General features: G+C 42.5%; 1 protein-coding gene and 1 long non-coding RNA gene across 2 annotated transcripts; one reads left to right on the top strand and one right to left on the bottom strand.

The window, feature by feature from the left end:
• The first annotated feature begins 16,845 nt into the window (after nucleotides 1-16,845).
• Nucleotides 16,846-64,941, top strand: SMARCD3 (SWI/SNF related, matrix associated, actin dependent regulator of chromatin, subfamily d, member 3). Its single transcript, XM_033065649.2, is given in 15 exon segments — nucleotides 16,846-17,020; nucleotides 27,507-27,724; nucleotides 30,800-30,842; nucleotides 40,146-40,268; nucleotides 47,614-47,651; nucleotides 47,653-47,734; nucleotides 49,491-49,512; nucleotides 49,515-49,585; nucleotides 50,070-50,171; nucleotides 51,667-51,828; nucleotides 56,086-56,183; nucleotides 60,842-60,977; nucleotides 63,094-63,216; nucleotides 64,465-64,566; nucleotides 64,663-64,941. Coding segments are annotated over 15 exon segments (1,452 nt in total). The 5' UTR covers nucleotides 16,846-16,942; the 3' UTR covers nucleotides 64,717-64,941.
• Nucleotides 64,942-70,746: 5,805 nt separating this feature from the next.
• Nucleotides 70,747-71,356, bottom strand: LOC116999223. Its single transcript, XR_004418541.2, has 2 exons — nucleotides 70,912-71,356; nucleotides 70,747-70,786 (listed from the first exon to the last, which is right to left on the bottom strand). It is a non-coding gene; the product is annotated as an uncharacterized LOC116999223 (long non-coding RNA).
• Nucleotides 71,357-72,089: the final 733 nt, after the last annotated feature.

Here is a 72,089-nt window from a genome sequence, read left to right as displayed (position 1 = left end):
TTGAATACCCTTGTCTCTCTCAGCCCATCTCCACAGCAGAGGAGCTTCAGCCCTCAGAGCACGTCTGGGCTTGCTCCAACAGATCCATGTTTGTTTGTACTGTGGGCCACAGGTGAGGTCTGACAAGAGAAACAAGAATCATCCCCCCTCACATGCTGTCCATGCTGTGGGATCAGCCCAGGACACAGGTTGTTTCTGGGATGACAGCCCGCGTGGGCAGGGCTCTTGTGTTCCCCCAATAAATGAGATGGAGAATTAGTGACGACCAAAATGGAGAAGGCTGAGATACTCAACGACTTTTTTCCTTCTCAGTTATCACTTGTAGTTGCTCTTCCCAAACCTCTGGAGTCGCTGAATCTCAAGGTAGGGACAGGGGGAACAAAGTCCTTCCCACTGTAGCAGTAGATCAGGACCTAGACCATCTGAGGAACATGTACATACAGAAGTTCATGGAACCTGATGAAACCCTTGCCAGCGTCCTCTGGGAACTGGCTGATGGTGAATCCTGTCTTTACTTAGTAATCTGTATTTATCAAAGAACATCCCATGACTAGAGAAGCCAAAGCCTTGACATCAACACCAGCCATGAAGCCAGGTGTTGATCTGCATTGATCATGGTTGTTTACACATTGATGGATCTTATGGCTAAAAGAAACTTTTGGATCATGTGATACCCATATTTTACTGAGCACGAATTGATTTCCATTGGTCCTTACTGTAAGCCTTGTACCTTCCACAAAGACAAACTGGTTAACAACTGGAAATTTAAATGCAATATACTGCTTGTAGACCTTCTAGCAGTGGAGGGTTTAAGAACTTGGACAAATATCTGTTAAGAAAGGCTTTGGCAGATCAAGGCTGACTTGGGACAAGGAAGAATTTGAAGTTCTAAAGGCCATGCCAGCCCCTCTGCTTGTTCTCTTAATACTCAGCATTCTTGTATGAATGAAAGTCTCTAATCCGATAGTATCTCTATATATTTTGTAATTAATTCTTGTGCCAGTTTTGTGCTTGATAGTCCAGACCTGTCTTGCTTAGGAAATGAACCAGTGTGGACTGCTAAGAACAGCATGCCTAGATCTCCTTAGGACATGCACAGACCAGCTAAGGGACCAAGGCAGTGTGCCCTAAGACAGGGCACCTGAGAAACATCTGCTGTCATAACCTTGTTGTGGACTGTCTGGTACTTTTAGTCTCCTCCATCCTCTGAAGTAAATGATGGTGTGTGTCTCGTGGACATTTGACACATCCAGGTTTTGCCAAGTGGTTTACAAGTTTGAGAAAACTGGATGCCCCTTATCTAGTTACTGCTTTTTGCATCTTCAGTGTCTCTTGGCAAGTCCTACATCTGTTAGTGCCCCAGGGTGGCTATTTTGCATGGAAAAGATTTCATTAATTTTGAACTTAGTCCTTCAGTTTTGTTGGTGATCCTCAAGTTCTTCTGTTACAAGATAATGGGCTCTTTTCATCACAGTGACAATTTTCATTCTGTATATTTCTCCTCTCCTCTGCAATATAAACAGGCACTCTGCTTCAGTTCCTCTCCATAAAAGGATTATTTTGTACCTAGTCTTTCTATATCTGTATGGTTATAATTCTGCTGTATGCTTTTAGAGATGTGACCAGCACTGGCTGCAGTGTGATAAAATACCAGTACTGACTGATACCGTGTAACGGCTTCTGTCAGGCTCTTCGTAACTCCTTCAGATTTTATTTTCTGCGTGAATGCTTCTGGCAAGTGCTGCAGCCATCCTCACCTGTTAATATCTTTAACAATGTAAATTGCACACAAAGTTGTAATTAGTGGAGTCCCGTTTTTTGTTTGAAGATTTGGTGTGTAAGTGTGTCACTGAAGGTAAGGAGTCACCATGTCTTCTGTAGAGACAAACATATGTGTCCCATGGGTCTGTTACGTTCTTATTCTAGTCTCCATTGTGTCCCTATTTTATTAGGATTATAATTCTTTGATAGGTCATGTAAATAAAAGTAGGCTTGTCAGCATATTGCAGTTCAGTGTTTTGAAAATGGCTCTCAGCCAGGTTTCTAAAGAATATAAAAGCTAATAATGGAAATATTCAAAAAAGAAAGCTTGTAAGCAGTAAGAAAAAGCAGTGACTCATACAATGGTTAAGGTTGGAAGGGCCCTCTGGAGGTCATCGAGCAGAACTGGTTGCCCAGGACCATGTCCTTTCAAGATCTCCAAGCTTAGAGACTCCACCACCTGACTGGGCAACCTGTCACCTTCACTGTAAAATACTATTTGTTGATGTGCCAAGGAACCTCTTGTGTTCCAGTTTGTGCCCATGGCATCAGGTCCTGTCACTGGGCACCATTGAAAAGAGCCCGGATCCATCCTCTTTGCAGGCCCCATCAGGTATTTATATACATTAATGAGCTCCCCTTTGAGCAATGCTCCTCCAGACTGAGCAGTACCAGCACTCCTGGCCTTTCCTCACAGAAGAGATGCTCCAGTCCCTTTGCCATCCTCACAAAGGCTCTTCTCTGCACTCCCCAGTATGTCTCTGTCTCTCTTGCACTGGGCACAGCACTCCAGCTGTGGTCTCATCATGCTGCACTGAGGGGAAGGATCCCCTCCTGTCACCATGGCACTGCAGCCCAGGTGCCCTCATGTTCCACTCAGGGTCTTTGTTTGACAAACTGCTCTTGAGCTGAGTGGCCCCCAGCACGTCTTGATGCCTGGGGTTGTTCTTCCCCAGGGGCAGCAATTTGCACTTCTGGTGAATTTTCCCTGGAAATGTAAGGAGTATGTGCAAGGCAAGAGTACACCTCTTCTTCACTAAGGCCAGGCAGTCAAGGAGGTTCTCTATACAAAGGGGATAATAACTAAAGGGGACAGTGCTGCAGAAAAAGAGAGACACTGTTAGGCTGTTAGTCGAGGGATCATGGCCCAAGAGCAGCCTTCCACTGCCTGATGAGCCTTTAGCAAACTACAGGCATACCTTTCAAGAGGTCTCTGCTGGGTTAGTGCAATCCCTGGGACACTGGGAGTTGCTGAAGGGTGGTGACTGTAAAAGGATGAATAAATGTTGAGTTTCTGTACCTTTTTGGTTCCCCACTGGTGCTCAGTGTATGATCAATGATTTCCAAAGGTCTAAATAACAAAGCAACAAAATTAGATGATAATGTGTGATATTTGGTACAGTAGAACCTAAATCTGTCTCTTAGGATTGGGAAGAGTGTTTCAAATGGATGATAATATGGCAGAATAAATTCCAGGTTGATGAATTTATATGTAAAGTGCATAAAGAAAATAAGCCTACTGATGTAGCCTTGTTGCTAAAATTATCTCTTTCAGCTCAGGAAAGAAATCTTGGCATCTTTATTGAGAGTTCTCTGTAAGCATGAACTTAGAAGTAGTGATTAAAATGGAAAATTTGATGTTAGATATTACAGGAAATGAATTAACAAAACTAGAGTTAGTCTTGTAATGTATAAATCTATGGCTCTCATGTTCTGAAGAAAGAATGGAGTTCTGTATCCCTTAAGATGCAGTGACTAGTAGAACTAGAAGAATTCTAGAAAAAGTGATTAGGGTAGTGAGAGGTAGAGAGATTTCCATCAGAGGAGGCATGTGAGAATTCTTTAGAGAAATTATATAGGAAGATAAAAGTGCTATGGATCATCAGCCACAGCTGAGGAAAAACAAAGCACAGTGGACTTGGGATTTATAAAAGATTCAGACATGTGATGAGATTATGAGGCAACAGGCTTAAAATTAGCACAAAGTATTGTGGGTGTTGGGGTTTTTTTTCAGTTGAACATAAGCCCAGATGTGCCCAGGTGGGCCCCGGACTTGTCCCAGGGCTGGTGTGGCACAACCCACAGCCACCTCCAGTCCTGGGGTCAGTTCTGGGCCTCTCATGACAAGAAGGCCATGGAGGGGCTGGAGGGTGTCCAGGGAAGGGAACAGAGCTGGGAAGGGTCTGGAGCCCCAGGAGGGGCTGAGGGAGCTGGGAAGGGGCTCAGCCTGGAGAAAAGGAGGCTCAGGGGGAACCTGTGGTTCTGCACAACTCCCTGACAGGAGGGGACAGGGAGGGTCGGGGTCTGCTCCAGGGAACAGGTACAGGAGGAGAGGGAACGGCCTCAGGTTGTTGGGAAATTTCTTTACTGAAAGGGTTCTGAAGCCCCAGCACAGGCTTCTCAAGGAAGTATCAGGGTCACCATTCCTGGAGGCAGGAGAAAATACATGGAGACATTACACTTGGGGACATGGCTTAGTGGTGGACTGGCAATGCTGGACTTAGGTTGCATTTGATGATTTTGAAGGTCTTTTCCAACCTAAATGATTCTGCCATTCCGTTCTGTGGTTGGTATGTGGAGCGTGTTCCCCTTCACTCTCAGGGCACTGCAGTGCCTTCACTCGGTAAATGGAGGTGTTGGGCTGGAGAGAATGTGAAACGGGGCTGGGCGGCAGCAGCAGTGCTGCAGCCCAGGGACTGTCTGCTCCTGCTGCATGGCTGCAGCGCAGATCCCCGCTGCACGAAGGTGCTGCAGGAGCTCTCCCTGCTGAACTGGCCGAGGCCGCAGAGGGGCAGTAGGGACCTGCCAGGACCGTGTCTGTGCTGACCCCGGCTGTGCGGAGCTCGCAGCACGGCACGAATCTGCCTCTGCTGCTGCTGCCCGGCGCCTCTGGTGTTCGGAGTCTGCTGATTTTACAGACGTGTGCTGGTTAAAGCTAGTGGCGAAGGCAGAGGAGAGATGGACACTGCCTTTTGCCAACCAGCTTTTCTGGAAGTGCAGTTCTAGACCACAGGAAGCCCATGGAGGGGAATGAATCAGTTTTATTGCACATTAGGTCAGTGAGAGTGAATTGAAAGAGCAACAGGACAACAGCAGGAAAGACAGCAAACAAAGGTGTGTAGGTTGGCAATGTCATTTTAAATGTTGATATCAAAATCAGATATTAGGGATAATCTGACATATTATAGCAAAATGCTTAAAACATATTCTGAAAATAGGAATGGGAGAATGATTGATATGCTTAACTGGGGGAGGAAATTATGATTGTGTAAAACTCTTTATGATCTTAAAGATGCTGAAATGCTTTGGGCACAGTCTCCAAAAGCAGTGGCTGTTCCTTAGCAACAGGAAGGCATCTTTCTGTTCCCATGGCAACAGACTGGCGGGGTGCTCAAGGAGGGCTTGTGCAGAGCTCCTCAGCGCAGGCTCCCAGCTCTTTGCTGCTCCCTGGAGCAGAAACTGTGGGCACATTCAGGTGCTCTGATCCTGCAGCTGACAAGGAGGAGTGAACTGGAATAGTGTGGTACTGTTCCTGCTCCCTGTCTAAAACAGATTAATTCTGCAGCGTTTTTCATCTGGGGAGTTTCTTTCTCAGTCCCTAATAGCCAGCATTAAAGACTTCTTTGCAGCTCCCCATGAAGAAAGCAGGATTTTTGCTATCCAGAGAGGCATCAGAAAGTGTTTGATGTTGATTCTTTTAAAGGCGTGCACAGACAAATCTGAAAAACAAGAAACAACATATATGCAAGGAGTCTGCATCTCAGCAGCCCTTTCTGGTGTCTAAAAGGAGAATTGTGCAGAATCACTGACAGGGCCTATCTGCACTAGATCACATAATACTAACATGCTAATAAAGTGAGCAAATGATGTGTAGTAGCCACCACTTCTTCTAAACCCACTGTGATACTCTTCTAAGGGAGCCAGCTCATATTTAGCACCAGAAGTAGGACTGAAGCATGGTTTGATGTTTCTACCTTTTTAAAATACGATGCATGGGATGCAGAAGCACTAATGTAATAGTGACAATTTCAGGGTGATGAACTGGGAAAATGATTTTGAAGCAGTATTTTGAATGCATTTCTATGTATTGTGTTTAGGTATTATTCAGCAGTGTTTGTTTAAATTTTTTTCATCAATAGCCTGCTTTTCATTCCAGTAACTTCTTCCTAGTCCTGCATTAAAGGATAGCAAAATAGAAATGCATTACTTACCTTCTTTATCATACTATTTTGCCCCATAATACATACCTTTTAAAGCAAAAAGCACTTTCTATCACTGCTGCTGGACTGGCATATGTGCTTGCAGGTAATGGCACTCCAGGTGTTTTGTCCTTGCCTTGTTTCTGCTCCAGTCTCCAGGCTTAGTTCCTTATATGAATTCACTGCATGTTGATCGGGCAAATTGATTGAGTTACTTGTTCATGCTTAAGTCTTTCCTGAATAGAATCATAAAATCATAGAATGATTGAAGTTAAAAAGGACCTCTTGAGATCGTGTGTTCCAACCTCCCATCTCAGAGCTGAGTCAGCTTGAGCAATTTGCTGAGTACCAAGTTCAGTGAACTTCTGAATATCTGCAGTGATGGAGTGAACTTGCTTGAGGTGGGCTGTTGGTTTGGGAGAAGATACGGCACCATTGCTATAAGAATCAGGAGAATATGTCACAGCTTCCTCAGTCTGAATACAGTGACTGAGGGCCTTCTGTCCTCCAGCCATAGGCAAATGGCAGAAAAAGCATTTCACATGGTCCTGCTCGCTCAGATGCTTTGCTGCAGGGAGACTGCAAAAAGATCAGGAACTGAAATATTAACTGTTGGAGTTATATGTAGTCCATTCTTCATGAGCTGCCAGACAGAACAGTAATTTTCTGAGGGTGTTCTTCACGGCTTTGTCTGGTTTAAAATGCCAGAGACCTCTTGTTTCCGCAGGCAGGCAGGAGGGTTCACAGCACTAGTCATTTGATACACAAAGGGAGTTGAAATGTAAGGGAAGATCATAAGCCTTAAAATAAGGCCATAACCAGAGAGGGATGCAGTTCTGCAACTGATTTTTGATTAAATGAGGATTCTTATGAGGAACTGTGATTGTTGACTCTTTGCTGCACTGTGGGAGAGACAAGGCATCCTGGGGTTGCATGGCAAAGTGGATGCAGGGCAGGGTAAAATAAGCAAATGCATAAGGCTGATGGGGTGCAGAGGGATGCAGAATTGGCCCCTTATCTATATGCAGTATCTGTATTGCATATAGACAGTTTCAGAGCAAAGTTTTGCCTGTGGCATTCCAAGAGGATTTAATCAGAGTGAAAAAAGAAGTATTTGCCAAGTTCAGAAGAGACAGAATTTGTGATGTGCAGGAACTTGAACTGGGGAGAGGAAGGGTTGACTTGAATATAAGGAGGTGGAGGAACAGAAAAAAAATTAGTAACTGTCAAAATCAGCCAAATGGAAGAGTTGCTAAAGATCAAATGCAGCAGAAAAAGTTACATGATAGACAAAAGAACCTCTTCTGAAGAACAGAAATACGACAAACTTGTTTTGTGTTGGAATATTTCTTAGTTCCCAGTATTTCTTATTATTGGAATATTAGTTATTAACTTTCCATAACATAAACTTTTCACTAATTTTTTAGGTTTGTTTTATGCTTCTTTAGATTAGGTGAATACCCTACTGGACCTTAATATCCAAGATCTTAACTAAAAGGATTTAAAGAAACACTGTTTTAATTTTCATGGTATCTCAGACTTAAAATAACATTTTAGAAAGCCTTTCTCTCTATAACCTCAGCAGAAATTTATGTATTATTATTAGGCATCATATTTATAATTAGCATTTGGTGTTGCTGTATCATATGCATACATACCAACTTGGCTGTATATTCTGATATACATATATCAGAATACTAGAGAATCTTTTTGAAGAAGGAAGCACAGTTATTTCCCAAGAGACAATAAGTGCCCCCACAAGTGCATTATTTCTATGGTTTCAAGTTGCAGGCTGGGTATAAATTTATCAGACAACAGGTGCCAAAGATGGGGTGCACAGGGTAGGAATTTGGTGGCTACTCCAACAAGTGTAGCCAGACAGCTGGCATGCCTGTCGGGATGACTGGTGCTCTCTATTGCACTGTGCTCCTTCTATTTCCATCTGTTAACTTCATCTGTGAACTGTCAAGGTCAGAGGCTACATTGTTCTTAGCTGTACCTCCTCTTACTCTCAGGCACTACTGAGTCCCAAGAATGGGAAGGACTGTGGCATGTGACAGAGACTGTGACAATAATAAAAAATACAACACTCAGCTCTTCTCCCCCTGACAGTTCATGGCCATGCACAAACACGCCCCTCTCCTGGAAGTTCTCCAAAGTAAACTCTGTTTTGAAAAGCGCTGAATGCCATAATGATTCAACTTACATTTCTTCTGCCTGTGTTTCTTCAGCACATTTTAAAGATGATTTAACAAGTAATTTGTGGCACCACTTGTGTGCCTTGTCAGTTCAGGCCGTGCTTTCTGCTGGGATGGCCGCAGTGCGCACCGCGTGCCCACTGGCCCCAGTGCCAAAGGCGGGCTGTGGCTCTGAGCTGGGGGCTGCCAGCCTGCTGTGCTGTGCTCTGCTGCGGGAGAGGAGCACAAAACCTCGTGTTGTGCTGCAGCGAGACACTTTCCACTTCTGCAATACTCAGTTGCTCAGATGAGCCTTAGTCAAAAGCCCATTTTCCAGTTGGAACCCAAGTGGTGTAATTGTGTCCCTGTGCCATGAGCTGCTGTGCTCACGCCCCTGTGATTTCATACATGTATTTATGCACTGGGTGAATTGGTGCTGAAAGGATTAGCAAACCATCCTATGTGCTGCCCAGACATAGCACAGTTCTTCCACCTCAGGATTTATCTTCCACCAGCTTGATTTTTTCCATTTTAAATCTCCTGTCTAACATTTTAGGCTGAGATGAGTTTTTTATCCTCTCTCCTAGTTGGCTGTGAAACTTCTCCAAAATCTTCTTGTATGGGGATTTAATCTACATATATTTTGCTTTTCCCTTTTAGATCTTTGAAGGAGGTAAAAAAATCTGTATGTAACAGCCCACAGCCCACCTTGGAGTCGATAGTAATCACTTTCCTTCCACTTGTTTTTATAACTTGTTTATAACTTTTCAGTAATGTTATAAATTATATACAAATTATGTTCCTATTAAGAATTTCAACCATATGATAATGTTTTACTACATTGCCTCTAAGTCACATTTGCCATTTCCTGCTGGCTGCCATTGTTTCTTTCCAAGACCCTTGTTTGCTGTAATGATGTACTGTTTGAGATTAACGTTGACTTTTTGGGGTAATCTGTAATTGCTGTAATTATTCTGCCAAATAAAATAATTTTAAAAGACATTTGGCTTTGTCTGGCAATGCAGTTTTTTTTATGATCACTACTGTTACTTGCTCTCAGTTCCATCATGTTCTAAGGCAGATGTGATTGTATTCCCCTCTTAATTGTCCTTCCTGTTCAGCGGAAGTGGGAGCTGGATTTATGAGACACCCATACCAACATTGCTCTGTTTTCCTTCTTTGGTTCTGTACTTTCTACAGCCTCCTAGTGCTCAATTCTTAGGCAGCTTTGCATATGAATACATCCTTCAGTCCATATTTACGTACTATTGATTTGTTTAAACTATAGATACTTTTCAAATTATTTTCAGTGAAAATTGGACATAATTCTTAGCATTGCTAGTATTAATCAAAATGGACTTTAATTTTTTTTCCCTGACAAACAGGAAATCCTGTAGGTTTTCTAGCAATAGAGAAGGGCAAGAGTACTCCAGGCAGATGCACTAGCTTCATCCTAAGTCCATGCAAGGCTCAAGAATGATTTTTGAAAGAGAAAATAACTGAGCATGAGAAAGATATGTGTGGTATGAAAAAGCAGCCTAAGTTTACTAATCTGCTCTTTCTCAGATAAGTAATTCTCTGCACAAAGGAATCAATGTCTTTCTTGTCTAGACTTGAGTGAAGCCTTTGATACAGTATGATCTGAAAATTTGGCTGGGATGCAGAAGACAGGTAATAGCAGAACTGCAGAGTAGGTAAGGAGCTCAGTAAAGAAGGTCCAAAAGACATTGCAGTTTCTTCAGGATTTGTCTTGCCTTTGGTGTAATTTAATATTTTCACTAATGCCCATAGCACAACAATAGGCAATGTAATAATTAAATTTGCTGATGATGCAAAGTAGGTATTGTTGAAGCAGAAGAGAGCAGGTTATATGGGAAGAACTGCTTGGCTGTGAACTACACAAACAGAAACCAGCTGGTATCTGATGACAGTACAGTGCACAGCCATGTACTTGGGCCCTGCTTACAGGAGTAGGCACAGAAGTGATCTAATGACAGTGCTTGAGAAGGAGAAGCAGCCTGGTACATCAGTTCACGTTCAAGAGTGTGTGGAGCTGTCACTGTCAGGTTGTTGTGGAAGGCAGCTGTGAGCCTAGCCAGGTTTGATGGATTTGTGCTCGTGAGAAAAGTCTTAATGGCACGTGAGCATGTGGCCTGGACACTGGAGGTGCCGTTCTGTCTGCCTTTATTCTAGCCAGGTTAACTGCGACTGGCAGGAAAAGATGGAATGATGAGAAATGGGCACAGAGTTTTAAGAATGCAAATAAGAGTTTCACTTGTTCAGTCTGACAAAAGGTGGAGTGAATGTGGATGTGACAGGTATGTAGAAATGCTTCAAAGCATGAACATTAGACATAAAGGACCATTAAGGACAATGTTGATAAGAGTAAATGAAAATAGCCACATATACAAAACCCCAGAACTCAGAATTTTAGTGGCTGTCCTGTAGGAATATTAAGATTGAAAGTGCTGTGCAATAAACTTATCTCTGAAAGAGTTATATGTGACATGGTTGCTGATTGATTATACATAGAATCAGAGAACTGTAGAATGGTTTAAGTAGGAAGGAATTTCCCAGTCCAACCAAATGGACCAGGTTGCTGCAAGCCTGTCTAAGCTGGCCTAGAACACTTAAGGATGGGGCAGCCACAGCTTCTCTGGGCAGCCTGTGCTGGGCCTCACCACCCTCACTGGGAAAAGAACCAATGGTTCCCAGTTGCCCAGTGGTTCCCTCAGCTCTGTTCTGTCAGTGAGTGACAGCAGGTGAATCTTTTAAGATGCTCTTAGCAAACGCACCCTGAAGCCATTATTCTAACCACCAAATATAATGAAGATATTTGGACTAGAGGGCAGTTAGTTTGAGGGTAGTTGTTAATAGATCTTTTTCTCTACTCCCTCTGGATTACCCAACAAGAATTCCTCTATTTCTTTCACTTTTGAAAACTTCAAGTCTGTATTCCCAACTGCTGTCCTTCTAGGACCAAATTCTTACTACTAACTTCTCACACTTTGCACCTTGGCTAGAGGATGAGGATCATGGCTGCTGCTTGCAGTGCTCTGGTTCTTTGCTCAGATGTTTGAAGCTGGGCACAGCTTTTGCTGCACACTTGGTGTAAAGAGGAGTGGTGAGGATGGAAAAGCAGAGATAAAGGCATGGTAGAACTAGACAGCTTACTGTGAGGTGAAACAGAATTGTGCAAAATTGGCTAAAATATTAGTGTGACTGATGACATGGTAATTCTAATGACTCATTTTGTATCCTATAATATTACATATATATCTTATCTATTTCTCTGTCTTTTAGCATCCCTGTTGTTGCCTTGATTATACTTTAAAATAATCAGGAAACAAGTTTCTCTATCTGCCTCTGCACAATAATGTTTGGAACCTTCAGAGACAGAGACAAACACTTTTCTTTACCTTAATCTATCTTCCTTCCTTCCTTCCTTCCTTCCTTCCTTCCTTCCTTCCTTCCTTCCTTCCTTCCTTCCTTCCTTCCTTCCTTCCTTCCTTCCTTCCTTCCTTCCTTCCTTCCTTCCTTCCTTCCTTCCTTCCTTCCTTCCTTCCTTCCTTCCTTCCTTCCTTCCTTCCTTCCTTCCTTCCTTCCTTCCTTCCTTCCTTCCTTCCTTCCTTCCTTCCTTCCTTCCTTCCTTCCTTCCTTCCTTCCTTCCTTCCTTCCTTCCTTCCTTCCTTCCTTCCTTCCTTCCTTCCTTCCTTCCTTCCTTCCTTCCTTCCTTCCTTCCTTCCTTCCTTCCTTCCTTCCTTCCTTCCTTCCTTCCTTCCTTCCTTCCTTCCTTCCTTCCTTCCTTCCTTCCTTCCTTCCTTCCTTCCTTCCTTCCTTCCTTCCTTCCTTCCTTCCTTCCTTCCTTCCTTCCTTCCTTCCTTCCTTCCTTCCTTCCTTCCTTCCTTCCTTCCTTCCTTCCTTCCCTTTCCTTCCTTCCCTTTCCTTCCTTTCCTTCCTTCCCTTTCCTTCCTTCCCTTTCCTTCCTCCTGCCCCAAGCCAGAATCTGCATCACCTACATCACTCTGGGAAGATGCTTGTCTAAACTGTTCTTGAAAGACCTTTGGAAACTGGGATTCCCATCCTTGCTGAACAAACTATCCCAGAACATCTCTACTGTCGCTGCTGTGCTTCTCCTTATTACCTAACATAAATCTTCCTGGGAGAAATTCTGTCCTGTACTCTGTACTTATTTCCTGCACTCTGTTTATGGGGAGCAGCTCTTCCCTGTATTTGCAGCAGCCTTTTGGATACCTGACGACTGTTGTTTTCTCTTTATCATGTTTGGGCCTTACAGTTCTTGTCACACTTACTGTCCTTCCCTTCACCATCCTGGTTTCTCTCACATTTCCTCTGATGCACAGAACCCCTGACTGCAAAGGTTGGTCTGGGTGAGACCCTGACAATTCATACCACGACAGAATTGCTTTGGAAGAGTTCATCAGCAATTCTGGCAAAATTTAATTTTGCAACCTTAAGGAAATGTTGAGCTGGAACAGCTTGTTCCCTGGAGAGCTCAGGCGATGGGGAGAAGGAGGAGAGATGAAATGAGGAGAAAAGAATAATCTAGAGTATTGTTGTCAGTGCCGATGCTGCCACCAAGGGGATGAGAGCAGTGGGGCAGCATTCCTACAGTTCCTGATCTTTTGGGGGTTATCTGTTTATTTTGTGACAGTGTAGTACTGTGAACTCACATCAGCTTATGATCTATCATATCCCCAGATATTTTTTCTGAAAAAAACTCTCTTCAACCAGTTGTTCCCTATCTTCTGTTTAGATAGTTGTTGATTTTTATCCTGATGTGGAGCCCTGCACTGTTTCTGATTGACTTGTGGTTTGAAAGAAATCAGGACGTATCTCCAGGTCCTCAGGATTTTAATTTTAATCATCTCTTGTAGCAAACTTGTAACATCTCCAAACTGTATGTTGCTGGGAAATTGAATAAGCATGTTCTCTAAGTACATTATCCATACTGGTAATGAGACTATTGAATAATTCTGAACCTAGGAACAAGTGGACATTTCTTTAGATTAAGCAGAGCCTCAGTCTTGGGATATTTTCTGGTTCCAGCGTGTCTTCTAGGCCACATTGCATCACTTCCAAAGCTGTTGCGAATATTTTATGTTTCAGTGAAAGGACGATACTGACTTTAGTGAAACCTGGATGAGGGAAACCATGCCTGCTTAAGGCAATCAGCACCTTAATGTACTTCTATAATTACCTACAGATCAAAAAAATCACAAGTAGCAGCAAACATGTCTCCCTAAAACAACGACTTTGTTCATCTCTTTTCTAATTGTACCATCTTAGTTTAACAGCCTGAAAAGCCAAATAACAGCACAGAAATTAAACCAAACCAAACCAAACAACCCATCTGGGACCAGATGGGTTCCCAGTGCCCCAGGAAGTACCAGGGAAGGAGGTCAGCCTTTCTCTGAAATGAAATGGTCTGGGAAAGTGACATGAAGCGAGCTGACAATGAGTATGAATGAGGTCCCAGTGCATGCTCAGCCTTCAGGAACCACTGGAGGAACACAAGCCTTGCAGAGAGCCCCATGGCACAGAGATACTTGCAGCAGCTGGGAGCTGCCAGGATATTTGCAGTCGTTGGGGATGACTTGGGTTGAATCAGTCACTTTTTGAAAGAACATTGACAACTATTTTCTACACTTCTATGAAAAAAAAAAAAGTTGGGAAAATAGAAAACCAAACAATTTAAAATAAAATTATATGCTGTTTCTCTTAGTATGGGAAGTTACATTCTTGCATGGTAACCTTCACCCTTTGGTGCAAATGCCTCGCACAGTAGTTTTCCTGGACACTATTGTGAAGGGTTGAAGAATCACAGGAAGTGCGTTTCATTCTCAGCTAGGTGATGTTGGGCAAGTCACTTCCATCCATTTGTGCCGTATTTTCCATTTGCAAAGTGTAAGAGCTGCACGTACTGATTTATTTTCTAAAGTGCTTGGAAAGCTACTATCATGCTAAATAGGAGCTGAGTTTTTATTGTTACAGGGTTTTTAAACTTTTTAATATTTTTACATTTACTCAGTCGACGGCTGAAGCGAGACAGCCATTCCTTAATTTTCAAGTGGCTGGCCTTGGAATTTGATGTTCAAAGAAATCTGGTTTTGGATGTCTGTTAAGAACATCCAGCTAGATTAAAATATATATTGTATGGTTTTCATCTTAAATTAGTAGCACTTCATAGCGAATGTCCTCCTGCTCCGGAAGGTATTCAGTGGCTGTCGATGGACATGGGGGCAGCTACGGCTCCAGGGCGTATTTGCAGCTAAGGGGAAGAACAAGAGGAGGCCGAACTGCGCAGCCGAGCGCATGCTCCGGCGGGGACAAAGGGCCGGGGCGCAGCGCTGCCGCCGCCCGGTGCCGCCCGCGCGGGAGGGGTTAACGCGCTCCGCCCGCGCGTCCCCGCCGGCCGCGCTGACCTTCACGGGGCTGCGCCGAGCATGCGCGCGCCGCACCCGGCGCCGCGGGGCCGCGCTGCGCCCGCCGCGGTTCTGCTCGCTCGGCTCGGCCCGGCCCGGCCCGGCCCCGGGCAGGCAGATCGGCCCGGGCTGGTCCCTGCCCGCCGCGGCGGGGCCAGGGACCGTGGCAAGCACCCGCCCTGCCCGTGCCGGGCGCGCCGTTGCCATTCGGTGCCGATGGTGCTGGCGATGGAGCGCGGGGGGACGTGAGGGGGGACCGCGAGCCGCGCCGCATCCCGGAGCCGCCGCCGCCCCTGCCCGCGCCGTGAGGGCGCGCCGGGACCGGCACCACGGCTGCTGGAGGAGCCGCTGCGGCCCGGCCTTGGTGCCGTTTCACGCGGGGAGGGCCCGCACGGCTCCCCGTGAGGCGGAGAACAGCCTCACCGGCCGGGTCGGTGATCCCCACGGCCGGGACCGCTGGGACCGCCGGCCAGTGCGGCACAACAGCTACTGCAGACCGTGAGGAAAACGCACGGTGTCTGCCGTGAGCAGGGAACGGGCTCACATGATGGGAGCCAACCTTTCTGTGTGAGTCTGGGGTCTGAAAAGAACATGCCAGATACCAGTTAGATGCTGCCTTGCCAGTCACGCTGGCATGTACAATTTAGAGTCGTTTAGGTTGGAAAAGGCCCTCCAGATCAAGTTAACCTGATACTACTACATCCACCACACAGCAGTTGTTTCCAGGTTATATGTGCCTTTAGTTCAGGTAGAGCTTGAGGAATTTTTCCAGCACAGAACAAGACAAGGCTGTGTTGCTTTAGCTTGGCGTATTCCTTCTGAAGGGCTGAGAGGGGGACCGGGATAACCACACTCACCCTCCTTAAGTTTCTGTGATTCCTAGGGCTGTTGCCACACGCTAGCACTTAGATTGGAGTGACCCTAAAAATCAGTGGAGATCACTGTCTTTATCCCCATGTACGGAAGGCCATGTGACCTTCATGGCTTGCCTTTCATTGCTAGTCAGTGCAGTGACTTCTGTGCTTATTTTTAGTGTTGGATGAGGGCAGAATATTTTTTATTTGTTTCTGATCTGATTCTGTTCTGTTTGCAGTCTTGCCAGAAAATTCACAACCCGTAGACAAGAATTTCAAGCAGAGGAATAGAATAAACCCCTCTTGTAACCAGGCAACATCTCGCCTATTGCTGTGCTCAGGGAGACGAGGGAACACCAGCCCCTGTGAGCCGCGGGCGCGTGGAGCGGCCGGGCAGCGGAGCAGCGCCCCAGGCCCTCACGGCGGGCTCGGCCATCATGGAGGAGCCGCGCTCTGCTCGTGGAATGGCCGCCGTGCTGCCAGCGCCACGCTGGCCCCAGGGCTGCCCAGGCGGTGAGCTGCTGCTCTCTGCTCCCTTCCCCTGTGGGCTTCATGTTCCCAGCAGTGTCCTGGGATATCACACACTGTCATGCAGGGCTTTGTGTGACAAGCAGTGAGCTGCTGATGTCTTACAGCAGCTGTGGTGTTAATAGTTTCTCTGCGTCTGTCAGTCACCTGGGTCTCTAGAGGATCCATCACAGTGGTAGCGGAGCATCCCGAGAGTGATCACTGGGGAGAGGCGGTGGGACTGGAGGGTTGGAAACAAGCCGTGGGAGCTGTGCCGCCATGCTGCCCCCCACCCCCTTCCTCCGCTGATCTCACACGCGTTCGTTCCCTTCGCTTCCACATGTTGTCCCTCCCTGTTCCCAGCTCCGGCCTCCCGCTGCTTCTCTCTTGTCCAGAGGGGTTAGCTCTCGTCTCTTATGCTGGAAATGCTGCCAGCAAATGTTTCTGTGTGCTGCCTGCCAGTTCCCTGGGGAAAGGGCCTGGAAATGCAGTGCGGGAGGAGCAGTGGGAGCAGGGGAAAACCACTGCTCGCCTGCTGCATTTTCTAATGGGAAAACATCTCTGCGAGGTTCTGAGCACTGTGTCACTGCTGAAGTTGCCCCCTCCCCCTTCCCCGTGCCCCAGAATTTCCCATCCCTGATGTAGAGGAGGAGAGGCTGCAGCACTACCACGGAAAACTGAGATGTGTTTTTCAATTTGCCTCCTGCTTATCTCTGCTGTTTGGACAGAGAGGTTTAAAAAGCTGGATTTTCTGTCCCCGCAGAGTAAACAGACAGAGCCCGGCAGCACAAACTATTTCTGGCTTATCAGTGGAGGAATGCAGCAGCTGAGGCTGAGTGCGAGTGGGCCGTCAGGAAGGCCCTGAAGGGGCCCCCTCCCCACTCCGCGCTATTAGAAGTGTGAGAGCCCAGCAGGACTCAGAGGGGAGAGTTGGAGAAAAAGGCAGAAAAGGGAAAGAAAGAGGAAGAGAGAGAGTGAGAGAGGCTGAGCAGACCCTGATGGCTACAGATGAAGTTACAGGAGGGGCTCGCAAAGCTACGAAAAGCAAACTTTTTGAGTTTCTGGTCCATGGGGTGGTGAGTCGGGAAAGTTAGTGAGCTGGCTGGCTCTGAATAGAGGGATGAGTGGAAACTGGAGGTTCTGTGCTGGGCTGGATGGGCTCCTGCAGTGTGCGCCTGGGGCACTGGTAGCTGCCTGACCAGGAGAACACCGGGGTCTGTGGAGCTCCCAGCCTATGCACTGATTCAGGGATTATACAGGCTTGCGTCTGGGGGGATGTGTGCTGTGCTTTTTGCTGTGATTCTCCATGAATGGTGAATAGCATGCTTTTCAGCCTGATCATGGGGCAGAATCTGCACTGGATCTAACCCAAATGGGCTTGTAGGACACTTTGTTCTGTAATCAAACTTGTGTTTTGAGAAACAATTCTGACGAGAGCCTGGTGAAGCCTTGGGGTGCTGCCTCTGGTTCTTGTCTCCAGTCTTGGCTCGTTATGTATCCTCTGGCTACTTAACAGGTGACTTTCAGGGGCTTGAAGAGATTAGCTCTGCAGATCTGTAGCAGTCTATGGAAACTCACCCACTAGAGAATTTCAGGGTGCCATGCTTAATTAAACCAATCCTTCAGGTCTCTAAAAATGTTCCAGCTTTTGTTTAAGAATCAGGTCTTCGATCTCCATTTAAGGGGAAATGCTCACCCTGTTTTGCTGCCATTGGAAACGTTCTTTAAATGACTCTAGCGTCTGAGAACAGTCACCATTTATAACATTTGGATTTCTAGCATTGATACACACATTTAACTGAAATAAGGCTGTTAAAGAGCCCCAAGGAATGTGGTATTGTTTGGATACTAATAGTCCTGAGTGCTTCTTTCTTAAAGGATTCTGAAACCTCCTGTGACACCTTTTTGAAGACATCTGATGGGGGCTCTTGTAGACAGATCATAGAAACCTGTGGGGCTCATGGGAGACTTCTGAGTAGTCTCCATGATTCAGGCTTACTCCGGATGTGTAGGATCTTGCTTGTGTCCTTTAGATCTAAGATATGGTGGGACTGGCCGGAGGTGGCATTCTGTGTTGGTGAGAGCTGCGAAGAGGTGATGTGCTGCCAGTGTACAGAAGCAGGCTGCGCAAGATTGGCAGCTGTTTGGGGCTGACAGAGGGTGGGTATGCAGGTGGCAGCAGTGGTTGTGTTGTGGACATGTGGGTTTGTCAGGGTGGTCTAGGTTGTGATGGCTGTATCTGAGCACAACCAGAACCAGGTTGGGAGGGTGGCAGATGGAATTATTTTGCCTTTTCTAAGTTTCCCTTGGCATTTGCACACCAGTGCTCTTCCTTTCGTATCAAGAAGAGCAGCAAAAATAGTTATGTGAATTTGCTTATTCCACATCTAGCTGGCCTTCGTGTGAAAGCAGCATGCAGGGCTCTTACGCCTGGGAAATTTTAAATTTATACTGGAATGCATATAGCAGAACTAATTTCCATTCCTTTTTGGATGCCAGGAAAGTCTGCCTTTTCTGCCCTGGGAGTTTTGTTGCTAGTGGCATCTTACTTGAATATATGTATTAGCGTGGAATATCTGTATGTAACTTCCTGCTTCTTGTTGCTGAGGCTGGAGCTTCTTGGCTGTTGTTCTGATGCCTGAATGCCTCTTGCATGACCCTCTCCTTTCCTTCATTATCATCTCCTTTAGTTCTGCTTTGGTACCTGGTTTGTTCTTTCCTTTAGTTTTTTGACCATCTCAGGTTCATTTTGATCAAAACATGGGTTGGGGTAATCACTCTTCCATTACTTAAAAAAGATGAAAAGAAGTTATAACTTCATTTATCTCTCCATGCCTTGTATCCTGCCAAATAAGAGAATGTACCATGCCAGCCATTACCTTGAGTTCACCTAGTGCTGACTCCTCTGTTTTATTACTACCCAAGGTATGTCAGCCCCTGAATTAATTCCTTGAAAAATCAAGTTGCATAGCGAACTTTAGTGGAATTTCTTGGAGTCAGATTCTACTCTAATTTCAGGGAGCAATCTCTTCTTCAAATGACTAATTCCCAAAAAAAAGGGGGGAGAAGCAAACAAAGATAGAATGTTGTGAGAAATCTTTTTTGCTTTGTTGACACTTAAATGAACAGGATAATTCTGCAGTATTTCCTAAGGGCAGTTAGCTCTTGGATTCACTTGATCTTTCTGGAAACATATGTTCCTTTGCTAAGGTCACTTTGCCCTTTGCTCTTGTGCACCTGATCGTGCTTTTGTGCTTTTCCATATTGCCAACTTAGATGATGTCTTCTTCCTCATTTTTCCCAGGCAGAAAGGATCCTCCTGAAAGGTGAAATCTCTCAAAAGTTAAAACTCTCAAAAGAGACCCTTCATTCTCTCCTACTCAAGACCTTGATAGTTTGTTACACCTCTGGTTAGCAGTCAGGCTTTTAGAAGGTTAAATTTCTTTCAGGTATTTGTTTTTACTGTGCTTTTACTCCTGTTCAGTTTCATCAGTGTCTTGTACATCATTTTTGTGGGAAGAATTTTTTTCCCCCCAAAGGCTTCATCCTGTACTTGCTCTTTTTTGTTGTTTTTGTTGTTCCTCTCTTTTTGTAGTATTTGCATGGACCAATATGGCTTTAATCACCACATTTATGTTTATTATCTTTTTATCAATGCATTTTCTGCTGTCCAGTAGTACATTTCAGGCAGTCTTTATGACATTTCTCTAGGTGTCCAGCTGTTGCCTTATATTTTGTTGAACAAGTTACTAGTCTTGCTGCTGGTCATTCCTTTCCTCAGTTTCCTCTATCCTCTGGTCCCTACCATAGGCCTCATTGCTGGCTGGGACCCTTAAATGGATCCTGCCTGTGTCTCCCTCTCCTGCTTTTTTCTTTGTTTCTTTCTCTCTTTTTTTTTTCCTTACTCAAACAGGAATCTGCCTGTTTAGTCTTGAGAAGGTCTGTGGTGCTGGTCTTGTCAAAGTTCTTGTCCAGACATCTGTCCTCTTGTGACTCAACTACAGGAACCTTCACTTGGTGCCTTGTGCTGGCAACCTTGGCTGTGTCATCTGCACACAAGAACCTGCTGAGAGGTTCATTTTCTTCTCCTGTAGTTCTGACCTTTTTAATCTGCTCCTGTGTCCTTTTCCCGTTCCTACTTTATCTTCCTTCCAAAGCCAATCTTCTTGCCTTTTATCCACCAGATACCCCTGTAAAGGTCTATGTGCCTTTCTGGAGTCATAGCTGTATTTACAATGTACTTGCTGTCAGTTCAAATCACCTTCTTTTTCCCATAGTGATCTTACTCTTTGTCCTCTTTGCTATGCTTAGGAAGCTCTCTGTGGCAATGTAAGTCCTTATCTGTATTTATTTTCTGCTAAAACGTGTTATTTCATAGTTCCTGCTAATCTCTACAGTTTAATATTAGTTACACTCCAAGATTGCTAATTCATACAAACCTGTGTATCACTGATGTGACCCCTTTGCTTATCCTCTGTACTCTTTTTGTTGGCTATCTACCTCTCAAATTTGGTCATAGGATTTTATGGTAAATACATAAACTGTCTTATATGAAATGGCATTTACAACAGTGAAAGAAGAGTATCAGAGTATGCCAGCAGGGTAACAAATATTTAATATATACAATAAATAACTTGTCAGTGTTAGAATAGACTAAACAACAGGTCTGATGAGTATGGAGGATCTGTAACAGGGTTTATCAGTGATTTGAAAAAAGGGGTAAGCAGTGAATTTAATAAATGAGTTTTGCATCCTCTGATATATTGTGGGTTTAAATGAAATGTCACCATTCAGGAGAAATACTTGGATGTCTTGTGAGCTGCCTAGTGTTTAACTAATATGGAATCATGTAAACTGTTAGCCTGATTGGGAAGTGGGGCAGGGAATAATGCAGAAGAGTTAATCCATGGCATTGGAATTGTAAATCCATGGCATATACTTTGAGAATGTTTTTCTGGTTTTGGTAATCTGTATGAGTAACAAGCCAGCTCGGAGGGCATTGCTTAGTGAGAGACCTCTGAAGGCTTCATCAGTAAGGGAATAGTGGTATTTTTGGTTTTATTTATAATATTTAAGTATAGTGACTGATTATGTAAGTTGTAAATTCTCTGTCATTGGAGGCTCTTAGGTACTGGTTAAAGAAGTAACATCTATCAGAGATGATAGAGATGCTGGTGACACTTCCTTGAGATGAAGAAGAACTGCATGACCTCAAGGACTCATATTTCAGTATATTATAAAAATGATGGAGGTTTTATTAGAAGAACAACTAAAGATATTTTCCCAAAATTGAATGGTGGTCTGTTTTAGTTTTAATTGAATAAAAGTGACTGCTTTTCCCAGCCAGTCACAGGGTTGTAAGGATCACTGCTGGTAATAGTGAGGTAAAGAGAGCATGGCCAAGTTTGAAAACAGTAGAGCTTTGCTAATGAAAAATATCCTGATAATTTTTCCTTTGTCGTGGGTATAAATACTGTCTTGTCAGAGCATAAGCCAGCTGACAGTAGAATGGCTAGAAAAGAGCCTCATGAACTGTTTGTTTTGGACAGTTTGTTCCACTTTCTACCACAGAGCTCCCTGCGTGGTTCTCCGTGCAAGGGCATCCTCAGGGAACAGGGTCTGGCATGGAGGCACTGGTTTGCTGTGTGCACGTTCCCTGTTGTGGTAAACAAGGAGGTATTTGGGGCGACTAGGGCAGCCTGAAGGAATCAAGGGACCTTACAGCAAGGAATTTGATTGGGAAGGTAGTTGCAAGGGACAGCTATGGTGAAAACCTTATACAATGTTCAACTGTTTGAGCAAGCTGCTGGTAGAGACTGAAGGTTTGTCCTTTTCTAGCCGTGGAATGGTTTCAGGCTGTCAGATAGAGAAAGGTTCATAAATAATGAAGAAAATAAAATCATATTAATGCTAGTCAAGGCTTTAATTGTGATCAATGTGATTTTTGTGCCATATGGGCTTGTTAAACAAATTTGAGTTGTTGGTTGAGAAAACTTGGATTTGCTGATGCATGTAGGTATGTGGATAAAATGGATCTGTGAGATGTTTGAATTGCTCTTCTCTTTCTAAAAAAACAAAAAAAACCCAACTGTAGGAATATGAAAATAGTCAGGATTGTTTAGTTCAGTATCCTGCGTAGAATGGGGGCAGTGAAAGGCAGCATGGAAGTACAGGATCAAGGCAAAGACTTAGTGATTGTTCATAAGAATACTCTGATTTGGAGCTTTGGAGCTTTCTGGCCCAAAGCTGCCCTCTGTGTAGTGCCTCTGTGTGGATTTTATTTATGGAGGTTAGTCTATTGGTGTCTTCCTGAACTCTTCTAGACTTCTAGCAGTCAGTGTTTTGTGTCAGGAATTTTTTCAGCTTATCTTGTGTAAGGAATTACCTGATCTGCCAACTGTTGTTTGATTATTGTAAGGGAAGAGACAACGAGCTCTTGACTAGCTTCTTCTCTGTCCAGCCTAGTCATGGTGCTGGTGAGCTCTCTTGTTCCTCTCCCTCCCAAAGCCATCCTTTTCAAGAGGCACATTCTGATAGTTCTTCACAAAAAATCCCTTCCATACATTTGATCACAGCAGTGGTATGATCAGATCTGTTAAAGCTGGTGGAACTCAAAGCTGGTCTGTAAGATTTATTTGTTTCAATTCAAAAGACTTTTTTTGGGTTGGTTTTTTTTTGGGTGGCATCCAAGAGCTCCACTTGAGCTTGGTGGCAGATTATTCTGAGCTGTGAGCAGACACACACGAAATAGAACTGAACTTCATTTCATGTTCCAATTCACAGTTCTGCAAGTGGGATGTATTCTAAGTTAAAGACTTCTGGATTGTTGTGAACATTATTAAAATGTGTGACACCTGGAACACTTGGACTTACAGACTGAGAACTTTTGGGAGATGGCAGAAAGTGAATATGGCAGGAAGCAAGAATTGTGATACTGATGTTGCAGCTTACTAAGCCTTTAAATGATTCATAGACATTAAAAAAGCGAACTCAGGAAGTAACATCTATAATTGTAAGGAGCAGAGAAACCTTGTACCTTGTTTTATGTGTTATACTTCTAAGAGTCCATTTTGAAACAACACATCCATTTGGGAAACCGTTTGTGCAGTCAGAAACTTGTTGCCATCACACAGTATCAATATAGTGTAAATGTCTTAAAGGTTCCAGGTACTTCTAGTTACTCATTCTTACTTCCAGACAGCATGAGGTATCACGTTTATGCCCTATAGAAATCATAGAATTGGAACGGTTTAGAATGGAATACGTTTTGATTGTAAGGGACCTTAAAGATCATTTTGTCCCACCCCTCTGCTGTGGGCAGGGACACCTTCCACTAGACCAGATTGCTCCAAGCTCCATCCAACCTGGCTTTGAACACTTCCAGGGATGAGGCAGCCACAACCTGGGCCTCATGACCCTCATAAGTAAAGAATTTTCTTCTAATCTAGATCTACTGTCTGTCAATGTGAAACCCTTCTCTCTTGTTCTGTCACTCCAGGCCCTTGTAAACAGTCTCTCTCCATCTTTCTTGGAGGCTCCTTTTTAGTTAAGAAATACGCTGTTTGTGTACTTGGTGGTGGTGGTTATTCTCAGAATCTGTCAGTGTCCCTGTTAACAGGAAGCTGGTGGCTGTTCTTCACAAACCAGCCATAAGAGCCTCCTGTGTGGTGCTGAGGTGGATGGAGTCTGTCAGGACAGGAGATTGCTGTAAGTGCAGCTCAGCACTCAGCTGCAATGCAGCAACTCCTGGCTCTCTGTTCAGTCTCTTTCTGAGTCCTCTTGTGGGTGTTTTTGCTTTACTTTTCTTGACACTTTCTTTTACTTTCACCTGTCAGTTCTCCAGGTTATTTTCCTCTTACTGGTATGTCCAGACAGGATTCCTTTTTTCTGCTTCTGTGTTTTGGCTGTGATGCACATCCCCTGATAAAAGACTCAGAGGTAAAAGAATGTGGAAAAACACTGCTGTAATGTTGTCTTGTTACTGCTGTCAGACAGAAGTTCACTTAAGGATGACAAAGAGGACTGAGGCAGAGCTCTGATGTGACAGGATGTTCAGGCAAGGAAGACAGCAGACAAGCCAAATGTGGCTTTGGAAACTGGTCAGTGGAAGGCAATGAGGAGCTGTGGCAGCAGGTGTTGGGGGTGGTGTTCTGCTGCACTGGCAGTATGCTCAGGCTTGAACAGCTGTAGCCAGAGCAGTGATGGGCTGTGGACATGTACACAGGCCGTCAGCAGAACTGGGGACCAGGACATGCATGAAATAGTGCTCGTGTGCCTTCGTGCACTGTACTGTCTTTGCCCTGCTGGTGTGCCTCACCTCTGCTCTGCCCTCTGCTTCACCTTCTCAGAGCTGTGAGAGTGGTCCCTTCAGCTGGGGACAGGCTGAGTCTTCCTCATTTCCTATGGCCCACAGTGGTTTTGCCCTCTGTCCAGTGAGGTGTTTGTGCAGATTAATACTTGTAGTGGAATCAATGAAGGTAAAAAGGAGATTGGACTGTGGGTACAAACAGAGATGAGTCAGGAATGGTGGTCTCAGGTAGATGATTTCCCAGGAAGGAGGATGTGTCAGTGCTGTTTTCCACTGCAGTATTTCCCATGGATGCTTCTTGTTTAAGACAGATTCCATGTGAGGAAGAGGGGGAGAGACAGATACTAACCTCTGGATAGATGCACCTTCAAGATTTCTTTCAAAAACCATAATGATATTGGAATATTCTTTAGTATGAAGACTTTTTTGTTTAATGTGAAAAATTTGATGTATTGTCCCTCACTGTCCTGTCTCACACATGTGTTTGAGAGCAAAATAAGCTTTTAGTTACGGTGAGATACTGCTTGTATGTTCTTCTATAAAAGTTTAAATAGATAAAACATTTCTGTATCTTGGGAGTCTGGTGGGCTTGCAGCAGGAAGACAGTTGCACAGTTGCATAGTGAGTAATATTTTTATCTGAGTGATATCGGAGGTAGGAACATGAGAACAGAGGCAGAGGAATGAGGCGGTCAAGGATGAGACCGAATATGCTTTTGCTAGAGCTGCCTCTATTAATGTTTGTTATTTCTCTATGTTTCTCTATTTTAGTGCTTAACAAAGGAAGCTGAAGGAAGTTCAAAGACATAAGACCAAGACTGAGAGTAGATTTAGCTTGCTGACCTTGTTCTTCAAACCCTAGGTTGTCCTTTAGAGAAGCACCAAAGTGGCCTTCAGTTTTATCCATGTGGCCAGTCAGTCTCTGTGAGATGGCTGTGCCCAGGATCTGGGCTCCTCTGAATGACTGTCAGATGTCCCCAGCTGACTGACAAGCAGCAGCTGGCCCAGTGGTCTGCCTTTTGCTGGAAGGAGGCCACAATGTGTGGCTTGACAGATGACAGATCTTAAATGCAGGCTTGAGAGAGACGCATTTTCTGGGCCATTTCTTTCTGCTGACTCTGCCTGGGTCAGAGGGTAGGGGTGCATACACAGTAACAGAAAGCACTGTTTATGAGATAAAGATGAAATAAACTTTAAAAAATAATTATATATGTTGACTGTGTACTAAATATTGTCTTCCCATCCCGACTGAACTAGCTTGCATACCCTCAGGGCTGCACGCATCTCACTTGGGGATCTGGTAGTATATTTCTCCCAAGTACTTTCTCAATAGTCTGCAACTATTGAATCAAGTATGTCTCCCATGTTGTCAGCAGCCCTTTGGAAGAGGGTTTCGCAGGCTGATACCCACGGTGTGACAAACTCACCCCTCCAGTGGTCTGTGAGCCTGACCCCTCTGCTGATGGCCAGGATTCATATTCTAGCAGGGGCAGTGAAGAGTCAATACCTGACTGTCCTGCCCAGGCCACACGTGATTCTGTGGAGCTCTGGCAAATGCCCCTTTAGATCGCCTTGGATCACCTCTTTCCAGATGAAAAGTCACAATATATTTACCTTTACTTCCATGGATGCAGTTTCATATGTTAAGAATTTCTGTGCCGTTCATTGTCCTTGTTTCAGCTCTGCTCTGCCCTCACTGAGCTGCAGGAGCCAGAGCTGCAGACAGACCTTCACTTGTGGACACATCATAGCCATGGCACACTGATATCCTCTGTTCCCTCCGCTCCTATTTCTTATTTCTTTATGACTTTTTTTGACCTCTAGTAACCAGCAAACGAATATTTTTCTGGAAGTGTCTGTTTAAACAAGATTTGGTTCTGCTGGAGAGCAACCAGCTTAGGGCCCATCGCTTTGTCTGTGATTCTTGGATTGTTTTTTCCCCTTTTGTAAGTCAGTTCAATATGTATTGAACTGCATTTGCATCTTCCTTTTAAGTGTTTATTCTGTCTCATAAAGTCTTTCTGCAGTTCTTGAAGCTGATCTTCATCCTTGCCAGCATGAATAACTTAGCATTACCAACAAACTTTTTCACTTCCTTGCTTTTTTCCCTGGCTTTTTTTGGTTCTTTTTCCCCCCCCAGGTTGTTTTAAATGTGCCAAAAAGGAGGAGTCTCCGCAGATTTTACATGTGCCTTTCTTTTATTTTCAGAACCAATTGCTTTTGCCTCATTTCTATCCTTTAACCAATTGTTTATCCATAATGGATGCCATTGCCTCTTGGTTTCCTTAAAAGACTTTGTAGAGAGATTTGGCTTTCGAAGGCCTTTTGTTGTATGGTTGTTCTTATTCTCATCCTGGTTCAGACGCCTCAGGAGTGTGTGTGGCTGTATTTTTGCATATATGTGGACATACACATATTGATTGTTCTCAGTATGAGACTGTTCATCTCTCTGTTTTGAATTGCATTTTACAGGCAGTAATTATTTTATTGGTGTTTTTCCTCGATGACTATAAACTTTTAGAATTCAGAATTGGGTTTACTGTGTGTCTTGTGCAGCATTAAGTTTGTGATTTGAACCAGTCTCTCTCAAGAGCATGCAGAAGTCAACATAAATGCCAGGGCTTTAGAATGCCTGCAGGGGCTGCTGAGAAACTAACACATCCATTTCTTTTTTAAAATTAATTTATTTTAAAGACTTGATCAGAGACATGACCTTTTTCTTAGGGGATTTCTGTTGCATTATGAACTTACACTGCTCTCTGGTGTAGGGAAAGTAGAAGGCTCTTAATGGGAAATGTTTCTCCTGGTGTTTAGCCTCAGCTGGTTTGTGTCTCCCAGCTGATCAGAGCTGCCTGCTTGGCAGCTGTGGGAGCGTGCTCACAGCTCTGAGCAGCACGGGAGCTGCACCAGTTTGTGCTGCATGTCACTGCCATGGGCTGTTCTCCTTGAGCTGAAGGTAGTGTTAGTGTTCCCAGCTGTGACCTGCTCTGGATATGCTACTGACCACTGAGTGTTTTCCCAAGCCTAGTATTTCGCCTCTGTTTCCTTACCTGCTTTATCCCCAAGTGCCTCTTCATGACATCCAAGATACACCAGTCACAGAGTTCGTGTGCTTTGTGTTGCTTGCTTAGTGCTTCTCAGGATGGTCAAAACAGGGAACCTGTTGAGGCCAGTGTCGCATGATGTACAAATGTCTTGACAGCTGCAGAAACAGGAACCAAACTGGCTTTTCTTTCTGTTTCGCTTTTCCTCCAGCGCCCTGGGATGCCATCAGGAGCTCGAATGCCCCATCAGGGGGCTCCCATGGGTCCTCCAGGCCCCCAGTACGTCGGAAGCTCCTCTGTGCGACCTGGGATGCCCCAGACTGTGATGGAAACAACAAGAAAACGCACTGCACCACAGCAGGTCCAACAGCAGCAGGTGCAGCAGCAAGTGCAACAGCAGCAACAGGCCACTCAGAACCGAGCTAGGAGGTGAGTGTTCTGGAAAGAAAACACAGGAGGACAATTTGAGGAAGCAAAGATGCTACCTGTTTAGCAGTAGTTAAGAGCTTTAAGATCAAATGAGACAGAATAGAAGATCTATTCATTGTCAGTTTTTTAAGCAGGAGAAACACTGGTAAATTTTACTCTTGTTTTTTTTTTTGTTGTTTGTGAATGGTCTTTAACAAATCAACCTTTAGTAATGTCTAGTTTTGAAGTTACTCTGCTTTTACTTCATAGGTTTGTTAGGCCGTAAATCTGTTTAGCCTTTAAAATTAATGAACAGTTCTCTACTAATATAGTACAATTATTGTACTATTTGTTGCCTGTTCTCTTCTCTGTGTGTATATATATATAGTTGCTCTGATTTCGAACTGGCTAACATATTAGTTTGTAAATGGCACAAGTGGAAAAAACTTTGGTTTGTCATGTGAATACTTGTACTATGGTCACTCAGAAGAGTCGTCATAAAACTTGCAGTTTTCCCAAGTGTTTTTACATATAAAGTAAATAAACATGCACTGGAAATAATTTCATAAAATTAGAGGGATTTCTATAAGGCACTTTCTTTTTGAAATATGCCCACCTTGTACATTGCTGAATACATTCTCCCTTAAATAAGTTAACTAATTTCTTTTTGCATGTATTAGACCTCATCATTCTTGAGTGTTGAGTGTGATCTACACACTCATAGGGTGCAGTCATCTGTGTGGGCTACCTTTTGCAAAATCATTATAGATGTATATACAGCTTCAAGCAGTGTTCTGGTGGGAATCCAGCTGTAAGTAAAACGTGACTCTCTAAGCTCAGTTCTTCAGGAGCCCTGTTCTGTCTAGGTTATATACCTTGGATCAGCAAGCCAGATTTGGGAATGCTTGTGTCTGGGTTGCACCTGGAAAGGACACTGATCTTGAGAGTATTAACATATGACAATTGAAAAAGGTTAAACACGGAAGGAGTGTGTGTGAGTGCAGCACATGAGCACAAGCAGTGCATGTGCATCTTGGAGGCCTTGCCCAGCATCAGCCAAAATGCACATTCTGTAGCACGTCCCAGGAAGTTCTCCGGGGAACTGCATAAAATAATGACCGGCCTTCAGGTGCTAGGGTGGATATAAGCTGAAAAATTGCCTCTGCTGGATAATTGAGGTAAACTTTAGTCACTAACTACTTTCCAGGCAGCATTAAAGCACAGTATTTGCTAAAAGTTGGTGGCTTGACTCACAGAAAAAATTCCCCTCCCCTCTTCTTAACTTCAGTATTTCTAGTTTAGGACCCAGCTGTAATATCTACTGCCTTGAGTCCAGTTCACACCAGTGCTCCCTGGGTTCTCAGAGAGTTTCTCTGTTTCTTCTGCCATGCTTCCCTTCAGATAATGTGTTGAATATTTTTCCTTTTTTCATTTCCACATCCCTGTCAATTTCTCATTCTGTTTTTTTCAGGCACACTTTTCTGGCACTTTGGGTCCAGTTCTAGGGGTAAATGAGTTCCATGTTTTCTAGCATGGGCCAAGAAAGTTGCACTTGTCCTTTCTTGGCAGGTTTGGTGGAGACAAAAATCTCATTTCTGTAGCAAACTATTGAAGAACTGTTTGAGATCAAAGATGTTGGTTTTTTTTTTTTTTGTTTGTTTGTTTGTTTTTTTTTTCTTTTTATTTGCAAACCTGGGGGGTTGTTGCAGGTATATGCATATCCCGATCCCTTTGGGAGGCTGGGGCTTTCTCAGCCTCTCAGCCTTTACTTCCAGATTCTGTGAAGTATTTCAGTGCAGATTTGATTTTGTGAGCTGTGGAAGGTGTTGGAGTTTCACACTGTGTAACATTCCATTCCCATTATTCCTACACTTTTTAAAAAGGACATTGTTCACCGATTAAGTTGGGTGTAACTGAATTTTCCGCCCTCTGCACCTCCAGGCACAAAGAGTTCCTCAACCTTGGCTTATGTGGGGATAGGGAAGAGTCTTAAGAATCTAGTATTTCAGCCCTGGCTTATAAACAAACATAGGAAGAGAATATGCCACACCAACGTGCATGGAAACAGCTTTTATGTGGACACGGCTGATGACAGACTTCCTGTGTGAAGACAGTAAGGAGGGGTGTCCTTGTGACATGGCAGAGTGGCAGCAGGTGGTTTGCTTTCTCCCATTTGTCTGTCACAGATGGAGTGATTCATCTCCTGCTGAAGATAAAGGCCTCACAAATTAAAAAGATGAAGAATAGGACCTGAATTCCCTCTTGGCCCTATTAGAGAAAGCTGGGTGACAGGTTTGGTGGGCATGAACAGTTCTTAGAATCTGAAGACAGTCTTCCTGACAGTGCCATTTCTCAAACACATACACATATGTGCTTATGTACATGAGTACAAGTGTGTTTTTAAAAGCACAGCTATAGACATGTGCCTATGCATGAGTATGGACATAGTATGTATACACATTGCAGGAACACACACATCTTCCCATATGTGTGTTCATAAAGATGAATAAATGTGGAAATGTAAGGTCTTTTACCTTTGTCCATCACTCATGCAAATAAGTTACAGTAAAACAAGTATGTACATGAGGAAGGAAGGGTGTGCATATATGTGTGTTTTCATACATCATGTGAAATGCACACATATCTATGGGCATGCTTGAATAAAAGCGTGTTGTCTGTTTGAACAAGTTGCCATGCTGTTTGCAGGCGCTGGCCCGCTCCGATGTGCCCACGCACAGGTGTGTCTGTGCTCGCCACACATGACACTGTCCCCTGCACACTCCTCTGGACCTAGAAGCAGTGTGTGCACATGCACTTGCATACACTGCCACCCTGCACCACAGACGCTTTATCAAAGAACTTACAGACTTCTTTCCAGGATGCATAACAGACAGCCCTGATTTGTTCTTACCTAACTGCCTCCCCAGGCTGCTGAGAGAAGGGGTACGAGGTCCTGGGCATGGGTGAGACTCTTTTGCTGATGCATGCACAGCTGTGCACCAGCATGTGGAGATGTCAGGATAATTTAGCAGGTGGCCTCGTTACTCCTAGATCTGTCACCATGGTAACGTGTTTTTTTCTTTAAAAAATGTACAGTGCCAAGAGGAGGAAGATGGCTGACAAAATTCTCCCTCAGAGGGTGAGTCGCTTTCATTTCCTATTCCCTTCACAATCAGTTCAGCATCTTAGTGCAATTAGAGGAATTTTAGAAAATTGTTTCACTTTTTGTTTAAAAATCTAATTAAAAAGTAAGTAGGCAGTGGGTGAAAGTCTGGAGAGGTAGGTTGGGGCTGGGCTGGGGGCTGGGAGTGTGGAGCAGCCCGGCCTGTGCGGCCTCGTGCCTGGGTTAGCCGAGCCAGCACTGCCGCTTGCTGGAGGGACCGTGGTGCTGGGCTGCCACTCGGCACCGCCACCTCGGGTCTCCACAATGCTTCTGATCCATTCTTGAGCCTGGCCAAAACCTGCTCCAGAGTGTGACTGTACCTGAGGGGCTGGGCTCAGACTCAGGTCTGTGGCCCAGTAGAGCTGCGGGGTTGTGATTTTTGTGGTTGTGCTACTTTAGGGCTGAAGTGAACGTGTGTAAACAACAGAGTCCAAGGGGTCTGTACTGTCTGGAGAGTTACTAATTCTGTTATCCTTGGGGATACATCTAGCTTTTGGTGTCTGCCTGTTTGATCCTCAATGCTTACATCTTCTACTTCCTTTCTAAACACTGGAATTTCTCTCTGCTCTCCTCTCTTATTATTCCCATACTTTTCCTTCCCTTTACCCTCTTCAGTACATTTCCCAAGAGCCTACTTGGTCTCTAAAGGCCCCAAAACACACACCCTTGTCACATCCTAGTCTCAGTTGCTTTGACTGCTGGTGCTTTTTCTGGGCTCAGAATCCCTTGGATAGATGTGTGCTTTTCTTCCATATCCTTTTCAAGTTTTCAAGCTCCACTGCTAATGTGAGCCCAAACTTCCTGGCAGACTCCAAAGTCACTTCTGGGACTACCAGCCATCCAAAGAGGTGAGCCCAGTTTGGCACCCCTGATGTTATATGATCACTTCTTCTCTTTTTATTCCTGCCACTTTCTGAAAGCAGAGCCTCTCATATGTAAACCATTAGATCTCTCATCTTGCTGTATTGAAACGACTAAGCTACTATTAAACCCAGACCTTTGAACTACTTGCAATCTCCCTGGTAATTGTGTTGAAGCCTCATTCGTGCTCTTCTGGTGGTCTGTACTTTTCTTATAATGGAAGCTAAGTTTCTTGTACTGTCAATTTAGTCAGTCCCACACAAACTGTTTTCACAGACAATGATACATCCTCTATAGTGAGGCTGTTGCTGGCAATACATGTCCATTGCAAGATGCTTTTAGTGTTTTGATGTTTTGGGTTGGTTGGTTGGTTGTGGGAGTGGTTTTATTTATGGTTTTTTATTTTTGCCTTTTGCCTTTATAAGATTAAAAGATGTAAGAGGTAATCAAACTTTTTTGCCAGCAGAAGATGACTGACTGTTTACCAAGTCCATGATAATTCTTTAATAGGTAGAATTACTAGATAGAGCCTTTTACAGGTATGTCAAAAATCTCTTCAGATGCTTTCAGAACCATGCTGTCACCAAATATTCTTGCTTTTCGGTATCTTTGCTGCTGCCAGCCAATAGCTTTAATGGATGGAGTAATAAGTCATTTTCTAGAAGTCTCTGGCAGCGGGGCTTTTATCAGTGCAGCTGCAGTGCTGGTATCAATGATGTGACCACTGTCTGGGTTAAGGTACTCTGTTAGGCTGCAGTTAGTGTGTAAGAAATCCCTTACACCATCTGTGGGATGAAGGTGTGCTGTGCACAGTGGAGGATTTGCACTGGTGGCTGTGGAATGCATGTGAAACACGGGATAAAACTTTGAGCTTTCTGGAACTACCTCTGGAGTGCTTTCCAGCCAGTCAGCATCTGTTACCCACAGACTTTTTGCAGACCCTTGCTTATGTTTTCTGGGAACTTTAAAGGGGAAATGCGACAATATTAAATACATTTGACTCTTGGAAATGATCTTATGTAGTAGTGGGAAAGGAGGTGCATTCTCAGTATTCCTCACTACAGTAATGACTCAGGCAATTGGCACAGGTAACCTCTTGTTGAATTTCCAACAAGTCTCTCTGTTCAAGCCTGTGCCATACTTCTGGAGTGCAGATGGGGTAGGATCATTGAGAGACTCTAGGTCAACTATTTGAGAAGGATTTAATTTTGCAGGAATATAATTGTATGAAAAATTCAACCTAGCAAACTATTGCACATAGGAAGATTGGATTAGGGGAACTGCATGGGATGTCCTGACACTTCCAGTCTTGTTCCCTCTGTCAAGGAAGCCATGACACAACTGCCACTTCAAGACTAGCTAGGTTCCTCACTTGAGACATACTTTTGATCTGGCAGCTTGGGTTTTTTTTTGTTTTGCTAGGCTCAGCAAGGGAAGTGCTTTTAGTTTGCCAAGTTAGAGAGGCTCTTCTCTTGAAATCCTCTTAGTAATTTATTTTATCTGTTCCAGGTTAAACTAATGTCTTTCCAGTCTTTTTAAATCTAACTCTCAAGAAACCAGAACTATACCTAGTATTACAGATAGCCAGTATCACCAGTGTTTGAATGTCACTCCTGCATTTTTAGCTCTATTGGAAATAGCACTGCAAATTTGGGTTGCTGTGCTTTTTTTTTAAATGGCCTTTCCACACTGATACAGTCTCTGGTCATTCTGTGATTGGCTCATACGAGTGCTTCTGCTTTCTGTCATGTGCAACTGATGAATTCCCATATTAAGAGCAGGATTTAGACTCTGAGGCATGATCCTGTGCATTGTAATGCTATATTTCATCCCATCTCCATTATACAGTTCTGAGCTTCCTTACATTCTCTGTACTATCCTTTGCCTTGCAATGACAATGACAGTGACACACAAATTTATCATTACTAAGTTTTCTTAGCATACTTCTCCTTTTTGTACAAGAACAGTTTTTTCCTATGCCAGGTCTTGTTCCATCTCCCATTCTTCAGTCTTAAGGAGTGGTTCCCTTTATGACTGTATATCAAATGCTTTACTTAAATGTAAGTTGATTGTATCAACTGCCTATCTTTTGTCTAAAGTGCAGTTTTAATGAACTCAAGGACTTGGTTATGCTCACGGTGATGTACTGTAACATAACAATGCTTAGTATTTTTGACAGTGTATTTAACATTAACTCCAGTTCTGTCCAGCAAACTCTTTCCTGCCCTATTTTCCTCACTTCTGGATCTTTCCCTTGTTCATGCTTGGCTGTTGCTGAAACCCTCATTCAGTTTTGTAGAAGTTCACAGGCATCTTCATTCATAGCTGGGGACCTAAATCTCTGGAGCTAATGTTGTCCTTGTGGCCCAAGTTTAGCAGTTGTGCCTCAATTTTGACCTTAGACCACAGACTGTCTGTAGGGACACATGACTGCACCTCAAATTGTACCTCTTTCTCCAGGCCTTGCTTCCTCATTATTTCTGGTCAGTCTTACTTTCTCTTGGTATTGACATTTTTTCCCAGGGAGCTGTGAATGTGGTCCACTATTCTGTTTCTTTGGCTTTCTTGCCTACCCATTCTGATGCAAGAATCTCAGCTGAGAACCATTCTGGCTCCATAGCTGTACCTGTCTCTGCTTTTCCTGGTTTAACTTGCTAGTGGAGTGCAACTTTGAAAGAGCAAACTGCCCCTCCTTCAGTGGCATGCTTATCTCTTAGTATTGGCCGCTGTTCTTCTCACTCAGCCCCAGATTTCTGAGGACTTTTTGTGTAGCTGTGCTGGCCGATTTTTGTACACCTGTCCTCTCCTTTTAATCTTCTCTACTTAATTTTCCTTTATACAAATATTTAGGCCATTTTTGCTGCTGCTGTTCACTGATCACCATGTGGAATTCTCTGCACAGATCCCATGCCATAATAGCTGTCCTGCTGTGGTTTGGTCACTGCATTGCTGTTGTCCACTTCTTTCTCCATCTGAGCCAACCAGAGGTGAGGAACACCTGGATCTGCCATACACTTGTAAGAAAGAGGAGATTAGGGGTGTGATAATCAGTGGTAGACTTGGATGTAGCAGCTGTGAAATAAAGAAATTCAAGATCTTGCAGGGGATGAGGAAGGAGAGTAGTCAAGTACAAACCCTGGACTTCAGACAAGTAGAGTTTAGCTTATTCAGGGAACTGGTAGGTGTGATTAATTGAGAAGCAGCTCTGAAGGGCAAAGTGGCTCAGGGAAGCTGGGAAGTCTTTAGGAGCAGCCTGTTTTAAATGCAGGAAAATGAACAGATTTATGAGGAACCCAGAATAGGGTGCTCACAGTGTTGGTCCCAACATCAAAAGGCAATGTACAAGTGTGAGCAGGACGTATGCTTTGTCAGCAAAATGACGAGCAGCGTCCAGAACTCTGGGGCCAGGACCACATCCAAGCGATTGAGAGACTTGATTACCCTCCTTTACTCAGTACTTGTTAGCTCAGTGGTAGAGCACTGTGTCCAGTTTGGGATCCTGAATTCAAGAAAAACATTGACAAGCTAGACTGAAGTCAGTGGATGATTGTTAGGTTGATCAAATGACTGGATCAGCACATGAGGAAAGACTGAGACAACTGGCCTTGTTCAGCCTGAAGGAAGGCTCTGACGGAACCTAGCAACAGCAATGTCTAGCCAGCTCCTAAGAGAGGAGGACAAAACATGGATTGCTTTTGCCAATTTGCTGGACTGTGTTACTGGCCCTGTGGTTGTCAATAAGAAATCCTCCTCAAACCACTCTCTCTCAGGTGTTGCAGGGTGGCACAGTTATGATTTATAAGAAGTGTCAGCCCTTAGCTGTCTTTGACCACCATAGAAGCATCAGTGGTAGAGACACTTTTGTCAATAAGCTATAGGCTGAAGTTTCCTAGTAGGGAAACTGTCCAGTAGCTGCCAAATCAGACTTCAGTCACTGACATTTAATATATAAAAATTCTGGTTCTCAACAATACTTGTGAAATGTGTGGGTTATGTCCATCTGCCAAAGGGAGTAAAAAAAGGGCTAAGGATCAAATGAAGCTTGTCAGACTTAGGGGAGTAAGACATCTTGAATTTTGTTACCTCCCTCAAAGATGGGAATTCTAGGGTAGCCTAATTCTAAAGAAACTGCCAAATCCCTATTTATTTGTGGTTTTTTGTGTTTTTTGTTTTTAAATCAAGATTACTGAAACTGTTTTGTTTTTCCTGCTTATGCAGTGAAGAATGCAGCTTCAATTGTTGCTGCCTGAAATAGATCAAATTTTATTACTGTGTTTTTTCTGGAACCTTAGAGGTGCACAACAATAGGACCTGTGAAGGTTGTGCAGGCCAGCTGTTTTACAGAACAGGTTCAAATTACATCAGCTTGCTCAGGACTTTGTCCAGACAGGTTCTGAATGCCTCCAGCCAAGGATGGACACTCCAGAGCATTTTTTAACAGCCTGTTCCAACATTTTAATACCATCATGTGTTTTGTTTGTTTTGTCAGAGGTTGTTTTTGCAAACCACTTCCTTATAGGGAGTGAATTGCCCACACTGCGGTGAGTTTCAGCTGCCTCTCACCCTAATCTCGTGCACCTCCAAGGGGAGGCTGGCCCTGTCTGTGCTTTATCCGTCCATATGGCTGTTGCACTCTCCCAGGCGATCTCCTTTTCTCTTTTCTTCTCCAGGCTGGAGAAGCTCTTGCAGCTTCTCTCGGTAGGTCTGTGCTCCAGCCCCCATCCTACTGAGCCTCTCTGCAGGCCTCGCTCCAGCGCGTCACATCTTTGTGGTCCTGTGTCCACCAGTCCAGATCCAGTTTCACCAGCGTGGCCTAGCAAGGAAGAGCCTATTTCCTGGCCTTGATGGCAGCACCTGCACTAATAGGGTCCCTTTTGCAGCTGGCCTTTGCTATGGCTGCTTTACCCCACAGACTCCTTCTGCACTTGTTGTCTGTCCATCAGGGCCCCCAAGTCCTCTCCTGCCAGACTGTTTTCTACCCCACCAATGCCCACCTGTCCTCCTGCACGGTGTCATGCTGTGCCAGGAGCAGAGCTGTTCCTGTGCTGAACTTTACCGTGCTGAAGTACCATCCTGTTTCTGCAGCCTGTCAGGGTACCTCTGCACAGCCCTGCTGCCCTGACTGGCTTGGGCTCAGGACTCAGCCAGGAGCAACCGAGCCAAAGACAACGTGGAGCCTTCTCTGTGGCTTTGGACACAAGCGGTGGAACCAGACCCGGACCTGGGTTTTTTCTTTAGCTTTCCTTCTGCTGCTGATCATCTTGCAGAAGGCATCCTCGTTGCTTTCCCCAGCCAGCTGACTGCTGTCATTGCCTTCCAAGCTATCGTATTGTGACAACCATAGAAGCTATCCAAAGATGTTGTTTGTATCCCAGGATTTTTAGTGTTGCAGCTGTTCCTTGGTTTCTGATTCTGTCTCAAATAACTTGCGCATCTGTTTAGAGGCAGATGTGGTGGGGTCTCCACATTGTGCTGCTTCTGCAAGGAAATTGTGAGACTCTCCCATCATGCCATTCCTTCCACACTGTCCTCGCTGGCCTCATATGCAAGTTGGCCATTTTTTTGGTCACAATTGAATAAAAAACTTGTGGAAATCAAGGATTAAAATGTGTAATTTAGTAGTAATTGCTTTTTACTAATCTTTAAAAGTTTGAAACAATTGAATTTTCGTAATAGAAAGAGAAACAACTCCAGCCTCAAAAAAGACACTGTCTTACTGATGTGAATAGTAATCTCTTTCAGTTATCCATGGAATTCTAAGATAAAGTATAACTATATCTATTTCAAAACCTTGGCTGACTAGATAATACTTCTGCTAGATCCTCTCTGGAGTTTCATCTATTAGATAAAAGCCAGAATGAAGAATTTTAGTACTGAAATACTCTTTTCATGTTTATAGTTAGTACTTTTGTAGAAGAGTGTAGACCTGCTATGGAGCTATGAACATTTCAGTTAGGGCAAACTATTAGAAGAGAAGCAATTAGGCAGGCTTCACAGATCCTTATCACATAAGCAGTATCATGCCTCCAAAAGATTATTTCATTAATAGAGTGAGAAAGCAAAAGACTGTGAGAGCTGCCAAAACTGGCTTGAGTGAGCCTTTGATCTAGTCCAAAATCCCATCTTTGCTGTGGCCATAACACATCCCTAGAGAAGAATACAAACACAGCAAGTACAATTCTACTCTCAAATGCTCTCCCAACCTGCAGCCATTTGCAGTTCAAGGAATTAGATGCAGTTTTGTCTTCGGCTGATTTTAAGCTGTTCATGCTTTTTAACATCTTATAATATTCAACATCCAGTTTGGTTATAGGAATGGAATCGGAAATAACCCTTTCACTTTCATATGATAAAAGATGTGAAAGTGTGGAATAAAAAGTACTTATTGAAAGTTTCTACTGTTTCTACAAACTTTGTAGAAATTTTGTTCAATGCTGGATGTAGTACCCTTTGAACCAACCAGAAAGGTTTTATCACCTGTGTTGTACAGGCTCTGTCTTAAGGACTCTGTAAACCTCTCCCTGCTTCACCATGTGCCTGGGGGGAGTTCACGAACTGGTCTGATGGAACTTGGCATTAAAGGTCTGAAACTACTTTCTCAATCCAGAATTTTTAATTGACTGCAGCACACCGTGATTAATTTCCTCAGGCAAGGAACTGAGGAATCGTTTCATCTGTGCAGAACAAGAAAAAACCATTGGGGTGTTCTGTTGTGTCCCAAGATTTGCACTCACTGCCTCGCTGCCCTTACTCTGCATGCTGTCTGTCAATTCCTTGATGTTTCCAGGGTAGTGCTTGCTCTTCTTGCTCATGTTTCTTTTATTATTCTGCTGATACTAACATTTTGAGAAAGCATATAAGCAGTTAAAAATATAGTGGTTTGGTTAAAGCTGAACAGTTTTTTGCTCTGTTGGTTTCTGCTTTTCCAAAGTATCAAATTTGCTGTAAGTAGAGCGGGTATTCTGCCGTCTCAAAACAAATAGAGTAGATCGAAAGAGACATTTATTTGATAATCTTAATCAGTCTAAAAATACAGCAGGGAGAAATTGTTCTTCTTTGGGCTGGAAAAGAAAATTATTAAGAAAGGGATGACAAAAACCTGTAAAACATATGTTAAAGGTGCCTAGGGAATGCCTGCCCTCTCTCTGCTGCTCCAGCAGTGCAGGGAAATAGCAACAAATGAAACTCATGCATAGCAGGTTCTAAATGAACAAAAGGAGGTTCTTCCTCCCACGTTGCCTGGTGAGGTTCTGGAATGGTCTGCCTTGAACTATAGGGGATACTAAAAGGCAGCAACTTTGAAACCTTGTCAGAGACGCAATACGAGGAGAGCCAGCTGTTGGCATGTCCTCGTGCAATAGTTTTCATGTCCTTGCAGGACACAGGGAACAGGTGCGTGCCTGGTGTCTCTCACATAGGTGTTTGTGTCTTACACCAGATATACTGTAATTTTAACTGTAACTAATTCTGATTTTAAAGCAAAACAGGAATACAAACTCATTTTTAATTCTTAGAGAAGTGTTATAACAGTTAAATATTTTAGTTAAATAAGTGAAAGCTAGACTGAACACTGTAGAAATAAAAAAGATTTTCTAATAGATTTGTTTTAATTAGTACCTTACAGTACCTTTTGAAAATGGTTTTCCTGCATGAGTTATTCCAAACTAAGAATCAACAATTTAATTTAAGGGTATCCTTATCCATTTCTCAGCTCAGTTCATTAGGTCTTCCTTCCAACCTACTTCATAGCCAATCCTCTGCTAACTTCCTTGTAAAAGAGAAAATAAAAAGGAAGGGCTGTCAATAGAACTAATGTAGTTAATTAATGTACTAAAATACCAATGAAATTTGGCAGGATTGTAAGTTGACACCAGATAGCTGGTGCTGTTGAAACTTTGATGTGAAGGTCGATTCCACCTCAGCCAGTAAGATGTACTGACAAAGGCTGGCATCCTATGTGGCAGTTTTTACTTACAGTGGGTAACGCTTGTTTTTGAAATGTCCACATGAACACCATTCCCTCCTCCCCCGTTTTAGTCTAGGGGTGTTCTAACACTGAAATCTGTATTTTAGTCTAGACAGATGCAGCACTCTTCTAAGTTTGAACAGGACAAATTCACTGTGCTTTGGATTGCCAAGAGTAGTGGCTCCCTGGCTTCTGGTAGCTAAGCGTCACTTGAAGAAAACAGGCCTTGTGGATTCAGGTGCGCTCCTCCAGAATGCATTGGCCTCAGTTCTGCGCTCCCACTTTTCAGTCTGTGCTTGTCCCATGCCACTGAGACCTGCCCCACTCTCTGGGAGCTGCTGTCGGACGGAGGACTCCTCTGGGCATGTCTGTCCAAGGACTGGGAATGTGTCAGTATTGCTGTTCTGCTGTTCGTGCTTCCAGTGCTTGGATATTCCTTGCTTCCTTCTCAGATCCGGGAGCTGGTTCCTGAGTCCCAGGCCTACATGGATCTCTTGGCCTTTGAGCGCAAACTAGACCAGACCATTATGCGGAAGCGCGTGGATATTCAGGAAGCACTGAAGAGGCCAATGAAGGTATGTTGTGAAAAACTTGTTGATTGTGTCAGGGGAGGAGAATAATTCTTGCAGTAGATGGTGGAAATACCTTTCCAGTAAAAGTGCTATTAGCAGAAGTGCTTTGGAATGGGTCAGACAAAGCTCCTAAGCGCAAACATCTGGGAATCAGCATGCATAGGAAAGTGGTAGGGAAAATTCTGTGGCTATTACCAGCTCTGGCTCCTGAAGGTCTTTAATAAGGGGAATAATAACCTAGGGATAAAGAAACAATAGATAATCACTGGTTTAGGAACTTTTTATTAAAATAATAAAAAAAGAGAAAATAAGGGATTAGAGGGGTGTGCTGAAGGTATGTATTGTGTTTCCAATTCAAATTTGGTCAAAAGTGGAACTTGTGGAATAACAGAACATACAATGGGAAGAATTACTTGCAGAAATAATTATTTGTGTAAGAAAAGAATGCATGACATTTTTTGCAGTTTTTAATAGATGATGTCCAGTACTTCTATCTTCCTAATTGAAATGGTCTAAGTTTTCTGAGTCTGTTCATTGGAATTGTGGAAGAGTTGAAATAGGAGGAAACTGGAAGTTATCTATTTCGACCTTTTGCTAAAAACAGGGTTGTCAAAACCTTGCTGAGTTCTGAAAATCTGTAGGAATGGAGGTTCACAGCCTCATCAGGCAGTCTGTTACAATTTTTGCCTACTCTCATTGTGAAGAATTTAATGTCTCATTTAACTTCTTGTGACTGTATTGGGTAGCTCATAGTCTATTCCTCTAATAATTCCCTTAGAATGAAGGGTTTTGTAGCTGTATGTCTGCTGTGACATAAAGCTATCAGTCTTGTCTGCACCACAGTGACTGGGGTCAGCCCAAGATCAATATTCTGTTGTCTTTGTCACTGTACAGGTATCTGACGAAATGTGTAAGGCTTTTACCTCTTGTTGTTTTTCCAGTTGATAGATGTGAAACTAAACAAAAAAAGAAACAAATTCCTTTAACACCTAGATAGTTTGGAAACTGAATTGTGGATGGTCTAAATCATGAGTTCATTCTTAAAAAGTGTTGCAGATAGTAGATTGTATTCTTAGAAGGAATAATTTGTCTTACCTTCTTGGTATGGGTAGAACACCATTCTTTTAAACTAGACTGGAATCTTGTGATTGAAAGCTAATTAAGGGCGATTGAAAACTTTGACTTGAATTTGTAAATCAGAAGGAAGTTATTTGTTCTGTGGCAAACTCTTTAAAAAGGGAATTAACTGGAAATAACAAGGTCCTAGCTGAAAGCTGTGCAATGGTGATATTCAGTGTCTGGGATAGGGAAGACTGTAGGAGGCACAACACTCTACAGAAACTGTAGACAGAAAATTCTGTTTCCATCTCAGGACTCAGCAAACACATTTTCAGTATCAGTTACTCAGTTAACATCTGGAGAATGATCATACAGATGATTTTCAAATTTATGTGTCGGTAGTCCTAGCATCTAGGTATCAGACCTGTCAAAATAGAACTAAACCTAGATAAACTTGGATTTTTCTAAATGTTAAGTATTTCCATTTTATTATAGTTGCAGAATTGGTAACAGCAATAAAAGTTATTTCTGTATTTCCATCTTTTGTTAAAGCTTTTGTAATTTTGAAATATTTGCTTTAAAACAGTGATTCTCAAACTGGAATTGTAATCCTAGAAGAAATATGAATTTTTCTGAGGTGTGTGAAATTATGTAGGGAATGTGCAGGATTTCTCAGAGTTGTCAGCTATAGTTGCAGTTACAGTATTCATCACAGTGATTGAGCTGTAGCTAGAAACAGTCATAGGGAACCACAGATTTATGGTCTAGTGTTGCTCAGGCTGGGGTTTTTTTCTGTCTGAAGACTAACTATTTGGAATTTTAGGGAGAAATAGTTTAAGGTTTTTGTGGGGTTTTTTGTTTGTTTTTTGTTGCTGTTTTTTGTTGTTTGTTGTTGTTGGATTGGGTTTTTTTGTTTTGTGAGGACAGTGTATAAAATATATTTGCCCTTTTGATCCTGCTTGGATCTCCTGAGAATAGTTGCATTCTTGAACCAGGTGACAGCCGTGGGATGGCTCAAGAAGTGAGGAGAGCTGGGGTTTGTGCAGCTGTTGAAGGGGAAACTGGCCGCCTCCACCTGTCAGCTCCGTTGACTACTGTCAGCAGCCCCCTTCAGCTGCCAGCTTTTCCAGTGTAGCTCCTGCCTTGGCAGTTTGCTGCTGGTTGGGCACTGCTGTGTACTCTCATCTTCTTCAGCCAGTCCTGCATTCTTGGATTGCATCTGTCATGAGAGTCTCAGAATTCCTTGTCTGCAGAGCAGCATTATCAAGAGGCCTTGTACTGACTTCATGGAAGACCCACATGGTCAGAATTCAGAAAGAACTTTTAGGTGGTAGTCAGGCAGACAGGGCTGTTTGATAGATACAGCAAGCTCCATGGCCTGAAGGAAACTCAAATTGTACACTCAACTCCAGACCAGTAGATGTCATTAAAGAATGAATTACTGAAAATCTATGCAGCTCTAAGGCCATGATGGACTTTGGGAGTGGGATTTATTTGGCTAAGTAGACATAGCCATTTTATTCATTTATATGTGAGTTAGTCACTCTCGGCTCTCTTCATAATTGTGAGATTAAGTTGGTGTAAGCAGTGGTGTTCAGGGCACAATTCTTCTCATAGAGAAATGGATGTTTAAAATAATATAGATAAATATCATCCTAACATAAATTCTCTCCATTGTGTAAGCCTGAGGTAGACGGTTGTGGCCATAAACATAATTTTAAGACTGAGATGATTTTCATCCCAAAGGGTTGAAACCCTTGAACCAGGGTATCCCAGCTGAAAGAGGGATGTGACCCATGTCACCAGCAAGGCTCCTACTCCCAAGTGCTGGCACCACAGACAGTACTTTCATCTCACCCAAACCAGAGACTGTCATCCAGGAACCATCAGTCTTTTGTAGGGAACTGCTGTGAGACATTCGGTTTCCCAGATGAGTGTATAGTTGCAGTTTCAAAACTAAATTATTTGCTTCCAAGTTCTCAATTTTTAGGTGAAAAACAAGTAGTAGCATCAGAATACCATATTGTGTCTGTCTCCCTAGTTTCATGAATTGAGATTTTTTTTTCCCCACTTTGAGGTTTTAAGATGACTGAGGAATTGATATCAAACTTGTTGCCAGAAAACAATTTGTGTTTTTTCCTGAAGCACTTGTCTTGTGGCATAATTTTATGTGTTCTGCTTTCTGCATTATGAGATAAGGAAAATGTGAACACCTAATCTTCTTCTTTAATCAGTCAATGTTTTAAATATATCTTTCAGGTTCCTTAATGCTCTCTTTTCTTAGGTAAAACATTCAAATCACTGTAGAAAAACAATTTTTCAGTGCACCTGGCTTCTTCTTATTGCCTGTCAGTATACAACTCCTCATTCTCTCCTGAAAAAGACAATATACAAAAACCAAATAAACTGCTACAGCTGATTTTGTAGACTATTGTGCATACTAATTTCGATTTTATTCCTCAGTTGCATTTGCTTCATCTTTTTTGACTTTTGTTGTTGTTTAAACTTTTATAGAACTGTCTACAGGTGTTTTTCATGTGTCGGTGCAATTTTGAACTCAGTAAATGTTGTCTCGTTCCTTTTATTATTCATGATGCTTGTGTGGTTTACCAAGTCACTGGTTTTTCTGCTCTGAGTTGGCCATTTTTAGGTTCTTGTCCATTTTTTTTCTGGGGGCTACCTAACTAATTTTGTTTCCTCTACAAATTTTGACATATCTTGCTGGTGCTCTGTCTATATTCCAGCTCTGATGTAGACATTCTTTGTTGAATTTGGGTCTTTTGTAATGATTAGACAGTGGTCATTGTTATTTCTGTCTCCTGATTTTTAGTTTCCATGCTACCACTGTTCATTTTGCTTCCTAAAAATTTTTTGTGTTGTTTTTTTTTCCCCTGTGAGACCAGGACACAGTTACTCTATATGCAAAGACAGAAACACAGATTTTTATCTTTCCTGTGCTTTCTGCTTGAAGTTTTTATGCTATGTTGAGGTACACAGAAATTCTATACTAAGAGAGTTCTTAACACGATACTGCTTATAAGATTGGCCGTCAGATTTTCTTGAGTCTTTCATCAATAGACTATCTGTTAATAACTTTGTTAGCTTGTTTGAAATCCCAAGCACAACTTCCCTGGAAGCGTCCTGGATGTTTTGCGTCCAGTCTGAGAGTTCATTGAAGGAAACTGACTTCAGCAGTTGATGGAGATTTCTCTGGAGGATAGCACACAGGTCATGGGATCATCAGATACTTCCTGATTCGACTTGTTAGGGATTCAATACTAATGGGGGGAAAAAAAGTAACACTGTAAACCAGAGGAAGTTTTCTAAACGATTTGACAGATCTCCAGCATTTCACCCATTTACTTGAACTTAAAGCTATATTGATTTGTGTGAACGTGTCATCAGAGAACTTGGAGAGAGAGAGCAAGCTGTAGGTGTGCTGCCCCGCCATTCCTGTCAGCCTCTCCTTCAGATCTGTTTGATTTCACACAAGCTCTCCCAGCAGTTTTGCTGAGACCTTTGCAGGAGTTCGTTGCTGACATGACCTCTCATCTGTTACATATGATTACTTTTTTTCCTTTTCATTTTCTTAAAGAGAAATTGTAAGTGAAATACGATGGGTTTAGGGGAAGACTTTTTATTTTAATATGACTGCTGTTTAAAGTTCCTTTTTCTGAAACTGAGTCAAAGATCTGTATCTTACTCTTAGAGAACAAGCATTTACTGATTTTTGGACAAGAGATTATTTGATTCACTATGTTGATCAAGTTTCTGTGAAGCTCCCCATGCTTAGCTTTGCCTTTTTGGGTAGTAAATTTCTGGCATGTCTGAAGAGTTGAAGTGTGATGTTTTCGTTTTGTCCTAGAGCTGTAAGTCTTCTCTTCAGTTTTTGCTCCCAGCTACTGAGAATCCTTTGGTTGCTTGCTCTTCTGTTCTCTGAGAATCCACCATACAGAGAGGAGAACAGATTTTAGGTCTGTGTGATAAAGCGCATGGCTAAGAGATTTGCAGAATTTATTGCAGGGCAGTAGTTTCTTGCCACTGCTTTATTTAAGTTGCAAAGCAATCAAGTTGCTCATAAATTTTATCATTTCCTGCCAGGATGAGATGAAGTTGCTCAACTGGAGACAGAAGAATATGTAGTTCTGAGAGCCTTCTGGATATGAACTTGATATTATTGTGGAACACAGGGGTCTGAGAGTGAACCAAATGCAGTGTTTTTTGATGTGTGTCAGCAGCTGAAGAGACTTAATGGCCTGTACTCTACAGCACCATGTTGGTTGATGTCTTTCTTTCTTGAGCTCAGTTTTGACTAAATCTCATCTCTGAACTGGCATCTTCCAAGACTGGACATCCTTATGGTAGCAGTATAGCTGTGCCTGCTGGAGTTGCTGCTCACTGGATAGATCCCTTCATGTAGGATTCAGGCTTTTCTCTTGGGTCTCTGCCAAGGGTCTTGCTTCACAGGATCGATGGTAATTTGAATCAGCTGCCAGGAGAATAGTCATGGTAGGAGAGAAGGAGCTTGAGGGTCCAACGTAACTATTCCATGCTATAGAGCCATGATTCTGAAATTTTGCTAGGGATTTCTCAATTTATTTTCTTTAAATTCCACTGCATGAAGTATGCATTATCACTGTTAGTGATAAGGGTATGTAGGGCAACTTCAAGTGCCACTGTCTAGTTCCTGGACCTGGAAGAGGGGATAGCCTCCCAAAATGTCTGGGAGCAGAACTGTTCCCAGGTAGCTCTTACAAGGAGCCGGTGGTGCTGGTGACACTAGATGTCTATTAGGTAAAAGCCTGCTTATGTACGTAGGTACAGTTCTGCAAGTAATCTAGATGGGGGTAAAATTTAGGAATGGTACATAAAATGTGCAGGGTAATTTGAAGAGTTCTGAGTTTAGAAATGTGAAGTCTTTCACAAGTCTACCACACCAAACAGAGATTTGGGGTCATTAAAATAATTATATTATGAAAGAGTACTTTGGCAACAGAAACCCTGTGGAAAGGATGGAAAAAACATGGATTCACAAGAATATTTTTCTGCCTAGCTGCCTGTTCTTACCTGTGTAAATCTGTCATTTTCTGCACTGATGGCACTTTGGAGAATCCTGTTCCCTTGTCAGAGTATACTGTTGACGCTCTATTTCTATCAAATCTCTCTTATCACTGTCTTCTCCAAATTGGGCAAAATGTAATTTTCCTGTTGCTCTTCAGCCATACATCTCTGCCTTCCCCATTCCTCTGTGCCAGATTATGCTGTATAACCTACTGTATGTAACTTTCTTCTCCCCTATGTGTGTGTGAAAGCTTTACAAGAAAGCTCCTTGCTTACGCCTTTCTGTCAGCATTAACTTGGCAACTGTAGCCTTTTTTGACATTGTGTTATACGTAGATATTGAAGATTGGAGTCCCAAAGTAATTTGGTAATAATATTTTCTGGAATCCATGCATCAGGCTTAATGGCTGGGTTTCCACGTGGTGCATGGAAGGAAGGGCACTGAGAAATGACACAGCCGTAAGCCACTACAGTGACTGGGAAACTTCAGGTAGTCTGTAAAAATGACAGTGTATAGGCATGATTGTCTCTCTGACAGAATTGAGCACCTGGGTTAGGGATGAAGCAGAGTACCTTCCTTCAGTCAGGTCTCCCAGCAAGCTGAAGCTGCCTCATGTTTGCTGAGGGTGAAGGCAGCTGGGTGGGGAGGAGAGGGAGGCAGCCGTGTGTGTGTGTGTGTCAGTGTGGTTCAGGTGTGTCTGCAGGAGGATTATTACCAGATGCTGCACGATGGTAGAATGCAGATGGGCAGAGATGTGCCCAGCAGTAGTTTGCAGCATGGGCTGTATTTGTGACTGCCATTTACAAATCTGAACTAATGCTACTATGAAAGACATTTATGTTGCAATAGATTTGCAGCTGAATTTTAGCAATCTAGCTAGGTTGAAGGCAGAAAGGACATCATATCATGCTTTTCTCACAATGATTTCTCAAATATCTAATCCAGAAGTACAGGAAATACACTTCTCAGGCTTGGCAACCTACCTGTCTTCCTCCATTTACAGTGAATTTTAGCATGTTCGTATAGCCGAGAGTTTTTGAAAGGGATTTCCGATTCAGCTCTTCAATGTATTTTTGTGCATATAACAGAATCTTAAATTCTAATACAACCAGTGCAACTGTACAAAACATGGAGATTCCCTATTAAATGTGTAATTATCACCTTTCCTGCGGCTTCCTCATATCTTGAACTTAAACTGGATGTGTACTTTTCCCTTGTGCAAAACAGCAAAAGCGGAAACTGAGACTTTACATCTCCAACACATTAATCCTGCAAATCAGATGCTGATGACTCCGATGGCAGCATTGCTTCGTGGGAGCTGCGCGTGGAGGGCAAGCTCCTGGATGATGTATGACTTCTCTCTGCTTCACTGGGTCTGACAGGAATCCAAAGATTGTCCTTTGGGGTGGTAGGTTTTACTGGGGGCATCAGCTGAGACAAAACATATCTGAATGACGGTGTGGCTTGTTGCTGCTGGGAAGGCACTGCGCCCAACCTGAGTGAGGGAACACACTCTAATGGAATGTTGGAGAGTGCAGCAGAAAATGAGGCAGACATAAGGATGGGATAGGTAGGAGGAAGTGGAGAGAAGAGGGCTGAGATTAATTCCTTTAAAGAGATGGCAGGGTTCAGGTTACAACAGGTATGATAATTCAGGCCTACAGTGGGCATTGCATGTTACGAAGAGCAGGATAATGAGGAGAAGGCAGAGTACTTATATTCTTAGGGGGTACAACACGATGTATGAATGATTGGAGCGAGGATGGAAGAAACATTTTACCCTTATGAAGTCCTCAGGAACCTCACTGGTGTCCTTGGGGAAGGCTGGACTTTCCCAATAAAGGCATCATCTATTTGAATAGACTTCACAAACAAGTGTTTTATAGGCTAAACAGATGGAACATACATGCATGGAGAGGGCAAGACCTTCAGTCTGTCTGGAGGTAACTGTACATGAATCAGAGTCTTGCTGGAGGAGGAAGTGGTGACAAAGTGCAACGTCTGGGAATTGAAGTTAGACAAATTCAGTTTAGAAATTAGAACATATATTTCAATAAAGAAAGAGATTCTTTATTGGAACAACATAGCTTTTCAATTACCAGCATTTTTAATAAAGTATTATCTGTATTAAATACAAAGAAATAAATTGGAATCCTGTGGCCTGTATTCTGTGGAGAGTTAGAGTAGGTAATCATAGACATTCTATTTTTAAGTATAGATAGTATGACCTGTGCAGTAAACAACAAATACTGATAATTAAATGAAAATTAAAAAACTAAAGGCATTAGTTTTTCGTAGTGTATGAGCAGTTTGTAAATTTACTGTAGTCTGATAAACCAGACCAAGAAATTAGCATTCATCAAATAAACCCCAGGCTGTTATAAAGAGAGATGACAAGATCATAGAAAGAGAACTTAGGATCATAGAATGGTTTGGGTTGGAAGGGATCTTCAAGTCCGTCTCATTCCATGCCACTGCCCTGGACAGGGACGCTCTTCCATTAGCCTGTGTTACTCAAAGCCTCATGCAACCTGGCCTGAACACTTTGAGGGATAAGTCTGCCACAGCTTTTGGGGCAACCTGTGCCAAGGCCTCACCACCCTCTGGGTGAAAAATGTCTTTCTTAATACCAGTCCAAGGCTACAGTCTTTCATTAAAATCATTGCCCCTCATCCTTGTCACTGCAGTTGTTGGTAAAAAATCTCCCTCGATCTTTCTTACAAGCCCCCTTTAAATACTCTCTGGAACTGTGTTTCTCTTGGCTAAACAACCCCAGCTCTCTCAGCCTGTCCTACAGGAGAGGTGCTTCAGTCCTAAGATAATCTTTATGGCCGTTCTCTGGATCTTCCTCATGCAATTTTCACCTACGAGCCAGTCCTTTTCAATAACATTGAGTCAAGGAAATCTTCCCTAAACTGTGCACTTTGCCACTACTGCTTGAGATTTTTGCATCTTACCCTGTGTTTGTCAGAGGGAGAACTCAATTAGATCACACTTGTGGTTTACATGGGATTTAATGTTCAAGACAGAAGACTGAGAAGAAAGTCTAGGACACAAGCTAATAAATGCAGCCTTATACATATCTGGTTCTTCTGCTTGTACAGCTCAGCAAACAGAAACGGAAGTTTCGTCTTTTTTTAAGAGTTTGGTTATTGAACTGGACAAAGATCTTTATGGACCTGACAATCATCTTGTGGAGGTGAGAAGGCTGTGCACCCTTTGCACACAAACCAGTTACTGGTACACATAAACACCTGGTGCTGTTGCCTCCCTTGTTTAAGGGACCTTGCATTCATTATGGCATTTAAGGTATTTTCGAAGTTTTCAGAATTCCGTGCTTCTTATGAATATTTGCTAAAGGAATCTTCTCTAAAAACATAGATGTGTTAGTGATTGCAGTGCCACATCTTATAACAGAATGTATGAAAACATGAAAATATTGTGCACATTTCTCCTAATAAGTAAAGTATGTTAACAGCAGAGCAAATTCTGCACTAAAGCTGAATTGAAATGACTGGGGTGAGTGTTGTGGTTTGGTTTTGTTGTTGTCGGGTTTCTTTTTTAGATTGCCATATCTTCTGAAAGCTTGTACTTGTCTGATTCTGGCATGGTATTGTGCAAGATGCACCTCCATGGGCAACAGTGAAAAAAAGACCAACAACTTTCGGTTTTCCCTTTGTTAGTGGCACAGAACTCCTACAACCCAGGAAACAGATGGGTTCCAGGTGAAGAGACCCGGGGATGTCAGCGTGCGATGCACATTACTTCTCATGTTGGACTACCAGGTCAGTGCACTGCTTTTAGCCTGGAACTTACAGCCACTGGGACCTAGTGCAACCAAACAAATTCATCTTGTCACACACCTCAAAACCCGATATATTTGTACTTGCAATGCCACATGGTCCATTGAAGTTAGAATGATTATTTAAATTTAAAGGGGACAAATTCAGTTTCTAATATAGTCTAGCAAAATACTGATCTTGGCATTATGATAATTAGTATTTTTATTGTCCACCTGCAGAAAAAAATACGCATTTCCTCCTCTAGTTTCTTAGAGAATAGTCAGATAAGTTGCACACAAATTACATGTGTGGTTCTTTAAAAAAATTCAGAGAAGTAGCTTTTGCTAGTGGTACCTAAACTGACTGTGTAGCTGTGACAGCCTTACCTTGGCACAAACGATGGATACTGCAGTTGTGGAGCTCACTAATATGACTGAAACCATACCTGAAAGAAATGTTGCTGTCTTAAGAAAACTGTTGAGAATGCACTGCTCTGAGTAGGTGGGATCCCGCTTTTCAATGACAATTCAGGCTCAAATGCATTTTGGTGGTATAACTTTAAGAACTTGTTCTCTGCCACCTTCTGTTGCCTCAGGCAAATAGCATCTATTCAGGATGTAGACACTCAATTTTATGTTAACAGAGAGAAAATTTTATTAATTTTAGGGAGCATAAGGGCTAATACTGATATAGGCAGCAAGAAGTTTTATTATTATGACAATATAATGGTGTTTTTTTATGCTCACCATTATTATAAATTTATGCTTTAAAATAGGTGTTCTTTTATCCTTAGATCTTGATCTGTTATAAAGCTAGTTTTGGCTGACCTGCTACCCATCAGAGTAATCCCTGCTTAATAATGTGGTGAATACTAAACCTGAGTATAAATACACACTGAAGAAGCATCAAATTCCAAATTGTCCAAGGAATTCATGTTACAAGAGATGAAGAATGGAAAGTGGAATTGTATCACTGAGATCAGGAAGAGAATAAAATCCATTGACTGGTTGTGGTTGGATAAGTGTTTTGGTGTGGACCAGAATGGTGGGAACATGACTGAACAAACAGTTCCAAGACAGTGTGTTGATGTGAGACAGCAGTTATTAGCAACTGTGGAAGTGTATCCTGCCTTCCTTCTCCCATTCTCTGTGGTTAATTTCCAGTAGTTCAGAGGAAGGGCTGTTCTTTTTCTTCTCCCATTCCCAAAGTCAAATTTTTGCATCAGTGTGAAAGGGAAAACTTCTTCCTGAGTCTTTGTGCAAGTTTTTATTATTTAAAGCATGCACTACATGTAGTCTGTGTGCAGGTACAATGTTCCTCTTCCAGAACATCAGTGGTGGGCTACAAAAATACAAACTTGTATTTTTTGCAGTCTCTGCCGCTGAATGGGATGCTTCTCCTTAGGAACAGAGTCCCCTGAGAATGAACACTGAAACTTCAGACTTGTGTATCTGTCTGCTTTCCTCTGTATTGCCACCTCCCTTGGCTTCTGTTGCAGCCTCCCCAGTTTAAGCTGGACCCGCGGCTGGCCCGTCTGCTGGGGATCCACACGCAGACACGCTCAGCCATCATCCAGGCTCTCTGGCAGTACATCAAAACAAACAAGCTGCAAGACTCCCACGATAAGGAATACATTAACTGCGACAAGTACTTCCAGCAGGTAACTCTTTTTTTGGACACAGCAGCTCTTTAGAAGCAAACTGTAACAGCCAGCCAGCCACAAATTTGGGATGAATGAAAATGACTGATTTTTATTTTCCCTTAATGATTTGCGGTATCCTCAGTACCAAATGGCTTTCAGCAGGCACTACAAACTAATACAATTAACACCCTCTCCATGTACCAGTGTTGTCAAAACCCCCTGCATCTGGTGGTTCAGAACTCCTACAAGAGTTGTAGCCTTTCCAGGAAGGAGGACTTCTGTAATGACTTGAATGGTGTTTTTCCTCCCATTGTATCATTTTATACTAAAAAACATTAAATAATCTGCTGAATCTCATTATCAAATCATATGTAGACCTATCTTTTTCCGTTCTCTTTCCCTGTTTATGAAGGAAGGAGACATGGAAGATACAATTTAAAAAACTGTATTTTTTTAAATGTTCTTCAGATACTGAAATACCCTAATGATCTACATGATATTTTGAAAGTAGCATGTTAAGACTTTTTGTCTTTCACAATGACCTCTAGAATTAACCAAGAAGGCCACTTAAAAGCATTTCTGCCCCTTTCTGTAAATATGATTATGGGGGTCTTTTTTGAAAGGTAATGTTAACTGAGCTATCTCTGTCTTACCTGGCTTTGCTTTTCAGGCTTACATGACTTATTGTGAAAGTAATTGAAAGTAGGGTTTGTGACATACTTCTATGTAAGAAAGTACTGGCAGTTACAATGAATAAGTAGTGTTTTTAGCAAGCAATGAAAGTAAATGTTGTGATGAAACTTGTGACCTGGTTTTCTTTTTAAGTTTTTATTTTCTGTTATTAATTTGTCCTACAACAGTTCAAAGTAGCCAATGCTTGAAGTAAACCTAAAGACAGCTTTGAACATTTGAAAATACAAAATGCAACAAAATAATTGTGAGACTCATGGGTATGCTATTTTTAGGGATATAGATAGGATTATATAGTTACTCGCTTGTTTGTTTGGGTTTGGTTTTTTGAGAATTACAACATACAGTCTTTTTCACAAATAGCGAAAACTCCATATTAAAACCACGTATGAATTTTTGACAAAATTAAAATTCTGTTTGTTCTCTTGATTAGAGGATTTTATTTACATTATTTATTTATCTACAGCCAATTCAGTCTGAGTTTTGTTTCTGCCAGCCCAAAGAGGAGATGGGGAAGGGGAGGTGAAAAACATTTGAAAAATAATAAACAGAAAGAAAAAGGTGGAAAAGCAGTAATTTTTATATTTTGGTGAATAATTACAGTCCATCAACTAAAATTGGCATGTAGCAAATTGAAAATAAACGGACTCAAGCATATTTCAACTTCAAAACTCCTTGCAATAGAACCTTGCAAATACTAGAAGTGTATATAGGTTCCAAAAGTGACAAACCAATGGATGAAAAATCTTGGGCTGTTTTAAATGCAAAGCTGTGGAAGTTTGGGGGAGGTTTTTTTGGGAAGAATCAGTATATGCTTCTCCTGTTCTTACATTTTTCCTTTAGTATTCACTTTTGGCCACTACCAAGGGCAGGATAGTAGGGTAGGTCTGCAGCAGATCCTTTGTGTGACCCTGTACAGATGTACGTATCTTGTTTTCTAAGCAGGAATGCCTTATCACTTTTATTTATTTTAACTTTCCGTTTAAGAAGTTCGCTAAAATAAGAACTTGTTGAAGCTGTCTTCTCCTCATGCATCTCATTAGAAACTTATCTGTTCTTAGGTCTCCTTTGTCTTAGAACTCTGCAGGAATGCTATGACACCTGATAATTGTCTTCTCATCCTCAGAAGATGAGTCAAGTGAGAGAGTTGGGAAGTAGCTAATTGCTTTTCTAGAAGACTGAGTCTCACACCCTGTAAGAGCTGGCTAATCTGGAATAGTTTCATAAGAATGCAGTGCTTGCACAGATTAAATCATAAATGGATTGTTTTGAGTATTTCTGTTTTCCTTAGGTCTCTGGCAAAATTGTCCTAATTAGCTGATCTTGCTTTGAAAACTGATGCTACTGCTTAGGAATCTGAAACCTCTTACAATAAATGAAATATTTCATTATGAGGGTTTTTTTTTGTTTTTCACTCTAGTACTCTCAGGTTGAGAGATGGAGGCCAAAGGAATTGGGTTAGTAATGCCTTCCAGTTTGATATTTCTGTAGATTCTGTAATTTTAGCCATAACTCCTGGAAGAAAAAGTGTGTGTATCACTCAGGGGAGCAGTATATAATGTGCCAGTGCCTCTGCCATTCCACTTGTGATACTGGTCTTATTTGGTATGCCAGCTTTTCTGAATCCTGAACTGCTGTATTGTGGTTATGTCTAAAGGCACAAAACAGTACAGACTAAAAAATTATTACTGAATGAATTACCTGACCCACCAGGATCACTGTAGCCAGAGAGGCTTTCAGAGCCTTACTTAGTTTTGACCACTAACTCCGGTTAGACAGGAATGTGAGAAGCTTTAGGGAAATTCCACCCACCTTTAGTTTCCAGCCTCCCATCCTCCTCCCACTAATGTGTGTCCTTGATCCCTTTTCCCTTCTTAAAGCTCTTGTCACTCGGGCATGCATCCATGCCAGGACTTTGACATTGAGTGTTGAGCCAGTGGTGACAGCAGATGGGATGGAGCTTGGTGTGAAGAGATTTTGCATGGGAATTCCACAGTCATCTCTATCAAGTGTCAGAAATCAGAACTCAAATAAGGAGTGATCTACCGACTCAGCAGGTTTTGTTACTTCCTTGTTCTTCAGAAACTAGCTGGCTCAATTCCTGGATGAAGACGAGTCCAACACAGATTTTAGAACTGATGAAGATGGATCCTTTTATGTTTTAAAAACATTGTTTACATCAGCAGGGAGATTGTAGCACACAGACTGTGTTACAAGCAAAAGCAAGAAAAAGGATTCAAAGGTATTTCAAAAGCAATAGAACCTTGCAAATGGTTCCTAGACCTGACTCCTAGGTATTTCTGCTGCCAAATTCACTCACTTGACAAAACTGTCAATTTCAAAAGATACCCTTTCTGAGGACCTAGAGCATCTGACTTTGTATGTCTATTCTACAAACTGAGAGTCCTTTATTTTCAACCTGCCTGCATCCTTTGTCTCTGGAGCTGCAAAGGTTGTTTCTAGATACAATACCATGAGTAGTGGATCTCTTCTGTCAGATGAAAATAGTTTCCCTAAGAGGCATTTGCATAGGCCTGAACATGTCAACAAATTGCCTCCAAATAAGAGAATATTTTAAGGCAAATGTTAATATATAGGAAGTTCAGGTTTGGGATTTTTTAAGGACAGCTTAAATGGAATATCTTTAGAGAAAAGTCTGTTTGCCTGTTCAGAGCATTAAAAGTCTCAGTAGGAAACAAAGACTATAATAATTATATTTCTGAAAACTCCAGGTGTAAAGAGTGTTTCTATATTCATGGCAATGCACTGCAGTTGCTCACAGAAAATTTCCAAACTCTATGGCTTTTAACTCTTTCCAGAAGATGTTTTTTTTTTCCCCGGAATTCAGTAGAAATTCATTGTGTGATTTTTTGGGTTTGTCCTGTGTAGAGCCAGGAGTTGAACTCAATGACCGGTGAGTCCCTTCCCACCCAGCATATTCTGTGAGTCTGTGATTCTGGACCATAGTAAAGAGAAAGTAACCATGAACCATTGTTTGGAAAGGGGTGAATCCCTCCCAAGAGGCTGTTCAGGCTTTGGTTAAAATAAATAATATCACATTGACTTTATTTTTCCATAATCCTAAAACCCCCACAAATTACAAATGGTTTTATAATCCAGAAATGTTTTCTTGTCTTTTTCTTTAGCATGAAATATTGCGGGAAACATTCCTTGTGGGAAAAGAGGCAAACTGTTTTCATGTTTTCTCTCGTAAAAAAATTCAGTCATTTTCTTTACAATATGCTGCTGTAAACCCTCAGTAAGAGAGGGAGTATTTGCTTCTCCCACATCATTGATACAGTTGATCCTGATGTCCCAGTAAAGTGTCCTGTTCCCTCCAGCTGCTAAACCAAAAGGGAGACACCTGAAATTGTCACGACCTGATGGATATGTCTGCAAGCCCAGATGAAAGTACAGGGACAGAAGTGACCGAAAATTTAATCTGTGCAAGGAACCTGAATTACAGCTTTCAAAATCACCTTCTGTAATTGCCTCAGTTCCTTCTGATCTGCAGGTTTCTTACTTTCTCATTTAACTGCAAGATAAGCTTTGGACAAACAACACTTGTTGTTTATTGTGTTCTAGATCTTTGACTGTCCACGGCTAAAGTTTTCTGAAATTCCTCAGAGACTCACTAACCTTCTGCTGCCACCAGACCCAATAGTGATAAACCACATCATCAGGTAAGCTGGTTGATCAGCTCAGTACTTTCACGTGCAAAACACTCACTAGATAAAGTACGGAAACAGCTGCAGTAGATGTAGGGACCAGAATCCAGTTCTTATAACTCCCAGGTGAATACCTTGGACTTTGTTTTGTGTTCGTTCTGTGTGTCATTGTAGTTTGTATAATTCTGAATTATTTTCACTAGCACAGCACCAGTTTTCTAGGAGTATGAAAAACGGCTTTAATATTTCCTAGAATACCACTGAGAGAGTTGGTTGGGTTTTTTCCCTGAGGAGAGGGGAATGAAAGTTTGAACCCACAAAAAGAGATAAAAAAGAAATTGAAATGGGGTATTGTACATTATGGCAATCATTCTAATCACTGATATATCATGTAAAATGTACAACAGCATTATGATTTCAAATGCAGGACCATTCCATTCATGCTTTGTTGGAATTGGGTCAGCTCTTTGACTGTTAGTCTTGTCCTGAGGATGCCAAGGAGTCAAGGGATCTCTAGAGATTTACAACAAAGAATGCCTGGATTCAGAGGAGGTCATTGTGACCAAGATACTGAACTTTCATATCCTTGTCAAAACAGATGTCTTTGTGGCATAGCAGATGAAACTCAACTTTCAGCTCTCCAGGGCTCTTCCAGCATGTGCCTTATTTAAGTGACAACTGTGTTTCATGGAGGAGTGGTGATAAAGGAACTTCTGGGGATCGCAACTTTACTGTTCATATATTTCAGTCTTTTCTAAGTCACTTTGTGGTCAGGGTGAAAACTCTGATTCTGGGTGTTTTAACATTATTATTTAAGTTACTGATTTGATTTCCTACAGAATATTGACAGCCAATGTTTCTGAATTTGCTTAAAATTGGGCTCTTTATTTTAAATTTATTATATATGTAATAAGAAGTTTAAATGTTACATAGGCTGTCAAAATAAAATTTGCTTTTTGATCCATTTGAATATATCAGAGTAAATGAAAAAGCAGCTTAGCAGCTGTGCAGATTGAGAGCTGTATACGTACTGTCATTGGGCACAACTCAGTGACCTGTCTGATGGACCACCATAAAGCTGAGTTCCTCAGAGTTAGATAGTCATTGCTTAGAGAAAAATGACAAGGAACTGGTGATTATGTTTCCAGGGGCAGAGAGATGACAGAAAAGTACTGGAGAAAGTGTTTTTTGTCAGGTACTGACAAAAAAGAACAGGTGTGTGTGACAAAGGAACAGCTTTGTGTCTCGCAGCATTCTCTAATACACCGTGGTGCACCACACAGGCATCTGACAACCTTGAGCAGTACTGATATAACTGTGTAGAAGAAGGAAGAATTCATTTCCTGGAAACAACCAGTACCTTTTTTGCAGTGAAGTCTTTACAGTGTCGGCTAAGCTAAAATAGATCTGAATGTCTGTCACTGAATTTAAAGAAAGTAAGTAATTTTTAGACTCATCACAGAATAATTACAGTAGAAGGGATTGCTGGTGGTCATTGAGATCTCCCCTGTCCAAACTCAAATCAGGTTCAAAGTCTGTCCAGGCTACTTAAGGGCCTGGTCCAACCAAGCTTAAACAGGATCATGCAAATGCTCAGACTCCCCATCCGCTCGTTCTCTCTCCAGCAGGGCAGGAGGAAGTGTTGAAAAGGTAAAAGGGAGAGAATTCACAAGTTGAGATAAAGATAGTATAACAAATGATAATGGTGATGATGATGGTGATGAACTAAATCCAGCACTACAGGTGATACAGATGAAAACTATTGCTCACTACCGAGTGATGCCCAGCGAGACCCTGAGCAGTGAACACCTGGCCCAGTTACTGCTCAGTATGGCGCCACAGGGTTTGGAGTAGCCCTGGGGTCAGCTCTCCCAGCTGTATCACTTCTCAGCTCCTTGTGCACTCCCAGCCTCCTCGATGATGGGCAGTGTGAGGAGCTGAAAAGGTCTCAACATGTTGTAAGCAACTATTAGCAATAACAAAAACATCTCTGTGTGAGCCACCATTTCCAGCACAAATTCACAACGCAGCCCCATACCATCTGCTATGGAGAAAATGAACTCTATCCCAACCAAAACCAGCATACTACTACAGGGAATTTTGCATCACTAGTGATTGCAAATAATACGTGCTCTTAATTCAGGTAAATCCTCAGGCCTGCCTTTTGCAGGAAGATCAGATAGATCAAAATTATTCGTTCTAGTTCTAGACAATATGCACAGAGACAAAAATTTGAAGTATTCTAAACTTGTTCTAGAAATTATAATAGTATTGTAGAATCACTCTTTGGGGCACCAACAACCTTCCTTTTGAAAAACCAGAAGAAACAATACAGTGGGGTTGAAGTGGACATACAGTAGAGATGAACAAAAAGTTTCTGATGTTACAAATATTTTAAGTACCAGGTAGAATGCAGTTAAAAATATAGATTTTGTAGTGGTTTCTGATCCCCACGATACTGAATGCATCAAATGTAGAACTGCTGGAAGTCACGTGTTACCTGAGCTCAAGCTAGAAGTGGAGATTTTCTGGAGTTGCACTCCTAATTGCAGCTGGCACACCTGAAATCAGAGGTGAAAGAAATAACAATCTCTGTGGGATTTCTGCAAAGAACCGAGACATCTTCCACACTAGTAAAGAACATAAGCAGACTGCAAAGCATAGCTCTCTGATATTCTTCTAGTACAAACAGGTTATCTCTGACTTCCCCCTTTTTGACTATCATGATTTTTTTGCAAACCACTTCCTTATAGGGAGTGAATTGCCCACAGTGCGGTGAGTTTCAGCTGCCTCTCACCCTAATCTCGTGCACCTCCAAGGGGAGGCTGGCCCTGTCTGTGCTTCACCGTCCATATGCTGTTGCACTCTCCCAGGCGATCTCCTTTTCTCTTTTCTTCTCCAGGCTGGAGAAGCTCTTGCAGCTTCTCTCGGTAGGTCTGTGCTCCAGCCCCCATCCTACTGAGCCTCTCTGCAGGCCTCGCTCCAGCGTCGCATCTTTGTGGTCCTGTGTCCACCAGTCCAGATCCAGTTTCACCAGCGTGGCCTAGCAAGGAAGAGCCTATTTCCTGGCCTTGATGGCAGCACCTGCACTAATAGGTCCCTTTTGCAGCTGGCCTTTGCTATGGCTGCTTACCCCACAGACTCCTTCTGCACTTGTTGTCTGTCCATCAGGGCCCCCAAGTCCTCTCCTGCCAGCTGTTTTCTACCCCACCAATGCCCACCTGTCCTCCTGCACGGTGTCATGCTGTGCCAGGAGCAGAGCTGTTCCTGTGCTGAACTTTACCGTGCTGAAGTACCATCCTGTTTCTGCAGCCTGTCAGGGTCCCTCTGCACAGCCCTGCTGCCCTGACTGGCTTGGGCTCAGGACTCAGCCAGGAGCAACCGAGCCAAAGACAACGTGGAGCCTTCTCTGTGGCTTTGGACACAAGCGGGGAACCAGACCCGGACCTGGGTTTTTTCTTTAGCTTTCCTTCTGCTGCTGATCATCTTGCAGGCAGCCACAGCATCACAGATTCTCAGAATGTTTGAGGTTGGAAGGACCTCTGGAAATCATCTGGTCAGATGAACTCCCTTTGCTCAAGCAGAGCCACCTGTAGCAGCTTGGCCACAGCCATTTCCAGATGGCTTTGGAGTGTCTCCAGCATGGGAGGCTCTGGGCTGGGGGAACAGCAGATGGGCTTTGAGGGTCTTATGCAACTTGTGCTATTGCTTGGTCACCCTTACAATAAAAATGTGTTTCGTGGTGTTCAGATGGAGCCTCCTGTGTTTCAGTTTGCACCAACTGCCTCTTGTCCTGTCACTGGGTACCACTGAAAAGATCCTGGCTCTATATTCTTTAAACCATCCCTTCAAGTTTTGGTAAGTTCCCTCCCCACCAGCTTTCTGGTTTCTAGGCTGAATAGTCCCAGACATCTCAGCCTTTCCTTAATGGTGAGGTGCTCTAATGCCTTAATCATCTTCATGGCCCTTTCCAAAATTCTCTCCAGTGGCTCCATATATTTCTTGCACTGGGAAGCCCAGCACTGAACACAGTACTCCAGGTGCATCCTCATTGGTCTTGAGAATAGAGAAGGATCACCTTCCTCCACCCACTTACAACGCTCCTAATGCAAATCCATACCTGGAAGTTCTTTCACTCCCCCAAGTCTGTCAAGCTCAATTAGATCCTGACCAAATTTTTTTGCTACCTACTGCAGATGTACACAACCCGCACATTTCACAGGTAGGGTTGCAAGTCAGCATTTTTATATCGCAAGTGATAGTGACAAGTATGATTTACCAACTGCTGCACTGAAGACCTTTTTCTTGATAAGAAACTTTAGTCTAACAATAAAGTAAATGTTAAGTTTAAACATTGGCAAATTAAATATAAGTTCTGGACAGGACAAGCCAAAGAATGATACTGGTATTTAGCGTAACAGGTCTCAGGAGTATGTTAGAAATTGAATTTGATGGTCTGGGCAAAAGCTCCAGCTCAGAAGTCTGTGAAATCTGACCCAAAAAAAAAAAGAGAGAATATACCCGAATATGAAAATATATAAAGATTCCCTGTTCTTAATCTTTTTTCACAGCATCTGCAACAGGCTTTATTGAAGAGTGAATTCTGGGCTGGATTAAAATTCATACTGATTCATTATGGCAGTTCTCATGATCTTGTGTTATATTCTCCATAGTGTTGACCCCAACGATCAGAAGAAGACAGCCTGTTATGACATAGATGTAGAAGTTGAAGACCCATTAAAGGGCCAGATGAGTAGTTTTCTTCTCTCAACAGCTAACCAACAGGAGATAACAGCATTGGATAACAAGGTATGAGCCCAAGAGTCAAGTATCCCATGGTACATGTACTCATTGTGTAGCTTCATGTGGGTTTGGTGTCTTGCGTCAAAGACAGTAATGTTGTGAGATGAGACTTGTTAGGGCATGTGCTTTCAAGGGGTGATTCAGCCAAATGCAGTGGAAAATGCATCAGGGTGAATGGCACTTCGGATTTGATCCAAGCCCTGACATGGTTGTTGAGGTGATAGTTTCACAGGTAGTGTACTGAGTCCCTGACACTTGAGAACCACCTGAACTGTATTACTAACTCTTTATGGAGAGGTCATGATATCTTGCTAAATTGCTGAACCAAAACTAGGAGAATCTCATACTCAGGCATGGGTTTTTTGTTCATAACTGCAGATTAGCTCTCTGTGTTAGGTGGAAATATGGAACATGCATGGCAGGAAAATCACTTGGAGTATTTTAGCAGTTTTAAGTGTTAGTGGAAGAGGATCACGTATGATATATAAATATTTAAATTATAATATATGTCTTAAGGCAGTGGTTGGTTTTGCAGGCTGTTTTAGAGGTTCAGGTCCTAGGGGCTGGTAGCTAGTCCTGGCATGTGTCAATGGCTAATTTGGGTTGATGAGGGATAAACAAAAATGCCTTCTCAGAGCAAGGCCCAGTTCTCTTTGTTTACTGCTAATACAAACAAATATGTTAAACTCTGGTCTTCATGCAATTTTAAAGGGGTTCTGGGCACCAGCAATGCAATGGATTCTGGTAACTGTTGCAGCATCTTTGCTGTTATGGCTCTTGCAGACAGTCCTTTTCAGCAGGGCAGCTGCTCAGTCAGTTGTTTCCCAGCCTATATAAGCTCGCAAGCAGCGTGCATAGGGTTATTCTGTTCCCTGTCGCACTCACCTTTTCCCATGTCTGTGTCACCTCTTTTTTGAATATTTGCTACAGCACAGGGCAAACTGTGATCAGTGAAGTTACTGCTGGGTGAATGGACATGGGCTGCTCCTGTTACCCTCTGTGCATTGCATTGCTGTGCTACCATGGAGTCCCCTCCTGGGAAATCAGCATACACCACTGGAGTTCACTCTGCACAGACACACCATTTTCCCAAATGAATTATTTTAAATTGACAGCACCTCTCTTCTCTTAACGTACCATGTAGTACCTACACTGGTGGCCTCAATGGCTTAACCAGATCACAGGACGATTATTTTCTCCCACGTACTTGGTCACCTTAGCTGTTTGGGCAGAAGAGATGAATACATGAAGCTAAACAAGATAGGTTTACTGTTTCAAACTAGGATGTTAGAGGAACAGGGTAGTAAAAGTTTACTTTTGTGTGTGTCTATGTGCAAGTGATTAATGAACTGTCCTTTATCTGTTCATACTTGATGATATTATCCATTATAGGACCCTGACTCCTCTTCAGTCTTCATTCTTCCCTGCTAGTTAGTATTTCTGCCATAATATTTCTGAAGATATGATTCATTTTCTAGAAACCTTCCATACTCATGATTTGTCATTGTTCATGCTCTTCTTTTTTCAGCCATTGTGACTTTTACAGACTTTCTCTTAAGAAAAAGTCTAGAAGTCATGGCTATTCATTTGACATGGACTTGATCAGGAAACTGCTAGAGATTTTAAGGATTACAGTAGGATATTGATGATGATGATGATGATGATGATGATGATGATGATGATGATGAAGATGGTAACCAGGGGAATAACTGCTTTCCTGTACTGGGCACTGCTTAATTGCATATTTATGTATCACCTTTCCTGAAAGATCCCAGTCTTGGCAGACAAAGTGATTCTACGAAGGAAATTATTACATTTTGCAGTGACATGGCTTAGTTCTGCATGCCAAGCAGGAGTTCAATGCAGGAAGTGAAGGAGAATCCTGTACATACTTGTATTGCAGAAGTACAAGTGAAACCAAAATGAAATGTAGTGGCAGGATTGCAGCTAAGTTGCTGCTTTTTGAACTGAACAAGCCCTAGGAAGGGCTGCACAAGTTTGTAGTGTAGAATTGTCACCTTTGTGCATTACTAGGAGTACAAAGATAGTAACGGAGCTGACCTGATGGTCACTGGAGCATGGGAGAAATTAAAGAATACCTGCTGTGTTTCTTTTCTGTCAGATTCATGAGACAATTGAGTCCATAAATCAGCTAAAAATACAACGTGATTTTATGCTGAGTTTCTCCAAGGATCCCAAAGGATACATCCAAGACCTTCTCCGGTCCCAAAGTAGGGATCTTAAGGTGAGCTAAGGTTTGAAAAAGAATGAATAGCGGAACCAGAATGGAAGAATTTTATCCAAACATATACAGACTGTATAGCCAAACATCTAGGATGGATAATTGGTCGCAGACAGACAATGAGTGGACTACTGCAATCCCAGAGTAGACAGTATGCAGGAAAGATAGTTTAGGTTGTATTCTGGTTCCGGTGGAACAGTGGTGTTTCATGGGAGCAGTAGGTCAATTTGTGGCTGGACAGTAAGTTCAAAATGCAGGGCTTTGTTGATGTGTTCTGTAAATTCAAAGCTATGTAAAACTCATCAGGAACATTCTATCGTATGAGAACACAATTTAGGTGTTGGTTCATAATTTAATCTTATCAGCTGTCCTTGAGCTTTTCTTTGAGATATGCAGGAAGTGGAATGTAAAGAAGTTCAGTTATTTAGCAGCAAAAATTAATAATTTGTTCTTCATAAAGTTTCACATTTTATGCCTTTAACTGACATGCCTCAAAATCAATTGTATTATTGAATCCATTAAATTATTTTAATAAAATTACTGTGTCTTTCTTATATAAATGCATATTGTTAAGTGACTAGTCTTCCAAAAATCTACTGTTAAAGAGTATGGTTATTATTTATATTGTATTCAAAGGGGACAGGCATCTGAAAGTATGTTTAAATAAAGCATACTTTGACTTGAGGAACTTACAAACAAAGGTGTTATGGAACTTCTCTAGCTAAATACATGGAATAGTTGCTCAGGGTTTTCCCTGACTGACAACTAGTCCCATAAGAGCCTTTTCTATGAATGTTCTGCCCTGCTGGCATCAGAGTTCAGATTCCACCACACTGCTTCTCAAAATATACCAATAACTATATTTACCTGTGATTCTGTGATGCTGGAGACACAGTCATCAGAATTCTGTCTTTTTGTAGAATGGTTCCCAAAGCCCCGCTGCCCTGTCCCTGGAGGCAGATTGGACAGGGCATGGAGCACCTGACCTTCGACACCTGACCTGAAGGTGCCCCTGCCCTTGGCAGGGGGTGGAATGAGATGAGCTTAAAGGTCTCTTGCAAACACAAACCATTTGATCATTTTATGATCCTGTTTTGGCAGTAAGCACACATCGTCCATTTACTTTGGGCTGTGAGAACAGTTCTGACCATTTTTATGTGTAATGTAGATAAATTTTCACTCTGAGTAAATCTGAAAGTTTCTCTATGTGGTAGAAGAGCTATGGTGAAATTGGTTTTATTTTTGTCACAGGTGATGACTGATGTGGTTGGAAACCCAGAGGAAGAACGCAGAGCTGAATTTTATCATGAGCCGTGGTCTCAAGAAGCTGTGAGCAGATATTTCTACTGCAAGGTATGAAATAAATATCCACACTGCTGACTTATAAATTTATTTCCTGCCATGCACAATTTAATCTGCTAAACTGTACAGTGTGTCTTTTTCTTTCAGATCCAGCAGCGCCGACAGGAATTGGAACAATCTTTGGGAGTGCGTAACACATAAGTACTGCTCACAAGATTCCATTGGCATCGTGACCACCAAACCAGTGGACTTCTCAGTGTTACTTAGCTCACTGTTACACATGAACCTGCTTCCTGACTGGATGAGGAACATGCCGTCAACACACCAGTCAGAACACCAGCTTTAGAGTGACCCTTGAAAATCTTGCCCAGGATGGATGTCTCAAACCATTCCATGCCAGAGACAGCACCATACAAGTTGTCAGTGTGAAAGAGACTAAAGGTTCACTCATCAACGCACATTGTTAAGTTTTAGTGGAAAGTTAGACACTGCACAGCCAAATCTTAATGGGCTATGCTTAGAATTGTGGGTGGCAACCGAGGGGGAGGTTGAGGTAGGTGTTCTAGGAGACTTCAGATGTAGAGAAATTAAGTTCTTACGCTATGGTACCCAAGAGTCTCAAACAGTAGCTTATCTGGAATTAGACAAGATAGTCTTTCTTACAGCTTTGGAATGCTTTATATTCCTGAATAGAGTTTTTATTGCAGCTGGACCAATGCAAGAAGCTGTCTCACCACCTGAAAGAACAAACTAGGAGTGTTCGTATCCTGGAATGCAGAGCCCATCTGGAAGAAAGACATATAGTCAGGCCATCTCTTCCACAGATAAAAATAACTTCTCTTCCTCTTGTCCCAGCAGTGAAAGGTAGATTGAATCACGTATCACTAGATGGGTATGATCCCTACACTGTTCTGAGAGAAAGAGAATCATCCCTGGGATAAGAGCTCTTATGCATCCTTAATATCTGTGGTATTAGCAACAAATGAGGCATTCTGAGAAAATGAAATAATGTAATGGTGCTTTGCTGATGACTGTCTTTAACACAGTAGATATTAACAATAAGTATATATGTAAAATACCAGATTATTTAAATGTTTCTCTGTATGGCTGTAGGGTTCATCACTGAAAAGAACTTCCTAATTCTTGGTGTAGAGTCCAAGAAGCTTAACTTCATATCACATGGTAGTTTTTTTCTTTACTCAGGAGGTTACGAGAGTCCCTAGATTGGTCTCACGTTTTGATCATTGGTAACTGCCTCTTACTATGAATTTTAGCTCTGCCTTACATGATACATGCTGGTTATTTTGATGCTGTTGAGTTATAAACATTATCAGCCTTAATAGCACAGAGAACATATCCCTTGGAAATCATCTTCGGAATGTGCGATAAATTCAGATAATGGGAATTTATAGAACAATTACTTGGAAGCAGGGACATCTTCCTTAAATCGTCCCCCTCCTCTTTTTTGTAGTGCACAGATGAGTTATAATTAAAGGCCCAACATGATTTCTCATCCAAAAAGCAGCTGCCAAAGTATAACTGTCCATTTGATGTGGCACTCAAAATCCTCTCTAGATTACTCCTTTTCACCTCCTTTCTTTCACTTCCTTGGAAAGAGAATCAAATTCACATATGGTATGGAAGGAAGGCAGCTCTTCTGAATAAATTCATTTTTTCTCTAATGTTGTGTTTTCCTGCTGTCTTTGCCAATTTCTCTCTTAGTTTAACATAAAAGTTGTTCTGTTCAGTCACAGAAGAGATAGTCTTCTCTTTATCACTTTATTTAATACCTTTGTTTTCACATTAATAGTGCCATAGCTTTTAGTCTGTCCATTGTGTTCAGAGATGTTTTGGAAAATTTACTTTTGATTGAATGTATATGATGGCAGTGTTCTCACACAAGACCTGTTGGTGTGAGAAAAAGTACGGCAGTAGCTCCTTGTCTGAGGCCTTTTACTGGGAATGGCTTTTTGAAATTATTCCTTCTTGTGTTAAAACCTATTTTCACAGTAAAATGAGAAATCCTACAGTCTTGAACTGTTTATGCTGAGGAGCTGTGAGGCTGCCACAGTGATTGACTTGAAATGTTACTTAATTTAGGACTCTGCTAATTGGGCTAGAAGCAAGCATTACAAGGGAAAAACAGTGGGGTCATCTGCCACTGTGCTTCTGTATTTGTTATGCTTCTGTGTCCAGTGTGTGCATGCTGCTCAGTGTATAAACTCTTGTTTGTATGTGGCAAACAGAGCAGCTACATTCAGGAGCTGTGCTCAGTCTGCAGGAATAAAGAAATGCAGGGAAAGATACACAGGGATATGAGAAGGGCACGGGACTGAGATAGATGCCTGAGAATGTCTTCCAGGGAATTCTGGGGTATGAGAGCCTTCCCACTGAAGTGGCAGACATTTGAGAGCAATACCAGTCATCTGCCACAGCTGACAACATACTGGAGTCCAGCCTGGTCTTAGAACCTCTGTAGAATTAATTGGATGGATCTGGTTCCAAGTCTCTTTCGGAGCAAATTAACGAAACTCACGTGGTGTTGGTGCCACAACTGCATCACTGAAAGCTGCAGGCTCTGTCTAGCAGCAGGGGTATACTGAAATGGGGGTGTGCATGAATCAGCCACCGGAGATGGCACTGGACATAGCAATCCAGAATCTAAATTCTTATATCCCACTGTCTATAAAAAAAGACTGGTCACTTACCAGTGAGTCTTAGGAATGGCTGTCAAGTGTCTTTCCTTTGGTTAAACTGGGATTTGAGATTTTGATGCCTTTTCCTGTGTTCAGGAGCTGTTTGGGTCTTTTACTCAAGACAGTCCATAGAAAAATTTTGTCCTTTGTTCCATAGGTGCAGCTAAGAGCTTGCTTGTTTACAAAACAAAGAGAGATTTTATTTGAAGAGAAATAATGGAGCAATGCTGGAAGCAGCTAGACCGAATGTTGTCCTGAGCATTGAAAATGAAAGGTAGTGGCTCTGAACAGGCAGGTAATTATGACAGACTGTGAATGAGAAATTTACTTGAAGTTCAGGATGCTTGTCTTTTGTGTGCATGAAAGACAACAAGAAAATGTTTTCAGGCTCTTCTGTTGCCACAGTACAATAGAAATCTATGCATACTGCAAAAAACATTCTGTGCATAGAAGTAGTTCATGTATAGATGATAATATAGATTGTTGGAAAATATAGCATCAAACTAGGAAAGGGTTCAGCAGAATTCTGGAGTACCAGTAAGACGGAAATGTATATTGAAGGCAGAAGTATTGACGTGGCAGGTTTAGAAACAGGTTTTTTTGTCTTCTGGGTTGTTGGCCATAAGGCAGGAATCAGAACGAATGTTCTTAGAGATTGAAGGGGAAGCAAATGTTCAGTTGTGGAATAAAGAGAATACTACAGTGGGAAAGGAAATTTAAAAATCGAGCAGAGTGCCACTGAAGTGCCAGTAAGACACAGCACAAGATAATGTGCAAAGTGCTCTTGGAGCACAGGTGAGTGTGTGCATTCTGTGTGCATGCGTGTGTGCGGACACGGAGGGTACGTGGGAGAGACAGTCCTCGGTGTGTAGCCCGGGCAGTGGGGGGCAAGGACAGAACCACAAAGTTTTGCAAATAACTTTGAGACACTGTCAAAGCATTTTCACTGTTGATTCAGCTGTTCAACGTAGCAGGGTGGGGTAGGTGACATCGTCTGGGCTGACAGGTTTTTTACACCACATCATTTAGAACTTATCCTGTGGAAGCCAGTGAAAATATTAGTGTATAAAATCAACATTGGTGCATATCCTAGGGCTCCTAATTTTGCCAAAATGCTGATCAGGTATTAGCTAATCAGTGTTGTTGGTCTGGTTTTGTGTGGAGAGCTCTTTATGGCAATGCAAAAAGATAAGGAGGGAAAGAAGGCTCTTTTTTCCTAAAGAAAGCGGTCTCCTTTCTGTAACTGCTCTGTTTAATAGGATGTATCTGTTCTGCCAGATCCTGTATTATAAACATCTTTTCCAAAGTCACTGAAGAGAGGAACTCAATTTTAAAAATGCAGCTATGGGTTTGTGAGACTGGGCAAATATGTGTATAAAGAACAGGGAGAGAGAGAGAGACTCCCTCTACTCTGTAGCCACCATATTCATTGTATGATGCCTAGTGATTGGAGTGATTAATAGAAGAGCCTTTAACAATAAATACTTTGTTTCTTTGTATCTGGTGCACCAACCTTACGTGTCTTAATGAAGACAGGTACCTTGGCTCCTGATAATGATCTCTAGTGTTTGGATTTCTCTTGTGAATGCACACACAGGAGAGGCAAACATTTGCAGGTTTTAACGGGACTTGACAAAGATGAGAACTGTTTTTCCTTAGATCTTTCCTGTGAATTTCTTTTTTCACTAGATTCCACCTTCAGCCATTTCATACTCAATAAGTGAGAAATCCTTTCCATTGAAGAGATCTGGCTCCTCTCATGGGCAGCCTAGAGCTAAAGCTTGGATGCTGAGAGGTGATGTAGGAATTACACAGTTACCATCTCCGCTGTGGTAGCAAATAGGTGGATGCCACTTCCATTAAAAAATCAAATGGAATTTCTTCTACTATGTTTCTTCTACTACTTCTAATATGTCATGGTAGTTCCAGCTTCTGAAGAGCAGACCCCTGCCAATTGTCCATTGTCGATTTGGCTGGGAATATTGTTTTGTTCCAGAGTGGCTGAATGCAGTGCTGGGGAAAGTTGTGGTTTTTCACCTTCGGAGTTTGATTGCAAAAGTCACTGAAAAAAAGAATGACAATGAGGTTTGTCAGAGTGGTGCTGTCAGACTTCACTTGACATCTTTGCTTTGTGTTGGAGATTGTTGTGTGTTTGCACAGCAGGGAATCAATGTCCCCTTCCCAATTCAGCCCAGAAGGTCCCCAAGGCTCTTACTGGGAATACTTCTTATTTACTTTCTTTCACTTGTGATAACGTAATCTCCAAACTGCCATGAGCAATTCCTTGATTTCTTCTGGAGAAAACCACATGGCCAAGGCAGTTTTGCAAAGGAGCCCAGAGTTGCGTTTGGAAAAGAGAGTGCAGTGTGTCCTGATAAGCTGCTGCATCTGCCTGTGTTTTTATTCCAGGAAAAAAAATGCTCTATGCCAAATCTTTTTCAGTTCTTTCACCTGGAAAAGCTCTTCCTGGAACACAGGGAGGAGATGTTTTTTCCTCAGGTGCTTGGGCTGGACTGGGACCGCTCCACAGCTGAGGAATCATTTCATTTTTCCAGAAGGAAGCAGAAAACTCATGGACTTCCATTTACGAATGGTTGGAGAGAAACTTGGAAGAAATCTTGCAACTTGTTTATATATATATATATATATAAAACTTGTTTATAATAGATATATATATTTATATATAACTCATCTTTCTCCTCACCGGCACCTGTCGTGGTCGTTTCCTCTCCAGGTCCTTATTTTCCTCTTTGCCTCTGTATGCCTCAGTCCTTGCTGTGTGTTTGGCACTCTGTCTTTTGCTCCATCTTCCGTGCCTCACTCGTGTTCCTGTTTTATTCTCTGTGCCTCAGGGAGAATGCATTGAAATTACCTCTGCAAACTTTCATCCCGAACTGCAACCAGCGGGGCAAATGGCAATGAAAACCTTCCCAAGGCAGACAAGTTTAATATCTTCTAAACATTTCCTGGACACTTTGATTCAACATGATTATCAGCCCATCATCCAGTAACCACTTAGTGCTCTTGGACTCAGAGACTCACAAATATGGGAGCCCCTCTGGCTTGTGGGGCATTCTGATCTACTGCCAGGGGATCTATCCTGTCATTGACCTCAAGTTCAACAGGGACATCTGGCACTGATGTGGCTTAAATGCTATAGAACAGAAATAGTACCATGTGTGCACTGCATTTATCCTTTCCAAGGGAAAACACCGCAGCAAGTACAAACTGAGCCAGCTGAAGGCTCAGAAAGCAAACAGGAAACAAAATAAAGAGAAGTTACCCTCAGAGTCCAAATTTTCTGAAGACCCCCACTTTGAGTGTAATCAGTATTAATTCTGGAAGCTTTAGGAGCAACAGGATAGGGAAAGGATTGTAAACCCTCCCAAACCCCTTCAGCCTTCCATCACGGTGCTCTACCCGCACTCTGCACATCTGTATGTTCTCCTCCTGAGCCTGGCTCCAGTTGTGCAGATTGCCCTGGACTCTGGGACACCTCATTTTGTGTCTGTTTACCTTGACTTTGCCTGTTGAATCTCCTGCTGCTCCTCTTCATTTCTTCTGTGCACAATCGACTGCAAAAAGGGAAGATGAAATGAAATGTACTGAGCAACCTAACAAGGAGGAGACAAGAAAGGCACTACCACCTCTGGGCATTGAGAAAAGTTCCATGAACTCTAAGAAGTGAGGATATACATACATCACTGCTGATCTCCTCCAGGTCCCCATCCATGAGAAAGAACTCGGCAATCCTCTCAGAGGGCTCCTGCAGCAGCCTGTGCAGCAAGGGAACATCTCCACTGCTCAGCTGCTTTTCTGCAATTTATAAGCAATGTCACAGGACATGGAACACCCCACAGGGGCTCTGTCTACCTCCTGCAGTCCTGAGCCTTTTCTCCTGACACACATCCCACGCTGACTCAAGTGTGATCACCAGATACCTTACAGGTCCCTAATATTGTGCCACTTCAAGCACCTTCTCCTCAGTTCCCTCCTATTCTCTCAGATGTTCCCATTAAGGGAGATCAAATCTCCCTTTTCCTGAAAAAGGAAGAGTAAACTGCTATGGAAGTAAACTTCTTCCACTGAACAATGGGTACTTGGAACTCAGCATATGCAATCCAAAGCCGTCAGCTGAAAGGGCCCACAAAACAATTGTTCAGCTTTTCCTCTCCAGAGGAGACATCTCTGAAGGGTCCCTTACAGGGCCAAATGCCACACCCCACACCCAGTGCACAAACGAGAGAGAGGTCTGGGACGAGTCCTGTTACTCCAAGGGACACATTCCACACACCCCCACACACAGAATGATCAGAGATAAGTGATCAGGCAGCAGTGACTGCCTTACCTCCAGATGCATGGGTAACTTCATGTGCAAATTCATGAGGGCTGTTTTCTATCTTTGGAATAACAAAAGAAAATCCATTCAGACTCACGGATCTTTCCAGCACTTCCCTCTCAGCACATTTTCGCCGTGTGTCTCAGCTCAGAGATTTGGATCCAAGTTGGAGACAGAGATCCTGTCTGTAAAAGAGTTAAAAGATACTGGATCTGGATAAGACAGAAAGCTGTGCTGCCGTGTTCACTGTCCCTGTGTCAAGACAAGCCCTTGCATTCCTATTCTGCCCAAAATCAGTAACACACTGTGACCCCAGATCTTTCCTGCCAGAAAATTCACAGGGAGGGGTGGGCATAGAATACATGAAAAATATAAATATAAAAAATACCTAGATACAGTTTAAATAAATGTTTTATTGGTTTTATTTGGTTAGAGGGAGAGTTTTTAATAAATAAATATAAATGATGCTGCCATTGAGAAGGACACAAAAAAACCTCGGAGTCATTCCAGCGCTGCGGGACACTCCAGAGACCGCCCAG

The sequence above is a fragment of the Catharus ustulatus genome, chromosome 1 (genome assembly GCF_009819885.2).
Source record: "Catharus ustulatus isolate bCatUst1 chromosome 1, bCatUst1.pri.v2, whole genome shotgun sequence".
Lineage (NCBI taxonomy): Eukaryota > Metazoa > Chordata > Aves > Passeriformes > Turdidae > Catharus > Catharus ustulatus.
This window is presented reverse-complemented; position numbering and strand designations above follow the sequence as displayed.